The 72,089-nt window shown below is 34.9% G+C and overlaps 1 protein-coding gene across 1 annotated transcript; it reads right to left on the bottom strand.

Moving 5' to 3' along the window:
• Window positions 1–17,377: 17,377 nt before the first annotated feature.
• On the bottom strand, window positions 17,378–59,094 carry LOC149790327 (uncharacterized). The gene is made up of 22 exons (XM_089972381.1): window positions 58,990–59,094; window positions 58,152–58,205; window positions 51,669–51,737; window positions 49,166–49,213; window positions 47,838–47,915; window positions 44,655–44,732; window positions 44,095–44,142; window positions 42,499–42,570; window positions 40,700–40,765; window positions 39,668–39,718; window positions 39,244–39,318; window positions 37,925–37,975; window positions 36,953–37,024; window positions 36,515–36,595; window positions 33,725–33,772; window positions 31,223–31,279; window positions 30,628–30,705; window positions 29,839–29,883; window positions 27,496–27,636; window positions 24,879–25,048; window positions 24,055–24,177; window positions 17,378–17,499 (listed from the first exon to the last, which is right to left on the bottom strand). Exons 1-22 carry the CDS (start codon window positions 58,997–58,999, stop codon window positions 17,398–17,400), a joined length of 1,617 nt encoding a protein of 538 aa, XP_089828507.1. The 5' UTR covers window positions 59,000–59,094; the 3' UTR covers window positions 17,378–17,397.
• Between the last annotated feature and the right edge of the window lie 12,995 nt (window positions 59,095–72,089).

Here is a 72,089-nt window from a genome sequence, read left to right as displayed (position 1 = left end):
AGGGACAGTTAATATCTAACCTAAATAGGATTTTGAAGTATTGGCAAGAGAGACAGAACTTTATCACCAGGTTGAAAAAGTCTGAACTTTGTACTTTTGACCTGCCTTAATAGTAATTTTGAGTGAGTAGACAGAAGATTATATCTTGCTACTTCACAATCCGAGATATAATTTAAAAAAGATTTGTATCCTCTGTATAAAAAAAGCATTTTATTTTAAAAAGTCCATGGATAATATATGTCCATAAACTAGCTCAAAAGAACTGAAACCAGCCATTGACAAATTAAACAAGATCTACAATATTTGGAACATGATGTAAGAAGATGTAAAAATGATGCAAGAACTTCTGATAGGTTTCGGTGACTCCTAAATGACCAGCCAAAATAGTTTCATGAGCTAAACTATGAATTTCCTGTCTATATGACATAAGAGCAACAGTTTGATAGCTCATCAGTGCGTGCCTCAGGTGTTCTCAATTTTATCATAACGACCCATTTTCCAAAACTATCAAGTTGTTACATCTGCAGAATCAGCTTCACTAATAACCCTCTGAAACAAACAGGAGATATCAGGATCTTTTTCCTTTCGACGACAAAAGCGAATGTCACTTGCCAGCCTGATTAGAAATAATAGAATGAGTAGTTAAAATATGATCACGATGATCAGTACCTTTTTATTGATCAGTAACAGGAGCAAAGGTGTCCTCATCAAAAATCTGACCAACACATGTGTCACGCAAAGGAATAATTTCCCGAAAAACATCTTTCCCAAGAGCGTTTTATTGCCATAGCTTTAGTAACTGCACAAGCAGGGTATAAATAAGGGATTTCGTTTTCAATAAGCCTGTCTATAAATAAACATCTTCAATGGGCAAGGAATCACAGCGCTGATAGTTGTTGGTCCTGAAACTAGGTGTGAAGACAAATTAACGTTATGGAGAGGAATTCGAAGAAACACGCACTCTACTCCCTAAACAAGAACACTTTCATCAGAAGAAGACTTCTCAGACAAAGGCCCTGATAATAAAATATTGCGAGAAGCTCCTGCTTCCCTTAATATTTTTATTGGGATAGGATTGACCCAATCACCAATAAGTGATATAAAACCTTTTGACATAAATGGCTTATAATTCTCCATATAATCTGACCGGGGTTTATTTGACTCAGCAAATGTATTTTTCCAATTCATGACAATAACCTTGACCTCAAAGAAATAAACTTTCTCAATAGATGTCTTTATTCTTTAGCAATAATAAATAATGTACCCGTTCTATTTCACTGAGTAATCAAAACAACTGTTTTTCTTCTTAAATAATAGCTACATACAACATAGAATTCGTTAGCAAACTCATTTTAACATATGAAATTATAATCCAAAATAGGAATGAATTCGATTGCTCAGTTCTCTTATATAAACCTTCAAGAGTCTTAATATGACTTTTTGTCGCAATATACCCCATGGTACAAATCTAACTACTGGATCTAACATTTCAAAATACCTGTTCATGTGATCTAATCTATAAAATAGGAAATAACATTTCTTTTAAGAATCCACCTATCCGACCTGTCCAGTGGGAAACAACCCAAAACGTGTGAATAGATTTACTACTTTTATTATTAGTAACAGTAAGCACGCGCGTCGGCATCTATTTATAAATGCTATGCAATTTTACGTTCATAATATCTTAATATAGACCCTATGAACGTGCGAATTTTCAGCTAAAGATAATCACTGCCATTTCCAGTCATGAATAATAAAATAATTATAGATCTACATAAATCAAAAACCTATATTATTACTCAACTGTTTGTGTGTATGTAAGTATAGCACGTATGCATAAACATTCCGACACTTTTCACAGGACAGCGGGATTTTGTGCTTGAACACTTATCCAAAAGCAGTTGCTGGATTGATTAAAATCAGATCTCCACTGTTGTACGTGAAGATCTGACACCGACAACTTGGGGATCGTGTTCTGGTAACATGTTATTACTATAATCGCTAATTTTATCAGCCAGTCAGATGAAGTCTTATATCTTTGCGCTTGGAGACTGAGCAGTGTGGATGAAGAATAACAATGTGTACGGAACGATTTGATTCACTGTCAAATTTTTTAAAGCTTCGCTTCTATTGGCAAATTCAAAGGTCACCAGAACATGACCCTTAAACGGTCGTCGTCATATCTTCACGTTTGACAGTTCTGATCTTATTGAGATTGCTGGATTGTAGTCTGTGTCTTTGGATAGTGATCAAAAAGCGGTTGCAGGATTATGGGACGCGTGTATCCCACTAAAAACAGAACGGGAAGCAAGATTGTAAATGTGTCGTATTAGATTTTAACTTTTAAAAAATAACATTATCTTTCTGAAAATTCCCATTTGGCTCCAGGAACACACAATGTTAAATTCCTGTTTGGCTCTAGAGTGCTTCTTATGTAAACCTACAGTATGGCATACTTTTTAAAACAAACTTCTCATCTGACTCTAAGGTTACCCATATAAGAACTCGCCGGCAATGAAACATTTAGAACGAAATGGAGACGGGTAAGAGCTGATTTGTGTGTGTGCGTGTGTGTGTGTGTGTGTGTGTGTGTGTTTAAAATTTAAATTTCACACAACTACATCAACATGAGTGGAAGCCTAACATTAGATTCTAAATCATGCCGGAAATGCATGGAGAAAAACAAGACGCGCATGACATTGATTCACCAAAGACAGACACCAGACTAGTAGAAACCGATACAATGAACGCACAATTCTGCATTGTTTTAACTACTATAGTGATATGGCTTCGCCCTGTATATTCCCAAAGGAAAAACGACTAATACAGTAGTGACATGTTTAGGACTTAAAAAGTTGCTATATGGTTTAAACCCATCAAACACTTCAGGAGTGGATGATAATATCAAAAAGTACTTAAGGCACTATCTTCTGAGTTGACACAAGTACTTACACACCTTTTAACAATCACTGAACATTTACAACATCCCAAGGATTGGTATCTGGAAAATAAATGGCATGACCACTACTGAAAAAAAGCTAATCACGCAATGTCCAATAATTACCGCCCGTTGTCACAGTCATTAGCGTTCTCTGCAAAGAGCTTGAACATATTGTCTATTCTAATCATGAAGCACTTGAACAACTATATGATAAACATAATGCATTAAGGAAATTTCAGAGTTCGAAACACACATTGCTCAGTTATTATTGATCGGGCTAAATATGTGGATACAGGTGACCAAGTAGACATTTTGTATTTTTGACTTTGAAAAAACTTTTGACAGGTGCTCCATGAATTGTGGAATTGCAAGCAAAGCTCAACGCTGGATAGGCGCTTTTTATGCTTCCGAGAAAAATATGTAGTGACAAATGGTCCCAAATCTGGCTGGTGTTACAAGTCAATGCTCTTAAAATAAGTAAAAATAAGTGAAAATCAACAAGCTTTGTAAAATTCAACAAATAATTTCTTTGCCTTGAATACAAAGTGAAAATTAAAAAAGAACTTACGGTATTACAAATTAAATCCAAAATAATCATATAATTATAGACACAAGTCCTAATAATTTAAAATTCTGAATAAACTTAGTAGAAATCCAAATTAAGTTCAATGCTGAAGGTGTTGGTGTGTCTGTGATGACCTGTATCATGCTGATATGCCAACAGTCTTTTATTGAAACACTAATAAAATTCCAGGTTTTAATTCACTGCAACTCCTAATGAATGTCTCTATCCAAGAATGTTATTTTTGGTGAGCACTCTGCATTTCCAGAGAAAAGAATCATTTAATTAAATAAATTGAGGAAATAAATTCCAAATTACTAATGGACACAACAATAATACAAATAAATTATTTGGCATGCGTGAATAATCTTTCCAGTGACAAGATTGTATAGTCCCCTACTTGACCTCAGTTCACACGTAAACGGATAAAAACCCAGAAGAAACAAAACGTTACCTAATACAAAATAACCTTTTACAAAGTTCTGAATGATTACAAAATAAAATGTTTATTATTAGAAAGTCTGTTACTAAAATTATAATATATGACCGGGACAATATCAGCTAAATTGTAGGGGAATGCGAATAACATAGACCCAGACCCAAATAAACAGATTTGCTTCTGCTAATAATGATCCTGATAATAACCCATGCATTTAGAGATTATTTTAGCTACGTATTAGTTGTTTACATAATAAAATACAAACATAAAACAATTCAGGTTAAGTGGAAAATAAACTTGATTTTGGACAAGGTTATGTGCTATATGCAATGTTACTTTACAATATCATATAATGAAATATAAAAAATAAAAACTAACAAACAATGCAAAGTAAATGTACATAATACTATAGTACAACGTAGGTTCTAGAGTACCGCAAGGAACAATACTTTGACCAGCACTCTTCTCCTAGCACCAGCAGCGACATCCTAATTGAAATTGACTAAGAACGTCGACTATTCACAGATGACTGTATATGCTACTGATTAATCAGAACCGAGCCTGATACTAAGATATTTCAAATGACATTAAAAAAGCTTGGACGATGGGTTCGAAACTGTGGCATGCGATTCCAACTTAACAATGCAGCATATGCTTATTGACAAGAAAGAAATGACATAAAACCAATATGTCGTATTTACTAGAAGATAATATGTTAGAAAACCTCAATCAAACAAAATATTTAAAGCCCACAAGTACATGTGATCTGATACGGAACCTTCAAATTTAACTCGAACTTTAAGCCAATAAAGACGTATCGTATCTTGTCGTCTTGCCCATAAAATGTGAAAGAACTCGCTAACAAAGTTTAGTAAGACCTATGTTAGAATACGGGACAATAACTCCCAGGGTTTAGAAGATGAAATTGAAAAGAATACGGAAAACGAGCAGCCAGGTTTGTTACATCCAATTATGACTATATGCAAGGAAGTATGACCTCGATATTGGATAAGTTGTCCTGGAAACAATTATAAATACGTAGATCGAAAAATAGATTAGTATTTTCTACAAAGGTCTAAAAGCAAAGCAAATATACCCTTCCATAATTTAATGAAGCCTAAAAGAACCAGAGAATAAATCAAGAGAACATACATATATGTTATCATGCGCACGAACTGGTAGTTACAAATTCAGCTTTATTTCCTCCCCACCCACCCATCCCCCTCCAATATTAACCACAACTGCCGAATCCCATGTAAACCTAATTAAGAAAGCTAGTGGGGACACGTTTTTTATATAAAAAAGAAAGTTATTTTTGTTGTTGTTGTTGTAGGGTTTAACGCCATTTTTTAGCACAAGAGAGGCTATACATGGCGGCCAGTATTAATGGTGGAGGAAGAACCCGGGAAAACCCCGGAAAGAACCACAGACCCACGAGAAGCTACTGGCAAGATTTCTCACATACCCACATTGGCTGAATACGAGACTCGAACCTACGCAGACAGATGTGAGATGGCAGTGATCCGTAACGGAGAGCGCTTTAGACCACTCCGCCACTCGGGGCCCCCAGTTCTTTTTGTAATGAAGCAAACCCGACATTATGATGTAGCACCGAACGTATTATGATACACGAAGAACAAGCTTATAAGATTCAGTTTTGTACATCCTACTTTGCGACCGCTCCGGTGGCCTAGTGGTTAGAGCGTCCGCCTCGGATGCGGGAACCCCGGCCGAGTCATATCAAAGACATAAAAATGGTACAAACGGCTGCCTAGCTCTACGCTCAGCATTACGAGGCTAGTGTTAGGACTGGTCGGCCTAGTGTCAGGATAATGTGACTGGGTGGGACATCATGCTACATGTCTGCCTTATGATTTCTCAGTGCTAGACATCACTGAAAACCACCACACATCGTAACGATATGACTGAATAATTGTTAAAGCTACGTTATAAATCCAAATCACAGACACACACACCTAATCTGCGAACCTATCACTTTTCACTACAATAGACACGAAATGGTTGTTTACATAAAATTAAAAGTAAAGTCATTAAGCTGCTTTTAGATACTGCTAAGGCGTTTTCTTGTTCATGTAAAACCTAATTAGAACCAAACTGAATCTACACTTTACTATCACTATCGAAACTTAAATTCAATTTCTACCAATTGACATTATTTCGATTAGCCGGTATACATGTATACTAGATTCGCGGTACTAATTATATACACAACTATGGACCAGTCTAGAAATAGGTGACCATAGCAAAGAGTATATTAGTTTTAATGGCCCATAATTAATACTGAAATGTAAAGTTTTTGCGAAAGAAAGTGACAATAACAATATACTTTTGATGTAAATGTTGTATTTGTAAAGACTTGACTTAAGTGCTAACACCTTATTGGTTGGGCAAGGTATATATAAAGCATTTCATGCGCATGAAGATGACATAAATATCGTTGCAGCCGGACATTTCGTTTTCACCACAGGGGCTCGTATCGTTGCTAACAATTGACCTGTCATACATGTACTATATAATAACTGCAAGGGAGAACACTTGTCTCCTTGCTCACGCGACCTATTTAAGAATAAACGCTGATATTTCAAGCTACGCTTTGCGTAGCTTAATAATTTGGTACCGATATTTAGCTCAGGCAGTCGACTGTGTATCCCTATCAAACGTTTGACTTAATATCATACCATTAAGGAATGTCAAATCATTTTCCCACGCTACTGCTCGACATGGCCGTGATCGCGCCCGCATAATATGTAAGATCCCGCTGAATGGAATACTGTCCTCTCATTGGTTGAAATAAAATGATGTCCTGTATTTATTTATAACTGATTTTCAGTTGGCCAATGAGAAGGTAGTATTTCATTCAGCGCGTTGTTCTTGTGTTGGTTTTGCTTCTTTCTTTACTTATTTTAAGACCAATGAGTCCTAACAAGCCAGATAACTTTGAAATTATGACTCGTAATTTTGACCTGAGTAGCAATAACAAGAACAATATATTGTTGTTATACATATATAATATATTCAATCTTAAATGATACTAATAAGTTCAGTTGAATGTTCATTTATAAGAAGTGAATTGATTCAGTTTTTGGATCCTTGGGGAAATGGATCCAGGGTCACTCGCAGATAGTCGTATTGCATCATAGCGATTGCTGAAATGAAGGAAACCATCGGGGTATGTTTGTTGTTGTTGTTGTTGTTGTTGTAGGGTTTAACGCATTTTTCAGCACAAGAGAGGCTATATATGGCGGCCAGTATTAATGGTGGAAGAAGAACCCGAGAGAATCCGGGAAAGAATCACCGACCCACGAGATGCTACTTGCAAGCTTTCTCACATACCCACATTGGCCGAACCCGAGACTCGAACACACGCAGACAGAGGTGTAATTGCAGTGATCCATAATGGAGAGCGCTTTAGACCACTCGGGGCCCCTGCGTATGTTTGAAAAGTACACTTCCATAGCTACATGTATAAAGGGAAACGCCTTGTGGTTTTTTTTGTTTTTTTTTTCTGTGCGTGGAGGTGCTGTGTATATTTTGTATACATGAAACTATTCTTTTATGTAACTATGAAACTGTTTTTGTCATGTACCTAAGTCGATGCCTTATGCAAAATGTCTTAATGGAGAAAATAAAGATTAATGAGTGAAGAAATAGTCTATACATAAGTATTGTTAATGTCAGCCGTGTTAGAAAGAAACATGTCGATACGACTATTATCTTCGGATAGTAGAGACAATATAATTTCCAAAATATCTTCCCTAGTCACCATATCCAATAGATGTTATTTCTGTATAGAAGTGCCTAGACATCAAGACAAACACTGTAAAAAATTTCATTACGTTTTACCCAGATATATTTGATACTGGTGAAATGGCCATTTTTCTCTGCTCCGGTTTGCTTAGGGTGTAGTGAAATGTGATTAGGTACGTTCAGGGATTGAGTTAGGTATAATCGATTTTTATAATCACGTTCCCCCCCCCCCCCCCGCCCCCGAAAAAAAAATTCCAACCCGGTCACCTTCTATCTCTTTCGACGGAAGTCCATCCAATTTGCCCACTGGATTGTTTTATAGTAAAATTTACATAGACCATATAATCCACCACCACCCTCTCTCCACCCCGACCTCCCCATGATATTTTGGTCATAGAATTAACATTGGTGTAGTGTATAACATGAGAAATACTTTGGCCAAGTGTCTTAATCAAGAACATTCATAACTTCAGAATGGTTGATTATTAGAAATTCACACACATTGAGGTTACCTCCACTTATGTCTAAACTCTGATGATAACCATTCATACCATTTCTATATTTCTTCAACGTTACAAATCGGAGATCACGTCTGAGTGGTATGCTATTTTGACGTAACAAAAGTTTCTCTCATACATAATGCAAGAGTCAATTAGGAAAGGAACCCCGATCATTAGCGCATGTTAAAGAACTTTGTTTATTTGTTTGTGTTGTTGTTGTTATTATTATTGTCTATCTGATCCGATGCGTTGGTGGACTTAACGATGGATATGTTTTCTTAAATTCGAGCCCGAAATTCGAGTCACCCGAAGCGAGCGAGATGAGAATATTTTGTGATTTTAAAGGCGAGCATGTTAGACCACTCGGGTCCATGAGCCCACGATTTTCCTTTTCTATTTGTTAAATTGTTATTCAGAATGTTTCTTTCCTCCCATTTCTGGCGGGAAGCCGTGCAGTTCCTATCTTAGGGCTCCTCTCTTCTACTGCAAGAGGTATGTCTGACTGCCCTTTCTGGAAATGCACCAACCCCTACCATCATCCCCCCCCCGCCCTTCTGTGTTTCGGCGAACAGGACCACTCGGTTTTAATTTTAATTTACTAGGTCAATTGCCCTCCTTGGATGTGAATAAAATAAAAAGTAAAACATTTTGGGATCAGCGACTTTAAAAGAAAGTTTAAACTTACAAAAAAAACAAATAAATTTTTAAAAGAATTGTGATGCCGCCGCTCGTTTTGAACTCGCGACCTCTTGTTTGGCAGCTTGGATTTCACAGAAAGATAAATGTGGGTGTTTTTATATGACTAGTTTGATTGCCCGTCCTAGGATGGGAATTGAAAAATAAAATAAATAAATAAATGTTTGAAGATAAATATAAAAAAGTAATTATAAAAATATTTTGCGAATGCCGCTACGAGTTCCAAACTCGTGACCTCTTGGTTGGCAGTTGAAACATATAGAAAGACAAATATGTTTTTTTATGTATAAGATATACCAGGGTTTCTACAATGCCGTGGTGTGCTTTTTTTCTTCCTTCTTTCAAGTCGGAAAATATGTTCTACCACATTTGATCAAGACATCAGTAATGCAATTTATTATTTCTTTGTATAGCTCTTTGATATTTTTATCCGTTGTTTATAATAGGCTTTCTATCTAAAAGTTACGATGCTGCGTTTTTATTTTTGCAGTTAATTTCTTTCTCTCTTTATTTGTTTTTTTCAGTTCAATATCGAATGACTTTTTTGCGCCTACACTTTGTTTACAAAAAGTGATATACTGGTAAAAAAATCTTCTAAATTCTACATCTCCAGTTAGCCAAACAAATATTTTTCCTCAGTCCATATTTTCTTGATATGACAATATATTTAAGAACTATAGATTCGATATATCTCATTTTTATTGGTGGTTCTATTGATTTGGTTATATTATTATTTCTGTATATCCCATGCATTTGTTTCAACGTATACACAAAGAAATATATATTTTTTACACCGACTCCCTTTTATCTAGTTTTTTTATACAATGTTTTTTCAAATATTTTCTAATTTACAATGTCTAAGATGTTGGATTATTTAGTCATCCCTCCATCATTACTTTATGAGTTTCGCTGCGGAGGTAATATAACTTCCCTCCCTATATGAACAGGATTATTTCTTTGTCAAAGTTATCTATCATACTGTCCTTCAAATCTACCTAGTTAAACATATACCATATGTTAATATACATATGTCTAAGCGACCTGCATTCGATCCATTAAATTCAAATTTTCATGTGCCTACGTTTGTAAGATAGTTCGTAGTTTTTCCCAATTGTGTTGAATTTGTATAATTTTATATCACCCCACCCCCACCCCCGCACACACACATAAGTCACTCCTAAACCTATTATACGTGTTGTTACAAGTTCTGGTTCGAGTCCAGTGTTGTTCCCCTGCCAGTTACTTATTAACAGAATTTCATTGTTTTGCATAATTAATTTTAGATTATATTGCTTTCCCGAAGTCCATAAATTCCTTTTCTAAATGTTTGAAGGCGTAGGCATCGGCTGTAAATTTTTTATTAGTCACGAACATGCTGTACCATTTTTAGTTCCTTTCTGAGGTTCGGGAGTTAAATTCCCTTTATATTTGTATTGTTATGTATTTTTATTCGGAGGGCTTCTATTGCTATTACATATGATATCATCGATAAGGAACAATCCTGATTCGCGGAACGTTCTATATTAAATTTCATCGTGCATATATAAGAAACTATATCTATGTAACTATACTATATTCTGTCAAAAGCCTTTCTTGATATATAAGATCAAGACCCCCTCCTCTCTTTAGTTTCCAAAAAAGCAATCGCTGTTTTTTAAGGATAGAACTTTGTTATGAATATAATGTTAATTATTGTTCCGACAAATGTTTTAATTCTGTTAGAAAGGATCTTACTACGTATTTTAAAATCTGTATTTAAAATAATATCGATATCCAACTCGTTATGTATTTTACATCTCCTTTCCCCTCGTACATAAGTGTTTCTACCCCTTCTTTCATCGTGGACGTCATTTCATTATTTAAAGAATATTAACATATCATATCTTTAATATTGGAATTAAGATATATTTTAAGGTAATATATAAATCTGTCGTTAAACCACCAGAACTAATTGATTTTCGTTTATGGAGTTGCTTGAATGCTGCAATTATTTCATTTGATATTATACGTTTTTCGCATTGAGACCTAGAGTCCTGTGGGATTTGCGACAATTCTATATGCCCAGCGTATTCTTTTATCTCCCCCTCCGTGATATATTTGTGTAGTGTATAGTTTTTTTTAAAAGCTGTATATATCTCCTATTATGTGTGTTGGTTTAGTTATGGTAACGTTATATTTTTTAGTTTTTTCATATGCCTGCTATTTCCTTCTCTTATTTCTTCCATTATTTACATACTTCTTGCTTTATTATATAAATTGGATAATTCTCCTGCCCTTATTTTCTGCCAGTTAATTTGTAATCTTATAAAGCTTCGTACTTTCATCACTTTTATTTTATCCTCTACGTTTTGTATTTAAATATTTATTGCATTTTCTTTGCCTTCCCCGTCTTATGTTTTGTTTGACTTGACAATATGTTTTGGTTGTTGATTTAATTTTGTTCTTAATTCCCTCCCCAACTCTTCCATTAGGTTGTAATATTCCCTATTTAAAAAGGTTTCTAACAGTACTTTAAGTATGGCTTTGTATTCTTCGTCTCCTACAACTTAGTTGTTTAATTGCCATAGGTTCTGAACCAATCTTGCCCAGCTTCACTTGGTAACAGGTCAATCGTAGCTAAATTAACGGTCGAATAATTCAGTTTTCTTGTATTTCTTTGCAGTTTTGACTGCATTATACGAATCTCTATTTCAGGATGCCTGAAACAGCTGCGATCAGTACACGTACTGATGAAAATAAAATTCAAACTTTCGCTTGCTATTATAGTGTAATTTTGTAACAGCTAGCAAAACTGTATATGAATTGGACGGTGACGACTACATTTGAAACTATGGAAGTCAGCCAAGTCTAAAACTTTCATCAAGATAGTATATATCCTTTGGCTTGTGCCCTTGCCACACAACTTTGGAAATGGTTCAGAGAGCTTCTCCATTTACCATCATGGATATAAAATAAAGGTATGCTGTTTATTGATAGAGAGTATTTGCTTCTATCGAGTGAATAATGGATATATTTCATTTATTTAATTTTTTTGTGGGTGGAATATATTCGTTATTCACTCAATACAAGCCGGTTTTACTTTATGTTCCGCTCGAACGTATTGGCTAGCAAAATGTATAATAAATTGAAGTAGAAGCTCTCTTACTGGATAATGTCAGCTGATCACCATTTATTTTCTGCTGTGTTTTTCTTGATAGTTGTATAGAAAATAGTAGTAGTAACAGAGCCTGCTTTATGGCCGATTGGACCGATGAGGTGCAATTGGGCCCAGCATTCAAGGTGCCCCGCGCGTTAGTAAATTTTAAAAATATATATAGAGAAAGAAAGTAACTTTAAATCGATGGAAGAAATGTTAAGTTCGAAATTGTATAAAACTTGTTTAAAAGTTTATTTACAAATTCAGTGCTCACAGGAGGCCACTCGCGTAAATCAAGGGGTCCCGCCAAAATAATCCAAATCCAGCCCCGCGTTTGCTAAGGCCACTGCTTAGTAATAACATAGTTCTCTTTCGTAACTAAACGTTGAATACACATAATCTAAAAGAAAACTGAAAAGTAGGTTGCTCGATTCCAACCTGGTACACCTGCGTGATACGTGGATATGTTTACCATTAAACTAAGAATAGTACGATGTTCTTGGTCATAATGTTATCAACGTCTATCGATTACATTAGGACAAAAACCAGTTTAATTTGATTGGTTGGTTGGTTGGTTGGTATGTGTACGTGTATTACACCAATTTATGTGGCTCTACATGGCGGCCAGTATTTGTGGTGGAAGAAGTACCCGGGAAGAACCACTGACCCACATGAAGCTTCTGGCAAGCTTTCTCGCATGCCCACGTAGGTAGAGTCAAGACTCGAACCCATGCGGACGGAGGGTAGTGACAGTGATATAATAAACGTGAGCGTATTAGACCACTCGGCCACCAGTGACCCCATTCACAATTTACTCCAGTGAATTATGGAAAAATATTTTAAATGGAAAATCCACTGATTCGCAGACTAGCATATAATAAAAATACGATAATAATCATCTGAAATTCATGTACATAATGATTGCTATATATACAGTAAATAATAACAAATTTAAACAACAATCTCTCCTACAAAATATTTGCAAAATCGAGCTATATCTAAATAACCACGCCTATGTTTAAGATTAAAACTTTATACAGTCCGAATTAAAACCATTACGCTATTCCGGATTACGGCCAGTTATTCCAGTCCCGTTTAATAAGTATACTAAAACAGTCTCCTGATTACGAGAAGTAATCACATAAGCCAATATTTTACGGATGCCGACAGCAGAACCCAGATATTCAGACCGTCCAACCATGTGATCACTCTATTTCGGTCTCGCTGTTAATCGTAATAGCGAAATACACTGTATATAATACTGGTAGGTGACACATATAAATTATACCTAGCGAGATACATACTTAACTTTTGGGCGACACATCAACCATTCGGCGACTGGTCGCCCAAAAGGTTGGTATTTTGCATGAGCGTACATAGTTTTACCTTTCGGCGACAGTAAATGGGCGACAAAAAATGTATGTTTGTCATTTATTTTATTTTACCACTCTTTCGTGTATTTTCATATTCCTTTCAGTATTCTATACAGTATTCACTATATAGGCACAATCATGACCCACACATATTCAGTATACAACGATGTCGCCGAAAGGTTGCAATTTAGACGCTGTCGCCTAAAGGTCGGATTTGTGTGTGCATATATATATATATATATATATATATATATATATATATATATATATATATATATATATATATATACTTACGGGGACAATAATTAATTAATTAATTGATATAAAGACAGTTTGAGAAACATTTAAATAGACTGTTGCATATATGTTAAATTATTATTCAGCAATTTAATGGTTGAAAGCATTAATTTGTGTTGATATTGTAATACGTCAGGCTGAAATATATTTCGGACGCCGACAGAACTAGGCTGCATTTTGTAAATGTGACATATAATATATGATGGATGAAAATAGCTTTTGGAGCAAATATGATGCTATATTGGAATTACCATAGTTGTTTTAACAATGGTTGATTGAATTAAATATTTTTGTAATAATTATATGGGTAACTTTCCTGCACTAAATAGTGTTCATGTTCTCGAGTAGGGCGGTGATGGTGCTTTTAGATTTATGTCAGTAATACGGGTCAGTTCCTTCTGTACCACCTGATTTGTTCATGAATAGCATGCGACACTGTGGACAATGAAAGTTACCACCATGTACCCATAGCTGTTGACAAAGACATACAGAATAACATAATATCATTATTGTCAGTCACGAAAAAAAAAACATGTATCATCAATATACCTATATACACCACTTTGAGATTTGAAAGTGACAAATAACATGCACAGTGTTTGTTCTGTGCATTTATATACCAGGGTATGTTTTAAAACGAAAGTAGTCTGCTTTCACTGTCTACTATTCCTCAACCTCCTGGCTACCTATTTGTTCTCACAGATGCCCGTGGTTTTCCATTTCCGCCAACAGTAATTAATTTACTGAGTGCCCTCTATCAACAATCCTTACAAATTTACTCTTTGTCAGTATAAGTTTGCCAACCACAATGTTGATATCACTGGATTAAATATTCAGTTATTGCTTTGTTTCATTATTGTCACCATCAATTGGCTGTTCCACCGGCTGGATTCGGCTTTTATTCACGATAAGTTCTCCATCAATTTCATATAAATACTACTTAACTTTCGATTCCATATTTGTGTCAAGACAATCTTTAACAAAAGCAACCGATGCTCCAGTGTCCATGGTATCTCCTACTTCACTGGTCACAGGTTTTGCGCGCATGGCAGCTTATCAACACTATATTCAATGTCCACGATATAAGTTTTAAATTTTCCAGTTACAGTGAGTATATACAAATACAATAAAAAATACACATTTTAATCTGCGGCATGTGACTGAATTATTGTAGGCAAAATATAAACGCAGTAACATACACGAAGTTCCTCCATTTAATTGGATTAGCACATGTGACGTTTTATAGGCAGTGTTATGAAAAAAGGGTCTAGCACTGAGCCAATCAACTTAAGAAGCATTGTCAGATCCGTTGATCCCCATATAAAAAAAAAGAAATATGCAACCACAAGCATAACAGGAAATGGCACATTTTGCGTTAACATATTACACTATTAGGGCAAAACAAAAGATTTAAATCGAAGTAAAAAGGAAATAAAGGAATCGCAGCAAGTTAATCATAGTTGAAGAAATAAATGCTTTGCATAAGGAAACATTTATGCAGATGGGAAGACCATAAGTCATGGTTAACATACTATTGTTTAACAAATATGTGTGTTTGGGTTTGCGGATAATGACTGAACATTAAAAGTTAAAATAAATGGTTATACTGCTAGAAACAGATGTCATACTACCATGAAATCAGTGAAAGGCAGACAAAAAACAAGAGCATGAGACAATGCTAAACACATGAGATTCATTCATGCAAAATAAAGACTAACATGAGAGAAATTTAATTTAAATCTACAAATGCATGCACTGCTAAGATCAGTGGAATCTTGTTAACCAGAAAACTTCTTCTATATTACTATGCCGATCACATTTACGCATCAAAATATTTTAGAATACAAATGGTCGGAATATAGAAAATCAAATAAATTGGTTGCATGCAAACAATAATGAAAAAAAAGCAAACATGACAGAAGGAATAAACTTGTCATGAACCAGTAGGTGGAATGTTCTAATTCCACCTACTACTAGCAGTGATGATGTCAAGCCCCTTCCCTAGCAACAAAAATATTTCAAATTGCACCAAATAAGACTAACAGTTCGAGTTCGAAACATGTAATATACAACATCACGATATTATCAGCAAATTTTCCTATGGATCAAACGTCAAAATAAGAATTATATGTGTTATTAAGTTCCCTCAAAAGAACTTAAACGAAATTCATATCTAAGTCAAAGTTTTTCAACAATCGACTTCTGAAAGTCAGAGAACTAGAGAAAGTGACATTGACAGTTAGTAGGAAGAACAACTTATATGGATAATTGGGACACCAATGGACTGTATGTAAGGTTAAATGTGTTTGCTTAGGTCTTGTTTCTTCATTGTCTTGAAGCTTCTGGATTGAAATGACATATCTATTAAATTTTCCTGCTGGCTCCCTTCATAACATAGCACACTGCAAATTCGTTGTTCGCATTTACATTATTCAAATACCGTGAAAGTTATCTGTCAGCATTTCATTATTCAGTACAATAATAAACTTAATTAATAAGGATGAAGTTTAAATTAAATCAAGAGTCAATAAATATTTGAGAGACGAGTTGTGATGATTTCACTCCCTTCAACTCCTACCGATTATGGTCGCCAACATTTCAAAATTCAGATCAATCGTATACCATGGTCGATCAAAATTTGAGATCCTTACAGTACTGGTATTCAAATTTCGCCACATATCTAAAGACTGTGGATTCTTTAATACAGATGGTATAAATATATTCATGAATGAAATTCGATAAGTGTTAATTGTGTTTAATTACGTATTGTTCCTTTATTATGTATATAATTTTAGCACCCTTATAGAATCATAAATGTTTGCACATTTATTATCCTGATATGTCAGTATTATATTTACTTAGGCCAATGTGATTTTTCTGGCAGTTTCAAAACCATATAAAAAGAATTATTTAGTTTAATAGAGATAATTTGTCTTTTCAAAGAGAAGACAATTGAACCGATCACAATAAATAATGAGAACACACGACATCAAAAACACAATCATAAATAATATACAACGAAAACTACAAGTATCGTCAAAATATACGTTATTATCTCTCCGTTATTTTTGCGTCACGTAATTATGTTTTCGGCAGGCATCTATTCTCTTGCAAATTGTTTTATAAAATCCTGTCTGCATCCGTTTAAATATATGACCCTTTTAATTGTAATCAAATATATAGTGACATTAAGTCAGGTACTGGGACACACAATGCAAATGTCCCAACACCATATATTGTGCATACACATTTGGCAGCGATATTCCAGATCAGGGGTCCTTCAGCATATTCTAGAAACTGAATGACTCGTAGCGGTACATTAATTTTCTCTTTTATCTGTTCTAATCATTTCATTGTTATATTCACTTATTCTATTATTTGCTATATAGAAAACTGAACAATTTATAACACATAGCAATTGAAATTTTAAACAATCCTTAATGTTTCCAAGAAATTTATTAACTAAAACCTTTCTGGGATTATTATAGTTTGCAAAACAAATAAAGCGATTCTTGTTCATTGAATAACTTTTATATGCATGTCTTCATGACGATTTCATCGAGGAAATATAACAAAGGCTTGAAGAAATGCATGAAGAAAAATGTAAAAGAAAGGCATCTAATACGAAAGTAACAATTGAAAATATGTTCTTCAACAAAAATGAATCTTGTTAAACGCATTTAATTCACCATCTAATAACAAAGTAGTTTGACGGATCATTCGCACCAAATGCTCCCGATTGCAGATGTTTGATTTGTGTACCGACATGGCAGTCTTGAACAGCAAACTGAAAGAACAAATCAGAAAAATATGATAATAATTAAGCTGTTAATTATTACTGAAATAAAACATAAGTAAAATGTACCAATTATGATACTAATGCATATGATGATTGCCTATGCAATGATGACAAAACTGAAAATAATACTAATAGTAAGAAGAAGAAGAAGAAAACAAATAAGCAGGGAGAATAATGTGGAAAACAATGACGAAATGTTTATCATATTATTGGTTATCCCACATTCAAAACTAAACATATCAACATTTATACCTACTAATCAGCAAATTATGTATTCATATTATACAGTAGATAACTAAGTGTCAGAAGTGAGAGCACTGAAATTGTTTTATTATATTTGCATGCTTTCTGTGTGTTTCAGATGCGTTTGACAAAGCACCAAGGTTAGGTAGATACCTAATATTACTTTATTTTTTGTATTTAATATTTTTGTTGCATTTCGTGAAAGAAAATACGGTTTGTGGTAATTACGTGGTTTGTATAAAACTGCACTTTAAGGTTGGTCACCACCAAACTTTTGAAATGACTTCTATGAAAGAACTGGTAGAACTGGGGAAACAGTTTGGTTATGAGGGGGAGTCCCTTAGAAATTTCGTTCGTGAAGAACAAGCCCGGGAGAGGGACCAAAGATTAAAGGAGAGGGAATTAGAGAGGGAAAAATTTGAAATGGAACAACAACTAGAAAGGGAAAAAAGGGAAACCCAGAAGGAAATGATAGAATTAGAGAAGTGTAATATCGAACTAGAGAAACAGGCTGAGAGGGAATTAGAAAGGGAAAAAAGGGAAACCCAGAAGGAAATGATAGAATTAGAGAAGGGTAAGATTGAACTAGAGAAACAGGCTGAGAGGGAAAGGATAGAATGGGAAAGGGAAGCAGAGAGGGAGAAGTTAGAAGGGGAAGATAGAAATCGGCAGAGGGAACATCTAAGAAATTCTGAGCTATTGCAAGCTAAAACAGAGGGGGAACATGATGTTAAACTGAGAGGTCCAAAATTGCCCCCATTTGAAGACGATAAAGATAATATGGATAGTTATCTAAATAGGTTTGAGAGGTATGCTACGCTACAAAAATGGAAGAAAGACGATTGGCCTCTCCATCTTAGCGCGTTATTGAAAGGTAAAGCGTTAGACGTGTATTCGCGTTTATCCACGGCTGATTCGCTCATTTACCCCGTGTTGAAAGAGGCACTTCTCAAGAAATATGAACTAACCGAGCAAGGGTTTCGCAAGAAGTTTAAGTATAGTAAACCAGATAGAGGCGAAACATTCACACAGTTCGTCAGTAGGACTTGCAATTATTTGCAGCGATGGGTGGAATGTGGTAAAGTCGTCAAGACATTTGAGGGTCTTGTCGATTTCTTGCTTCGTGACCAATTGTTAACAACTTGTGGCAAGGAGTTATATTTATTCTTGAAGGAAAGATCCTTCACAAATGTACATGAAATGGCCACACAGGCGGATTTGTTCGCCGAAGCTCGGGGAGGTTCGCAGAATGTCATCACGCGAGATGTCAAAGGTGGGAATCAGGTCAACGACAGAAAACCCAGGGAACCTGAAAAATCTGGTAGGAGTAACCAGGGGAAGCGGAGTGACATGCAGTGTTTCATTTGCAAGGAAGTGGGTCATATCTCCCACTATTGTCCTAAGCGGAAGGGACCAGTCCAGAAAGTAGCGGTATCCATTAGAGGCAGAAGATCGGTAAATGGAAAACTTAATGTTTCCCAGCAAGTTAAGCGGAAAGCGGTGCGTGAACCGGTGGTGCGTTCAGAGATCAGTCGCGATGTGATCCAATCAATCGGCACGTGTATTTTTCCAGAGGCACGGGTGCCGACCGCAAACGGCACTGTTAACGGACAAGAAGTCACCGTTCTACGAGACACGGGATGCACTACTGTAGTCGTGAAACGGAGCTTAGTCCGCGATGATCAATTGCTTGGGGTTAAATCACCTTGCATGTTGCTTGACCAGATAATTGGCCACGTTCCAGTTGCAAGGATAATGATAGATACACCTTTTTTGACCGGGACTGTGGAAGCTTTATGCGTAGCCAACCCGATCTATGAACTGACGATTGGCAACGTACCGGGTTCTAGACTCCCAACCATAGCAGATTTCCGATTCCCTATCATCCAGGCAGTGCAAACTAGGGCTCAGGTAAAGGAGGAAAATAAACCTTTGCGTAAGTTAAAAGTACCGGAAGCCATTACTGATATATCCCGCGAAGAATTCCAAAATGAGCAAAAACGTGACGCGTCTTTACGTGCAACCTCTGAGAAGGCATTAACGGGTACCGTGAGAAAGTGTAAGAACGGGGGTTCCTCTAAATTCCTTGTTCGAAAGGGTTTAATGTACAGGGAATACTCTACATCGGATAGGAAGTTCTTGCAATTAGTGGTTCCCCAGAAATTTAGGGCACATGTATTAAAGGTCGCGCACGAGTCGAGTATGGCAGGTCATTTAGGCGTAAAGAAAACAACGGATAGGGTATTAAGAGAATTTTATTGGCCTGGCGTCAATAGCGACATAGCGCGGTTCTGTCGCTCGTGCGACGTTTGCCAGAAAACGATCTCTAAGGGCAGGGTAACTAGAGTACCGTTAGGTCAGATGCCCTTGATAGATACTCCGTTCAAACGAGAAGCGATCGACATTGTAGGACCAATATTTCCGCATACAGATCGGAAAAACCGATACATCTTGACACTGGTAGATTACGCTACCAGATATCCAGAAGCCATAGCTTTGCCATCAATTGAAACCGAACGTGTAGCCGAAGCGCTCGTAGACATGTTCAGCAGGGTCGGAGTGCCCGAAGAGGTTCTTACGGATTGTGGAGCGCAATTCACCTCAGATCTTATGGCAGAAATTAGTAGGTTGTTGTCCCTTAAACAGTTACGCACAACACCTTACCATCCTATGTGCAATGGATTGGTCGAGAAATTCAACGGCACATTGAAGCAAATGTTACGGAGAATGTGTGCGGAAAGACCGAAGGATTGGGATAGATATATGAACGCCCTTCTGTTCGCATATCGTGAGGTTCCTCAGGAAAGCTTGGGTTTCTCCCCGTTTGAACTATTGTACGGTAGGACAGTTCGTGGTCCTATGCGCATACTTCGTGAACTGTGGACAGACGAGGTCGCGGACGAAGAAGTTAAGACCACATACCATTACGTAGTTGATTTGCGCGAAAGATTAGAAAGTACTTGTCAAATGGCGCAAGACGAACTCGCGAAATCTAGTCGTAGGTACGCCAAGTACTACAACCGAGGAACTCGGAGTAAAAAAATTGATGTAGGCGATCAAGTGTTGGTGCTTCTCCCAACGAATAACAACAAGCTGCTAGTCCAATGGAAAGGGCCATATGAAGTCAGACAGGTGAAAGGCGAAATGGATTATATCATTGATATGGAGGGGAAGTCCAAGACATTTCATGCCAATATGCTTAAACTTTACGTAGCGAGACTTGGACAAACGATTGATAAAGGGATTTTGAATGTAGTATGCGTTGCGGTGATAGAGGATAGGTCTGGTGACGAAGCGGAATTCGTCTCCAGCACAGAAATACCCCTTGAATACCCCATGGACGTTGGTAAAGAAAGTATTTACCAGATAAATGTATGCCCTGAGTTATCGGAGGGTCAACGTACACAGATTATGGAGGTTTTGTCCAAATATCCAGATGTGTTCACGGACAGACCAGGCTGTACGGGTCTAATTCGACACGAGATCAAATTGAATACCACTGAGCCTATCAGGATTAAAGGATATCCAATACCCTTTAATGCACGGGAGACAATCAGCGAAGAAGTGATGAAAATGTTAGACCAGGGAGTGATCGAACCTTCAAACTCCCCATACTCGTCCCCCGTGGTGTTAGTCAGAAAGAAAGACGGGACCAACCGGTTATGCATCGACTTTCGGCAATTAAACAAGATCACCGTATTTGATGCAGAACCAATGCCAGATATGGAAAGTGTATTTTCAAAATTGGCAGGTCATAAATACATTTCCAAATTAGATCTAAGCAAGGGATATTGGCAGATACCCATCGCCGATAATGGCCGCGAGTTGACGGCATTCGCGACTCCCAAAGGACTGTTTCAATTTAAAGTTATGCCTTTCGGGTTAGTCAACGCCGGTGCGTCGTGCGTTCGTCTCATGCGCAAATTGTTAAACGGAACGGAAAACGTCGACAGCTTCGTAGACGACATCTTTGTTTACACGCATACATGGGATGAAAATGTTAAGGTATTACGGGATCTGTTCGATAGACTTCACATTGCAAATCTTTCAGTTAGGCCTACTAAGTGTAGCATAGGGTATTCCAGTCTGGAATGTTTGGGACATCTGGTAAGTGGACTAGGCCAGTTGCAACCTCATCCAGATAAAATAGGAGCAATCAGGGATGCCCCTAGACCAGAGACAAAAAAACAAGTAAGGTCTTTCCTAGGTCTAATCGGGTTCTACAGGAAATTCGTCCCCAACTTTTCGGCTATTGCCAGCCCATTAACGGATTTGACTAGGAAGGGGCAACCGAATAAAGTTTCATGGGGTGTATGCCAGGAAAAAGCGTTTAACACTCTAAAACACAAACTGGTAAGTGCACCAATTTTAAAGTTGCCGGAAATAGATAAACCTTTTGTACTGAAGACTGATGCGTCCGATACGGGTCTTGGGGCTGTTTTGCTACAGGAGCAAGGGGGATGAAATTGCCCATTGCTTATGCAAGTAGGAAATTGCTCCCTAGAGAGGAAAAGTACTCCGTGATTGAAAAGGAGTGCCTAGGTTTAGTATGGGGAATAGGAAAATTCCATACATATCTTTTTGGGAGGGAGTTTACCTTGCAAACGGACCATCAGCCGCTTTTATATTTGAATAAAGCAAAGGTCACCAATGCAAGATTGATGCGTTGGGCGTTGTCTTTGCAACCATACAGTTTTCTAATCGAGGCAATTCGAGGGTCAGAAAATGTGGGAGCTGATTTTTTAAGTAGGGTGTAATTAGCAAATCATTTCGTTCGGTCTGAAAATTGAAAGTTTTAATAATGATTCATTGTTCACATTCCGTAATTGTTCTAAAAGTGATACCACTTTTTTTTAGGGGGGAGGTATTGTCACGGAATGGTGTAAATGTTGTTAATTAAATACATGTACTCGGGTTTCGTTTCTTTTCTCTGTACAACGATACCCGAGGGTGATTATAATATGGTCTATGTATTTCGAAATCGTGAGTACGATTCGTCCTGTGCCACACGTGCAAGGTGCCTTTGATAAAGAATAACGAAAATTCTAAAGGTATAAATACATTACTGCATGTAAAGGACCTTTACAATACTAATGGTTTTGTCAGCAAGCGGCCTGCTAAAAGGATTCGCACAACTCCAGCTGTAGGGCTGCGTTTTTGATGGTAGGAATATCCGGGGTGTCCGGTGTTGTCAGAGGGTAGAAACGACCGTGTGTCCGGAGCGTTTAAGGTGCCGGAGCGTCTAATGTCTAGCGTCCGGAATATCAAGAGTGACTAAGGTGACCCAGCTGTAGAGCCGTCAAAGGACCAGGGGGTCCGGAGGGTCTAATATTTCAAGTGTCCGGAGGGTCTAATATTTCAAGTGATCATAGTATTCCGAGGGTCCGGAGTCTATATTGGTTGTGAAATTGATTCGGAGGAGCTGTGGAGCGGATATGGTGCACGGGTGACGGAGTGCATCTCCACACATGTATTTTTAGCTGTATGCTAATTTTTGGGTTAGTAAGACCCAGTGTATTATTCAGGACTGGAAGGATAGATTGTATATCCGTTCTTGTTTAGTGACATAATTTCGCTACCTGAGCGAATACATTTTTTTTTACTATGTGTAAACGCTTACATTGTTTACTATTTGAGTGAACTATATTCATCTTTCCATTATTGAATCATTTGTGAAATCATTTATCCTGTATTTTAGGGTTACTGAACTAAATTTATTTGTATATTTTTTCCATTTTTGAAACTGTGCGTTTTTTTGTTAAATAGATCCAATATTTGGATTATAAATACGCACACATCTTCATAATCCACTACTCATATAAATCGCCACATTAAACCATATATCTGTGTCGTCAAAACGTGTTCTGTTGTTAATCCGAAATATCCCACCCGGTTATCTTGTTACAGCCATATAAATAACTTTCGTATCCAATAAGCACATGTTTTGCTGGATTTCGTACAGCAAACATTATTAGGGTGGTAACACCATTCTCACATTGCGCTCACACCCATTACTCCTCAGACAATAACCTCTTCTTGCCAAAGATAGTTTAATCATTGCTAGTTCAGATAATATATTTGTTAAGCTTATTTCTGGCAAGAGATGTCAATTGGATTGTCTTAGCACTCATATTTTGATACTCAATTAACTGTAAATGTAAACACATAATTTGTAGAAAACCTCATCGAATATCCGGTGAAAAGATATTGATGATAGTACCATATTTGTTTATAAGACTTACAATATCAGGACCTTAACAAACAAGATTCTTTCAACATCTTTCTTTCATTTAGAAGTACCTTAAATCCATCTGGGAGACATCCAAGGAAAATGCCGGCCCTCCCACCAATTGGTTCGAAAACTCTATCTTTAAATGTGGCAATGGGGGTGAACAGAGGAATGCTGTTACACATTGTCTTAACCTGGAGAAATTTAACAGAGTGAATGGTTACTGACTAAAACCGGAAAGCATCTTCTCCATGTAAAATGCATAATGAAACATAATATCGTTCCTCTTGTTTTTTATTCTCGTACCTAGTAACATCATTAGTGATCTGCTATGAAAATGGAAGACATTTACTAATTTATAATATGTATCTTCAGCCGTCTAATTTCGACTGTCTGTTTGTCATGTTTGTATATATGGATTTCTTGGCTAAAGAAGCTAATACCTTCTTCAATTAAAGTTTCACTATATTAGTAGAGTACAACAGAGGCTTTGTACTCTTCGTTAAAACTGCTCGCATTGATTTAGACAGACAAACCTTTCCGTTCATAAATCAGAATAGTTCGAATCTACGATTACGGAAACTAAATTTCATAAAGATTAATCAGGTGGAAGATATTTGTATCGGCCGTTTATTCAACAGTTATTGAACTAAAAGTTCGCTTCTTTCGATAGCTTATTCAAATTTAACTTTCTGCCTGAAGAGTCTATAATCAAAGCCTAATAATAATTTCATTTGGAAAAAGACCTAAACACCTTGTCTGATAATTACAAAACGAAATTTCGTCTGTTAGTTTATTATTAATTGAATTATTATAACTGCATACATTAGTCAATTTATTAATATTTTAACATATGCAAGAGAACTTAATAAAACTATCGTATGTTAATACGTACATTTTCACCTTTTATCCACGTCGTCGTAGAGCTGGCATTACAATTTTTAAGTACAAGTGCTTCTGAAGAAGTGTGATCTCCCCTTGCGCAATCTGATGCGCTAGCATGGGTAACCGTGAGGTTGTGTAAAATGCTTGAGATAGTTGATGCTTTGCTACAGACGTGAAGACCTAAAGTGAGCAACAATAGCATCCGAAAATAAACAAAAAGAAAATTTGCCGTCTCATTTGAATTTTCATCGTTAACCCTTACACATTAATGATACGATTTTATTGTTTTCTTTTTTAGCAAGCACTTTACTGCTCAGTTGCGAATTCGAAAATCATAGATACTGTAAGCATTACTCTAAAGCCCATGTAATTCTTACTCTGGTTTACAAGCATTTTAAAGGCCTTGCTGATAAATAATTAAAGTAGGAAATGCAAGTGTTGATACACACACACACACACACACACACACACACATATATATATATATATATATATATATATATATATATATATATATATATATATATATATATATAACACATATCACATACTAATACATATATTTGCCATCTAAACTGCGTTAGATAGACGACAGGCAACTATGTGTCCGTTACAGACTTTAGTTCTGTCTTTTTGTGCTTATTCATAATGACCTTTTCGTATTGATAAGTTGATTGTTTTCATTCTTGAATATATATTTGTATTCACATTTATTAAATAAATATATATCCCACTTATATACATATAGGATGGTTTTATTGAAGAAAGCAGATCACTAGGCCCACATACACAGTGATTCTTGAATACTAAACGCTCGTCAATGCGTTGAAGTACAGTCGCAAGGTAATTAGAGTGGAATAGAATCTAAGCAAAACAACGAACCTACAAGAGGTAATTAGAATATTGTACTATATTTAAAGTTGATCTTAGGCATTATTCTGTTTCAGTTTACATTACTACCGACATTACCATTCTCTCTCTCTCTCTCTCTCTCTCTCTCTCTCTCTCTGGCTGGTTTGCCATAACAGTTACCGACCTTCTTCATATCTCCATAAACGTTGTGGTATTTCGTGTGCGAAAATCCTCTATCCTCGTCTTTGCATAGATTTTCTTGATCTTATATTGATACGATGTAAACAAAGAGAGAGAGAGAGGCGGCCTTTGGATATTTTCATATTTAATTAAGAAATAATCCATTCTTAGAAACTTATATGTTCAAGATGCAGCAACATCATCAAGAAAGCAATAAATACCTTACATATTTTGTCACATATCCAAGACATTTACCTTACTGTTTCGACCGGCAATTGTAACTTTGTATCATTGGTTTTACATACACTTTATATAGGTCCCACGGGAAATGTTGACATACTGTTATGAAGAAAGATATTGTAGGTTACTTGTTGAAATTTCAGTTTCAAGGTTTTCATCTCGCCCAAGTTTTTTCTCTCTCACTCCAGATTTCTATATATTTTATCCTTTGTGCGTGAGAGGGAAGGGGAAAGCAAAAAAGCAGAGATTGAGATTAAATTGTGTACCATGTTGAATTCATTTAAAAAATGTAGATTATTTTTAATTTTTATCGTTATTTTCATACCTTACTAATAATTACTAAGTGAAAATTCATCATTGATATATACGAATTGACTAATAGCACACAGTTCCAAACACGTTTGTGTATGCGTATTATTGCGCCCTGCGCGGATAGTATCACTATATCAAATTGCTTTATAACAACACTTAAAAATCCTAGTTTCTTAATGCATGTGGTTTACATATATATATATATATATATATATATATATATATATATATATATATATATATATATATATATATATATATATATAAATCAGAAACAAGATACGCTAATTGGTTTGCTGGACCCATAAGTCAGCGTGATGAAGAAACAAAACTTAATTCAACATTACGGAATAAAATCAGCGTAACTAATATTTAGGTCAAATATGAATAGTGTTATAAATAAAGTAGCAAGGTATGAATATAAAATATGCTACATTAATTAGATATCTTTTCTACTGTCGCGAAATGAGCTAAAATTAATTTGAGCGGGTTTTAATGGATAGTTATTTCACAGTAGACATTATTTGATGGTACAGAACGATTAAGTACCATGTTGTGCTTTCTTGGTTTCCTCTGTAAATGTTCACCAGGATTATCGAACATCTATTGCGTGAATCACATTGTGATTTAAAACGATAAAAAAGCATTAAATAAACAAAATATCTAACGATATTTCCCCATTATCACTTTGCAACAATTAGCTGCATGACGTGAACAAAATTTCCATAACTAGACGAGTTATGATTGTGAAAGTTATAAAGAGATTGTTGCAGTCTTTGTTAATAGGTTTTCGTTTGAAACAACACATCAGCTCAAAAATTAATATTGAGTACCAAGGCAGTTGGAGGAAATTCCCTTTCTCACAAACGACACCACGGTTGATCTGGGTTGAACACGGATGGTGCACCTTACTGCATTTAAATCTGTCAATCTAGACAATTCTTGTGAGTCCGGCACATTAGAGGCAGACCTAGTACTGTTACCACATATCCTTTCTTCTTAGTTTAATTTTTTAAACGAAAACGTTTAGTGCATATATTTACCTATTAAATTTTCTGTTGCTTGCTTAGTACTTGTAGTAGATGCCGCTGTCGATGTGGCAGTAAGTTTTGTTGTAGAAGTAAATGCGAAGATAGTTGGTTCTGCTACGCTATTCGTTGCCGATTGCGTCAATGATGATGATGCTGTATGATTTCGAAAAATTAATAATTTTGTGGAATCAAGTTTCCTGTCGGGAAGTTCTAAAGCAAATCATAATAACTTTTCCACAGACACGTATAAAAGTCCAATCTATTAATTTCAATAATATTAAACGTATAATGAGTCATTTTGCAAATCAAAGATACAACACAGGTGTAAAGACCGTTAAATTACTTGCATTAATCTGAGGTTATTAATAGTTTAATAATATTTTAAACGCCATCAAAAATTGTTTCCTGCTCACCACCACCTCAAGACCATCATTCAACTTTATGTTGGGTTACCATAGAGACCGCATAATTCTTACAGGTGTATGTCTACTTTATTTCTAATTTGAATTAATCAAAGTCAATTTAAGATATATCTTTTCGTATATAACATTCCTTCGTCGCTACCTTACAATCCACTTATATGATAAATCATATATGTAACTTTTGCCATTTTTTTAGACCCAATTACAAACAAAATGCAATTGCTACACTTGGAGAATTGTTGTCATCTGGAAAGCATAATCAATTATATAGCAAAACCTTTTTCGAAGGCAAATAAAATACACTTAATACTTTTAGATTCATTTTCAAAATATGTCAGAATTTGTTTATCTCTCATGGAACATAATTTCCACATCAGCTTCTCTTGTTTTACATTTATACCTAATTATAGTGAACCATATCGGAGAGATATTACGATAATCCTTTTCTGTTGACGACGCAGATTCAAATTTATGCCATATCTTGCACATCCTTCCACATTTCAAAATCCCCTCTTTGACCGTTGCTTCAAATAAGTTTTATTTGAGAAAACGTAAACCTTTTTTTTCTTATATACTAATCCTTCGTCGCTACGTTACAGTCCACCTTTATGATAAATCATCTATGTAACCTTTGCCATTTCTTTCAGATCCAATTACAAACAACAGGCAGTGTTGTGATCTGGAAAGCATAATCAATTATATTACCAAACATTTTCAGAAGGCAAATAAAATACACTTAATACTTTTAGATTCATTTTTAAAATATGTTAGAAATTTTATTTTTGTCCCTCATGGAATATAATATCCACATCAGCTTTTCTTGTTTTACATTTAGATCTAATTCTAGTGTACGATATCGGAGAGTTATTAAGAAGATCCTTTTTTGTTGACTAAGCATATTCAAATTTATGTCATATCTTGAACATCCATACATATTTCAGAATCCCCTTTTTGACTGTTGCTTCAAATAATTTTTATTTGAGAAAAAGTAAATTTTTTTGAAGCAAATAATCTTCTCATATCCCTCGTTATTACTGGACACAAGTGTACGGTTTTACGCCTATCTCTATATATCCATTTCCTTTTACATTTAAACACTATTTCTACATAGAAGCACAGATATAACATTATTTAAGAACTGCTCACTTGAGTTTTAGTATAGCTTAAATTTTCATTTGGTGAAATCCGTGTTATTACCAATATGTCATAAAGAAAGTTTTATTGGTTTCTAAATGAAGCTATATTTATAGATTAGGAAATCTGCCCATAAATCAACACTTTGTCAATATTAATTTCTAGACATAGATCTAAGTATGTTATTGTCACGTATATTAAAATAAGTAAAACGCCTCATACAAAACATTATTAGACATTCAAAATCAATACACAAAGCACAGATGATAACATATATAAATTCGACCTATGCATAACCTTAACGGTATATAAGTTTACATGTATTCATTCATGCATACATAGTTATACATTTATCAGGCTATAAATTGGGCGTTGTTCCATACATACTTGTTGCCCAAAGGAAAGGCACACATACATAGATATACATACATACATAAATACATACATAGATATAGATACATACATACATACATACATACATACATACAATCATACATACAAACATATGTATGTGAGAACGCTTGCCAGTAGCTTCTTGTGGGTGGGTGGTTCTTTCCGGGGTTCTCCAGGGTTCTTATTCAACCATTAATACTGGCCGCCATGTATAGCCTATCGTGTGCTGGAAAATGACGTTAAACACTACAACAACATACATACATACATACATACATACATACATACATACATACATACATACATACATGCATACATACATATATACATACTTACAGAGGAAGAAGATTGAGGTAGATAGATAGATAGATAGATAGATTGACATCAATGTAAGTAGATACATTACCATGTGTACATGAGCATGGATCGTTTCTTGGATGTGGAAACGTGGCTTTGTTTGGATTAAAAGGAATAAATTTACAAGGGCAGTTTTCAGATGAATTGCATGTAATGTAATGCTTTATTTCATTTAGTAATAAGATACATTTTATCCATAATTTCTATATAAATTTTAATTTGAATATATGGATATAATTTAAAGAAAATGAATAGATTCATTAATACATATATTCACTTATATACAACATGTTTATTTCTAGATAGTACAATCAGGAGTTAGTGCCAGCGAATAATAGATGGACAGATAGATAGATAGACACGTGTATGGTTTGATGAATTGATTGAGAGAGTGGATTGGTAGAACGAAAGATACTTAAAGATATATAATTATATAGATAGATCGACGAATAGATAGATAGATAGATAGATAGATAGATAGATAGATAGATAGACTGATAGACAGATGATATTTTATATAAATATATACTTAAATATATAGATAGATAAATGGATGGATACGATGATAAACTAATGGATGAATGGATGGATGGAGAAAGGTAGATACATAGACAAATAGACTTTTAGGTAAATAGATATATATATAGATAGATAGATAAACAGATGGATGAATGGATAGGTTGATACATTGATGGATGGATGGATAGAAGATAGACAGACAGATATATAGATAGATAGTCGATAGATAGATAGATAGATAGATAGATAGATAGATAGATAGATAGATAGACAGATAGATAGATTCATGGATTCAAGGATGGATTCATTGATCGAATACCTGCAGCATGAAGTATAAGATCCGCTCTGCAATCTATCTCATGTTCACCAATAGTGATCGTAAGAAGTTTCTGCCATACTGAAACAATTTTCAAAACTAGATGCATGTTCACTTTAAATGTTGTGCATACATTCACTTTATACCAAAATTTATTTTTAAATCGTAATTAAATTATTGGATAGGAAAATTACGACTACTGTAAGACAAAGCAATAAAAATCAATCAGTACCAAACACTTTTGAAATTTTGGGAACTCAGGTGTTCCGCAGTGTGCAATAAATCAGATGTTTTCGTTCAACATTAAATATATAACCCAAAATCTAAGATAAACAGATGATGTCTGATCTCTGAATCACTTGTTAAATTGTGCAAACTGAATGAATAGTAAATCAAACTTTTTTCTATAGCAAATGGCACATAATCGGTTTCCCGGAGAAACCAAAACGAATACTAAATAAGATTGTCATCAACCTAACTTTCAAGGGTTCAAAATGTTCAAATAAGTAATATTGCATTATTGAGAAGAAAAAAGCTCTGATTTACGGCCCAAAGTATACAGGCCATAGTTATATTTTAAGAATTGAAGCGTTCTCACGATAGTGATGTGATCTGCATACAGTTGGGCTGTTTTCATATATTTCCCGATGTAGTACTGAAATAAATAAAAGTAATATCAGTCTTTTGGCATATTTCTAAATGTAAGTCGTATATCATGCAATAACTTCCAGGTGTAGTTCATATTTTTCTCCTCCTCTGGTAGACAGGAAACATTATTGTGTTTCCTTCATCATACATATTGTTGAAAATTCCCCTCAATGTTTCCAGGATATATTTCCCTTCTCAGTTAAATGTTTAATTTACAGGATTGCATGCATCATTTCACTTGTGATCAAATTTCAGTCCTGATTTTACTTCAGCTCTTAATATTCGTTTTTATCTATGATATAATCGTTTTATCAAAACAAAGAATTATATCAAATAGTAGAAATTTAAAGACACAATAAAATTAACACATTTTTGCTCAAATTTTATATCCCCTAAAATGAAATTTACATTAAATGGAATGACAATAACATTATAAAGGACTAGTGGACACACACACACACACACTCTCACACACACACACACACACACACACACACACATATATATATATATATATATATATATATATATATATATATATATATATATATATATATATATATGTGTGTGTGTGTGTGTGTGTGTGTGTGTGTGTGTGTATGTATATTGTAACGACTCTAGGTTCTTCCAAAAAGTAACAGGTAATAGGTGAAAAATACAAGTTTTGTGAAATTTAACAAACAATTTATATCCCTAGAATTGAAAAATGAAAATAAACAAAATTACGCTATGACGAATCAAAACTAAAGTTAATATAAGGACTAAAAAGAGAAGACCTAGTAACAAAATATCCTAAATGGATCTTAGTTAGAATCCCGACTAAATGCAAGGTGGAAGACGATGACTTCATTAACAGTCAGCGAAGTACTACAGTGTCAACAGTCTCTTGTTAAATCACATACAATATTATTCCAATAAATATCGATAAAGGTCCTTATCCAAGAATTAATTTATAACATTTGTAATTCCATGGAAAATAATCATTTGAATTCAGAATAATTAGTTCAGGCTGGACACAACATAAAACAACTTGACTTTTCAAGTGTTAAGGCAGAAATGAATGTTATTTCTCAATACATCAGTAATAAGTATAACAAACACAAACAACTTATTCCCGGAGGTGGGTCAACCTTCTAGAAAATATATGTTTATAACAATAAACATATGTTTGATATCACCTACTCCAGTTATGGTTTGAACTTAACTTAATAATTCTTACTCTGAGAAAGAATCAAGCAAAAGTGTTTTCCAAAAACTAGCACTGGTTCGGAATCGAAGTTAGACATTAGATGACTTTGTGAGTTCCTCGGCGGTGAATATGAAATCTTGATATGCATTTCCTTATTCCAGCACTAATCGTTTGGTTAATTGCAACTCCAGTTTGACTTAGGTGATTGAACTGTGACGGAGGGAGACATGTATTATTCGTCTTGTGTAATGCAAATTTTGCATGTAATGAGAAAGAGCTTTCTTGCATCTATTAGTTCGGCTTTAAATGTTTAACGTTCGACCTGAAACTGTGCTGGAAATTGTGTTTATTACTTCGATCTGTTCCCACGTCTTGCATCATTATTCTCATCAAGAGATGGACTTTTTCCTAATGTTATTTTCATTAGAGAAAAATGAACATCTGCCAAAATTTACCACAACCAGCTTACCTGGAATGATGATATTAACGCGGTTTTAAAGAACAATTATTTGACAACTGTTTACATGCGACACTCATGGGGATTAATATATTAAAAGTAAAAGGTATTAGCTCCACATTTACATTTCTAATATTGAGGGAATTTAACTTATTAATTCCCATTCACAGATATCAAGTTCCAAGTGATCATAAATCGAATAGTCGTGTCATTAAAATTCTCTCAAATCTATGATGACTAATATTACATCATCGTGACAGTTATTAAAATGTAACATATTTGGTAATGACCCATACATTAAAATATACAACACATTCAATAAACGTGCAGTTCGGCTGTGGTCCAAAAACCCAATAGTTGACTACAATATTCATTGACGACAATATGTTCTCTTAGGACATTCCTCTATAGGAGCGTCTTGTTAAGGTGTGTTGGAACAGGTAGCGTTGCACAACCACAGCCTTTGTACGAATTTATATTGTATCGATATGTAATTAGTTACTGCAAACGATCGTGTATAGTCTCTACAGTTATATGTATCTCTCTGTGGTAAACTCCAAGAAACCGTGGACTGATTTCATACTAGTTATACTACTGTTGCCGTTAAGATTTCCCCTTACGCATATACACACACACACACACACACATGTGTATATATATATATATATATATATATATATATATATATATATATATATATATATATATATATATATATAATTTTATTATTTATTTAGAAAGAAAGCGTAAAAGAGACAGAATGAGGGAGATGGAAATAGTCTTCTGTATCATTACATCTAACTTACGCCTGTATATCTCATGGTTCTTAGAACAATATATTTGGTTCCCATGAGCTGCAATGAATGAGAATTGTTTTTTGCAACCTAATAATTATTATAAATAAACTACTTAAATTAAATGGCACCATTTAACTGTTGTTATCATTGCGAACTTCAGGCGTCTAATACAAACATATGACATAGTATGAGATGTTTCGGACTCCTAACAGTAGAGTGTGCAACATAATTAAACCCCTATGTCTCCGCTGAAGATGGCATGATATTAGCAATTTATTACCAAGATTGCGGACGGAAAACAATTATTTGCTTTAACTAGTTTGTAATGTAAACGAAGCATTCTTCTAGTAATGAAACACAAGAGCTAACAATTACGAAAGTATAACGCAAGAAAGAAGATGGAAAAAGACCATATAACAAACTTGTCACACCAAATAATAGACGCTTCTAAAATATAGATGTGTATGCCTTTGTGATCACACCACAGGTAAAACATTCTAATTTGATTTCATTTCGCAGCATCATTAGATTATTTCTTTCCTGCAGAGAAAACGTACGTTCAGCTGGTGAGTTTACATATGCCGGTCATATAATATATCTAATTATAATATATCTAATTAGATACAAACACCCTACATTATTCAATAGTACCAGCTTCGTAAGTGTAATGTTTTATCCAAACAGCTAACGCAGCAGTAGGAGCACCCTCCCCAAATCTTATGACACAATTTAAGGTTCCTCTAGCATGGTAAGCATCACCAATTTACCATCTAATCTACCGCCAGGTATACGGTGGTATAAGTTTAAAGGTTTTGTAGATGCAACAGAAACCCATTATACCAATGTTATAATTATTAACTGTGAATAAAATATGATGTATGCATGGATTGAATTAACACTTGTACCTCTTGATATAAACATGAAATCTGCACGCCGAAATACGAGTATTTGTGGTATATTTGTACTATAAGGACTAGACAGATTTGTGAACTGACTTCCAGGATAAATCTTTGTGTCTATCCATCGCTTGTGATGAGGTTAGCCGATCTGAAAATTGTTTTTCACCCTTGAAATCCCTCAATATTCTTACCGTTTATGTATGATGTATTAAACATGCGTTGTCGATGCATACAAAATTATGTATAGTGTCTACGTTTGTGAATCTACCTAGTTTTCCCAATTTTTCAATGATAAAGTGTTAGTTTCTTGTAACAAATACGTAACGTATTAAACGTACATTATGTACATTGATCCTCTAGTTGTTTACTTTCCAGTTTTGTGTTCTATTCTTTGTTGATCTGCTCCACTAAAACATTATATGCCTGTATTGAAATTCCATCGTAGCCCATATAACTATATCTACAGATGTGGCATTCTATACTTTGTATTTAATTGTCTCTATTATTTTTTTTTTTTTGAAAATATGATACAGTGAACCCACATACTTGTGCTTCATAATCATGTAGTCTGAATAACTTGACTTCATACAGCAGTCGTATGAATCTTTCTGATAATCGTTCAGACACATTATTTGTGATAAATGTTACATAAGTATGAATGTTAACACAATCACCGCAACCTGTATGTCCTTTAATGCAAATCTATAACCAGGTTGCAGTTGTTATCATTGCATGATTCGTTTTCACAGCTATTTCGACTTGTGGTGAAAATATGTTTCATGTTCTATTTGACAATTTTTATTTCTGTTAAACCTTTCATTATTTAACTAATGCATTGTCCTGAGTAGAGGTATGCTCCGATCATAAGGAGGACACGTGTATCACGGACACAATGTTTAGTTTTGGGCCATATTGCACTCAGCTTGCACCGAAATCACACAATCGTATTGTATACACTTCACATTTAACAAGTTCATTCACCTACGGCTCATTGTAAATAAGATCTTTAATTTTCTAACTTGTACCTTGTTTCGACTCTTTGACTTAAATTATGAAAAAGAATAAAGCGAAACCATGACAAGATCTTTTTTTCTTTCTCTTCAATGCAAAGCGAAAATTTAACATACACTTACATTATTAAGAATTAAATCCCAAACTATCCTAAATTTCATATCACAAGTCAAACATTATAGTCATGAATGTAATGATGTACAACAAAGATGTACTCCAGAATGTCTTAGAATGAGTTTTAATAATTATAAAATAAGCTGTTAAGCTAATGATAAGGAGCACTTAATAATTTCAATGAACTATTTCAGTGAAAATATCCTCTCCAATTACGTCTCAACAGAACTGCAAACCCTGATCATAAATTTCCACATACTGACAAAAAACACAATATATATATATTGATTCAATTGTTCGACCAGTGTGCTAATTGTTTCAGCTGTGCTAGAATCATTAATATATTGATTGTGATTGAAATTATCAATGACGACATGTTGTTAGTTTTCAGAATGCATTTCGTATAAGCATATCAAGTTAAGTTATACTATACACCTTCACTATGTTTGCCGACTACACTAATTCGAAGCAATGCAAATACTTTATTAGGACTACTCCTGTTCAGGTCTGTTTCATCAAATAATTTGCAAACGTTTCTGTTTTCCTCTTCATCACATATATACCTATATCTCTAGAACAGTCGGATTTGACTGAGTGAATGATACGTTCTTTATCGTTTTTAGCCCCTTTGGCAACTCAAGAAAGATTATTATTGAACTACAGTTAAAACCATGGTGCAACGTTCAACTCATGCATTACTATAAAAATATTAGCATTGTGGCCAAATAAAATGTAATCACATTAACTTATGAATTCGGAAGGATTTTATTCTTACCAACATGTACGATGTTATGGTGAGTATCGTGTCCCGTGCATGTGCAATAGTTCGGTGAGTTGCTGTAGTCATGGAAAATAGCTGCAATGAATTGGAATTCAATATAAGGTATTTGTGTTATATTGCAGAACTATTGCGATACCCAACCCATTTATCACAGAGCAAGAACCTGGAAAAACTGTTTTCGAACAACATGATGACAACGAAAACATTAATCATTGCATACATTGTTGATCAATTCAGTAATGTGGTTTAGCTTGGATGGCTGGGTATTGTATAGAATTGCATGGTGTAGTGATATATTTCGACGAATTATACTACATTTAAAATAATGCATTATTTCATTTTCTTCAAGTTTAGTATACTGTATTTGATTGACTTTTCTAACATGGCATTGTGTTGTATAATATAAAAGCGGGCAAGTGGTCTTATTTTTACCCGCCATATGGTCCATAATCTTCTTTCTGCAGTTAATGTCTCTGTGATGTAGGTCAGCCAGGTAATGCCACACTAAAAATGAGATTATTTGTTACAGATAGTTTTGAGACATGTCACGTATTGGAATGAGTATACAATTCATGCTATAAATTTATATCATGGGTAATTGTGCGTTAACCTGCATCAATTGGTTTCTTATTTGTTTGCATATAAAGATTAAATATTGCATTGGTCGAAGAAGATTTCATACACGTTGTTTAAACAGAGAAGTGTAGAGTTGTTCCAGTTGACTCCGTTGCTATGGTAAAAGTGTGAATATGCTATTGAAAGCATGAACGGAATATTCCACAATTCCCTAAAAAACAAACATCTGAGTTGAAATGTTCAAGGCTCTGTATCAATTCTAAACACGGAAAGTACTAGTACTGAACGCTTTACATGAGCACCGATATGATTTCTTCTAAACGATTTGGCGAACCAGTACGGTATTGTAAAGGATTAATGTAAGGTATTGTCAACACCTTCGTTAAATTTAACCTTCGATTTATAATATTTTCAAATTTATCGCCATTTGAATTCAATGTGAAATAGAAGTTACGTCGAAACAGGCAAATATAACTGACTGTTTCTCTATTTCATGATTAAAGATTGAAATGCCTTCTATTTATTATGATTAAGTTCCTTATATCCACCTTTAAACCTCGTTATGTTGTAATGTATATATTATGATGACCGATTAATGAAAAAGACAAATAAGCATGTTGAACGTTGATCATATGAACTCTGGCAGTGGGGTTTTATTTTGTTTTTACCAATGGATTTGATATTCTACGAAAAAGATTTCAATTCTTTTGTCTGCATGTCGTTACCGACCAAATATAGTCCTGCAGTTCTGAAACCCTCATGGATTTGTTAGGAAACTATGCATACTTGCATGAAATGTAATTAAGTGTGTTAGAGGTAGCAACGTACTGTTATTCACGCTCACACAAAGGCCAGCATGTTGGCCTAGGTTATACAAATCTGCAAAAACAAAATAAACTATTATTGAACATTTGCATGTGATGTTCTGTACATATTCTAACCTAGGTGTATGTTTGTTAACAAAACCATAATTCCACACTAGCATAGGGACCAAATTTGTTTGTTTTAAACGGCCTTAAAAATTAAAACAACAAAATTTGCGTCCATAGTAAACTCCCTTTATACAAGGGCAATTATCTAGCATTTGTCTCAACGCCAAATGCTCAATAAATAATCTACAATAACGCAACCTCCACTTTAGCTAAAACAAAGCTAGAAAACATTTGACATAAAATGTGCAGGCTTCCGCAATACATGTTTCAGTCATCTGACACAAAACTCTCCTCATTTATATAAACACAATAGTGCATGTGCTTGACACATATTTCAAAAGCATACTTCCGCATAATAATAAAAAATAAAATAACATCAGAGACAGTTTGATTACTACTCTACATTTGATCTTAATATTCTGTGCGTATCCTGCACTCATTGTATGTTTATAATGAAAACCATACTTGCAAACATTCTTATTTAGGGTTAAAAAAAAAGATCTTGAGGACATCCAGGACAAACTTGTATGATATAACATATTTAAACGTAGGCAAATATGTACAGTAAAAGTTAGGTTTCTCACAATAAAATTATTTTAACGAGGACCAATTATCTACTAACATCAACAGATAATATTCCAGAAATGCAAAATCCTCTTAAGTGAAAGGAACTAAGAAAAATCGCACAAGATTATCTTATGTAATATGAGAAAAAGTGTCATAATTTAAATATGCACAGAAGTACAAATCTTTGACACGCACGTATTTAAAAAACAAAATGCCTCCTTCTAACAATAAAATATCAAAAAGCATACTAGACAATTGTTTATAGACTCGTTTGTATTGATAATTATACTTAATGCTTCGTGTGAAAATATGCATTTATGCATTTTTTCCTGCATATAGTGCTCAATTATAATATCCATATTCTGGTTTATAAATTTGCTCCAAGTTGCTACCCTTTGCCATCATTTCTTCTAATTAAAAGCTTAAAGTTTACAATTTAGATTGCAACATAAGAAAACACACTTTCGCACTGATTCCGTTTTCAGGGCCGCCACGTATCGCATCTAAACCATTTAATATGTGCAGAAATATACCTTTTATGCAACCTAATTTTGGAAATATGGTACTTATTTATATCAGTATTATAGATTGAGTTACCAAAGGGCAAACGTTAGTTAATGATATAACACTGAGTGATTATCAACTTACATTTGTACGAGCCATACTGGAGGCATTGATCCGATGGTGCTTTGGTAGAGATTGTTATCTGCTGCACATCTTCATCTGATCAAGTAATACGATAATTAATTATAAATGTCGCATCTTCACTGACTAAACCAAAACAATGCTCAGTATCAAATGGTATTTTAACAATATCGTGTTCCGGTATTTATTCAAATAATGGTGACAAAAGATATTTTTTAAATTACCCACCTTGAGGAACTGTTTATAGTTTTACATAACACTTTGATATCAAGCACACTATTTTTCAGTATACGACAAAATTATAAGTACCTGTTATCATAATGCCATTCTTTAATCAAAAATATACATAGTCCGATACATTTACATAATCCGTTTATTGCGGTAACGAACATATGTGCTTAATTGCTTACATATACAAAGTGCATACCGTCTGTGTGTTTCACGCATGAACATGGATCTCCAGAAGATTGAATGGTACCTATAGAAATATACAAATCGAGATCACCATTTTGTCACTTACTATATACAGCCTAACATGTCCTAAAGTTCAAATAAATTCAGCGGTTACCTGGTCAATCGGTCATTCTAATTTTATCCTGGCAAATTCCCTACATTCATCTTATGCTATTAGCGGTCACTTGCCATGTGTTTCGTAACCATGTGGCTTTACATTGCTTTCTGTGGTCAGGTTTTTCAACCTTTCCATCCTGTCTTCGGCGGTCGGCAGCCATGTACTTATTAGGTAGGCAGTGGTGTGATCGCGATTGCCGTGGTCACTGGACCTTATCAGCAATGACCGCAGAGTATGCTAGGTATGGCATGCATAAAGGTATTTTACGTTAATCGATGCCAGCATAAATAGTATTTTCATTCCATAATCATCAAAGTTCTCTCATAAAAGATAACTATAGTTTGATCTCAGTGAGTTTATAACAACCGCTTAATTGATCAAATTTTGCAAGTGTGGGTACACGTTTCAAGATTAATTGCACTAGATAATCAAAGTCAGGTGTTTCTTAACCATAAAAAACGTTTGAATACGAATTAATTAAATTCTACATATGGATCGAAACTTCGACATATGTTCTAATCATAGAAGAATCAGTGATAATGTAATGTTCATAATGGGATTACAAAGTGAACAGTAATCCTGTCTCTATCAATGTAAATATCCGGTATCAATTTAACATATTTACTAAAGATTTTCCTACCTTTATGTTACTTTTTCAAATGTTTGATTTTTACATCCTGTTCACGTGTAAATTCCTCAACACACAAGAACGAAATTATGAATAATTTTACAAGATGGATTAACAACATACTATTAATTTAAACATCGACATATTATGACAATTTCTGTTGAAAAGTCGATGTTGTTTGTACTGCTTCCAAGCGCTCTTCATGACACACAATATAATGGAATATTAGTATAGTATTACTCATTATTATTGATGCTTACTGGATAAGTGTAGTACTATATCATTTCTGCATGTGTCACTGTGAATCGTAGCCAGAGTATGCCATACTGAAACGAAACCAAATATACATACATATTATATTACAGGTTAGATGTCGTAAATGCATGCGACATAATAAAATTCACAAACATAACTAGAGTAAATCGAAGGTGAAACTTTTCATTAGTAAATGAAAGTATGAAATCAATAATGGTCTTATTTGCTATCCTTTATAAATTTCTCTTACGTACTTAAACAAAATCTTCTATTGGCTTATCACATAGAAGTCCTAATTTTGTCGCAGGTAAATTCCCAATCCACCATAAACAATGAAAAGCCACAACGTTATTGAGATAGCGAGAAACAATCTTCATATGTGAAAAATATATTTCAACAAATAAAGTAAAGTCATGTTTTAAAACACGGATTTAACGCATAACAAATACAATATATCCTAAAATCAAAGGAAATCGAAGAAATATGAATATTGTTTAAGAAAATAATTATACCAAATGCAAAAAGTCGTAACAGAAGCAATATGAAATAGAAATCAGAGCATTCAGTGTAAAAAGATGATGCAAACACTTATATGTACATATTACAAGTACATGCTATAGTTTCAGAGTTGTTGTGACATCTTCAAAATCAACATCTAAGCAGTGGTAGCACTTCAATCAACACAAATGAATTCCAGCAGAAACGATTTCTCAAAATAACCATAAGATTTACAAACTGTAAGTATCGATAAAGGTCTTAGTAAATTCTTTCTAAACAGATAGCAAACCGATCATACTACCGTAAAAGAAAATAGTATATTTCTTTTATTGGTAGAAAAATACCTAATGATTAGTATCACCAGTTTCGATACTATTATCACACTATTTCACGTTATTTTTCCTGAAAACTGAAATATCATTCTAATAACGGATAGTCAAACCAACTTCTCTTGCAATAAGGGAGCAAAATGATGCGCATTGAGGGTCTGAAAATAAAACATTATTCTTTGAGTTTTGATACTTTTAATGAAGGGTGTTGAAACATAATGCCACACTTCTCCCCCTTTCTAACCCAAACCTTAGCGCTTTTAACTATGATTGACTCTTGATACAGAAATATACAATGCTTGTAGCATATATCTGCGTTACCTTTCGATTTTTTAAAAAGAATATTCCGCATATTATATAATTTGATTTTTTTATAAAGCTTGGGACAGCTTATTCTTATATTGCGCCAAGTGCAATTTGAGCCATCAATGGTCATGCAGTCTTTGCATCTTTAGATGTAATAGACAAAATAAACAGAAACCCAGATTTATTCGGTTAATCATGTACGGCAATAAAGCACAGAACAAAGATAAGCTGTCATCTATGTGAAGTTATATTTTGCAGCTGCAATTACATAGTGGAAGCGTAAATTATCTGACACAGCGATGTGTTTTTCAGTTTTAATTTAGACATGAAGCAATCTAGGCATTGCATGTTTCCTACCAAACCTACTGAACATAAGTCTAACCAGGTATGCGCCATAGTATGAAAAGACATTTCAAATTAGTTCATGTGAACTGATGACTACTTTATAACAGGACAACATATACCGGATATTTTTAGCTTTTATTAAATAAACATTTAGTGCTTCGGGTTCACATATGTTATATTTCACAAAATCTGTTAACACCAGATGTGCCCGCTGAAATGATCTTACAGGACTGCACATTTTAAATATTTAAATGCTTAAATTAAATGAATTGGTTTGATTCCCATACTGCGAATATTGACTTAGTCTTTTAGATCAAGGAACTTACATGTGTGATGACTCCTGCAGTGATAGGGCTGTGCCTGATGCCTGTGCGAGGTAAAGTGTGTCCGATATAAATCTGAGAAAGAATATTAAATCCATGTGCTGGGTATACAGTCAACTTTCCCTTCACTCTAAATGTGTTGTCTTTGATGATTGGAACATATATGATACAACTACTTAACGTTTTATATATATATATATATATATATATATATATATATATATATATATATATATATATATATATATATATAATTAGGCATTTTTATGTCTGTGTAGCGTATGGCAAAATGTTCACACCTTCATACCGGAGAAAATTGTTTCCTATAGATATCGTGCTAATTTAACATGTATATCAGGAATACTTATGTCACTCTCAATTTGTGAGCATAGCAATTACTAAGTTTCCGAAATAATGTGTTGTGTTTATTCGAAACTATGAATTAGTTGTGTACATTATCTCGACGCGATTTCCTCAACTGATTGCGAAATTCAGTTTTGTGTGTAATCTATCAGACTGTAAAATTGTGAACCTAGAACACTGTTCTAACCTCGAGGGTCTTAGCTATGCATGTCGTCTGTAGTTTGAAATTTCCATTAGAGTAAAATAAATTACATTCAAGTACTAAATACAGGTGTTCATATGACTAACTTGTGAATATATGGTTTCACTTTTCTCTTTGGAATCCAAATATCTTATTGCGTTTTTCGATCGATCACGATGTTAAGAAAACTATTGATAAAATAACTTTAAAAATGTTCCAGATTTATCTAATAATCCTTTTCTTCCTTACACAGATCGTTTTCCCTGTCTTCCACATACGTACCTTGTTTGTTTTGTGTGATCTTATGACCGTACTCATTTATTCCCATGGATGATTCCTTGACATTAAACATTTTTAATATTGTCTTTCAGATGAACTCGCACCATGTACACTTAGAACAGTTCCCACTTTTGGTTAGCCGTTTAAAAAGTAATGAACGAGTATTTGATTTTGATCCTAATACTTTTGTAGTTGTGTTCTAGAGAATACACTTATAATCTCTGAAGCCTCTAAGACCTTCTCTGTGTTTAAACTGGATTCTGTCCTGTCTTATTTATACTCATGTTTGTTTCCTCGCCATCATTTTACCATGTCATTTGTTTTGCCTGTCGGCAGTTATGTTATAGTTCATTAAGATGTAAGGGCGAAATCAGGATCATATTTAGGATAATAACATGGACATCTTTATACATGCATTCGACATCAATTATTGTAACTAATTGTTAGAGAATGATGAAAATGACAACTTTATACATTGCATCAATACATTATGCACTTTAATACCGTTTTATACATGGCCGATATTGAGTTCATTTATGTTCAATTTATTTTCTTCTGTTTAGCATGGATGTTTAGTGTTTTCGTTATTCCTTCAAATATATTTTATGTTTGTAAAAATTGCATAAAGATCTTAATAAAGATCTTAATAAGTACAGTATGCCTCATCGTAATAGCAATGACGAAATTGAAATAACAGTAACCTCGAATTATTCCTGAGAAAAATACATTGAAATTATAATGCAGTTACGTGAACTGCAACCTAACACAGCACTTACAATCATATGACTGTTCGTTCCAGCACTCGTGAATATTGTCTCCGGTATCTACAAGGTATTAAATAGCAAAGAAAATTCAAAATATTTTACGTATAATCCTTTTCAACGTAACATGAATTATTATTATGGACTTTTAAATTAAAATACTGTGCGAAAAGTGTATTTTCTTCTTCCTTTAATTTTTCGATGTTTGATTTAAATAATAATTTCGAGATATTATTATTAATACACGTATACAATGACCAATATCGTGGAGATGGATACGAATTTTTGTTTTCACTCATATATGTTTAGCAAGCGGTATTTTTGTTCATATGCATCTTCTTCTAGTCCTGACTTTTCGCGTGATGTTTTTATTTATCAATGGTTTAATACACAAGCTGAATATTAAGGAAATAAGAAAAGAGAACTATTTTGTTCCATGTGCACATTAGCAATAACAGCTGTCGAAACTCATTCTTCTTTCACTACTACTATGATATCATCCTGTCAATCTAACAGGTTATACAATACTTATAAACATTTAGGGTGGAAAATATAACTGTTGTTATTTTGCTTACTTGGAACAATCGGGTAAGTGTGCATGATATTTGACCCAGAGCAGTTACAGTAATCCGGCATGTGTTCGCCAAATCTTTCTGCAATAGAACAGTGCACAGAGGTCTCAAGCAGCAATGCATATATATGGCACAAATTTAATAAATACATGCCGTTTGCACGAAAATGACATTAAAGAGATAGCGTTTTAGTCTATAAATGATTAAAACCTGACTTAATGTAGATGACTTAAGGAAGCAGTGTTACATATGGAGACTGAAGTATTGGACTTGTGCAAGTGTGACCATTACTACCATCATCCCCACAATACATTCGTCATCACTGATATCTTTATTGTCTTCTTCTTCTTCTTTATCTTCTTCTTCTTCTTCTTCTTCTTCTTCTTCTTCTTATTCGTCTTCTTCTTCTTATTATTATTATTAGTAGTAGTAGTAGTAGTAGTAATTCAATTAATCTTCTTATTTTTCTTTTTCTTTTCCCTCTTCTGCACTCTTCTTATTATTATTATCATTAGTAGTAGTGGCAGTAGTGTTAGTAGTAGTAGTAGTAATAGTAGTAGTAGTAGTGGTAGTAGTATTAGCATTATTATTCGTTATGATGAATATGAACATGGTATATATGATAATAATAATTAGCACATGGGCAGATATATAACATATAATTTGTATCATTCAGGTCATGTCAAGCGGGGATGGAGACAAGTTTTTCGACCAACCATTTAGTTTATAAAGATTATCAACAGGTACTAAGAGAATGAATTGCTATCAGAAAGTAGAGTCTGATGAAATATAAGGACCGATGGAAAGTACTATTCAAAGAGAGACCATAAATTGTGCAGTGTGAAAAAGAAGACTATAACGTAACTTTATAAATCTTTGGAAATTACGGTACGATAATATTCCAGATGATACAGGACGAAATATACAGTCAACAACGATTACTAGTAAGCGTATATACTAAATAAATAAGGGCTGACATGATTAAAATGTATATAGATACAGGTGAGAGGGAGTTAAACTATAGCGAATATTGCAAGCCTAGAAAAAAAAGTAATTTTGACAGTGAAATATTTAGGAAGTTAAAAGTTTACTTAGAAAACAAACTTGACCTTACTTTAACTTATAAAACTTGTATGGTTATAGGAATTGAGGCACCCTGGAAAATAATGTCAGCTGTTCATATTATCCTAGTATATACTTCATGTCGACTTCCGTAAGAGTTCGGACTTTGGGAATCGCATACCAGAAATAGATTGATAAAAGTGCCTGAAAGTCTTTTATATATGCGTTAAAAAAAGGAACATAGAGAATCGGAATTATATTTGTTGTCAATGAAAGTGCACTCTCCTCATTAATACTACCTCTTATGTTCTTATCAAATTATTTGGTTATAACTAAGACAGAGTTACATTAAACAATAATTCATTTTATATGGCATCTACGTCGAAATGAATAATAAAGAAAATCATTTTGAAGCCGTTCAATGAACGAAGGTCGATATTAACTTCGAAGCAGGAATGCAAAAGCTCAGTACACAGAATCTTTCTAACTACTCAAACAACATTAACTTAAACCAGAATGAGCCGCATTCAGATAATGGGAAAGGATATACAAAACGAATCGGAAATTTATTTTGAGTGGATATAAAAGGGTACTATATTTATTGATGTCTATCATTTTCAGGTGAACGGACTTTACACATTCAGTGAAATATACGCAAATTCGTCTTATATGGTCATCTCTCTATCAAGTTGGAAACATACCTAATGCAAATTTGTAAAGATATATATTCGTCGATTCTACTGTAAACAATGATGAAATACAGAATTTGTATAAATAAAAAACAATTACGAAAGGTTAAATGCAAAGTTTTTGTTTGAAGGTATTGCACTAAAATGCAAATTACTTCAACTGGAAAATGGCGAAAGTTGGTATTTGACCCACTCACCCCCATTACCACGCACAATCCTCTTTGAAAGTCAAGGATGCATAGTAAATTTTGAATAAATGAATTCAGTGCAAATTTAAAGTATATCTCAAACAAATGATAACATTTAAATTTGTCTTTATAAACTAAAGTCACTCGTTATAATTCTAACTTTTGGTAGGCTTAGAGTGTACCATAGAGAGAAGGCGGCAGATTGTTTTGAAAATCTGTTTTGATTTGAGGTTCTTTTATTGGTGATTTTAGCTTAAACTATGAAATCCTTTGCATTGTTCTATTACATTCCTGAAATACACCATCCTTTTTACTACATGTTAGTTGAAACATTATTCTACAACATTACGTTAAATGACGTTTCATCCTCGTGTGCTAACCTTTCAACTTTTGTAATACCTGACCCTAATGATGAATTCCTGTGATTTTATTAAACACTTTTTTTAAGGACTATTTTTCAAAATAAACTAAGTCTATTTCTGCTCATTTACTGTTTTCCCATTCCGATGTTGCGAATCATCTTCACAGAGGCACGTTATGGTGCTATTAGTTTTTGCCATTTTAAATAAGGTAACATATCTGGTTATTCTTAAAATATTTTAGGCAATAAGCTGATATAATTATCAGAGTTGTGTCAGTGTTTTCAAGACAGTGATACAACTTGGTCACACGGACATGAATTCCAACAAGTCAGTTAATGCGCTTGTCACATGTTTATTTCTTCATTTTCTTTCATGAACACAAGTGTCCACATTTATCAACAAAGAAAAATGTCACAATAGACCTCTAATATTAAATTTCACCTTCTCTAATGATTTGTTTGTTTCTTTGTTTTCGTGTTTGTTTCTTTGTTATTTTTAGGAGGGCGATACTGGGTTAGATCTAAGACGATTGCTCTTATTGGGTTTAATTATATCGTTCCTTTTGTTACCTCATTCATTTGTATTTGTTTAATTGTTCACATTTGAGAGGATCGGTCCGATGGTTTAACAAAGCTGATGTTTTATCACTTTTGCAAGTGCCAGATAACGAAATAGTAGCAATTCATTGTGTTAAAGTAAATGATATTTGTTACCTTTTTGCCCATATTATACGGATCGTGTATCCAGACCCATGATGCGTATAACGTGCATACAGTACAAACAAATATGTTTTGTTTATGAATGAGTTAAACGAAAACGGAAGAAACAAAAACTTTCTGAGTTAAGGATAGGCGAAGACAAAGAGTGTAAAGAACTATTCCTCACCACTCAGATACATAATAGCCTGTTTCATGCAGTCATGGCCATTTCGTTCATGATAGAGATGATCCAGCATTCTCAACACTGAAACGTACAGCAAACTTTTTATTAATATGTATCAGTCTATACATCAACTAGAATTCATGTTGGACAATATGCCTGCATACCGGCGTCAACATTGTTATCTTATGTTTACCTAACAACGTAGAACCTTGTTTTGATCTGAAGAATCAAAAGTTAGTTTTAATGCGAATTGAACTCAGGAACTATTACAATTGCGTATGGTTAAGTCGTATTCATTTAAGATAATACAATATGGAGAAAGCGCTTTACACAAAGACATACTTTGAGAAACAACTTTTGTCGTGCTTATGTTAATCCATCCAACAGCCAAAAAAGGAATTACATCCCTACATTTGCAGACTGAACATGTAATAAAAATAAAACTGACAACCAATAAAGGAAGTCAAACTCCATTCTTGCTTGCGCAAGTTATAGCATAGGTAGACTCCTCAAATAACACCGAATGAACAAAACATTTGTATAATAATGCATACTGAGTCCATATTTACATTCTGTAGTATCTTTGTACTTATATTACGCTTCAAATGATATGTATTGTGCTTCCATTAAACATGACCTTTTAAATGATATATACTGCTCATAAAACATTTACATATAGTGTGCACAAATCTGACATTGATTAACCAGTATTGTAGCAAACGTTGATTAGTTTAGACAATGTTCCTATCCTGGCATATGCTTCATTTAGTTTGTTGGAAAGACACAACCAGGTAGCACTTCATATTCTAAATCAATATTCTAAGGTCACTATGACTAGAGTCATAATGGCATTACAATACACTCCAAGTTACCCAAACATAAGGGACTGTTTTCATGTATGATGACATTATTGGAAAATTCATGTAAAATAATCTTTTTCCACCATAATTTATTTACATAACAGACTTTACCACTTTTATGAAATAAACAATAAAGAAAATCAGTTCCATTGACGAAAACCAATGATATAACTCTCCTTTAAATCAAAATGTACAGTTAAAAAATATCAGCAAATAGTTTGTACAATTAAATGACGAACGATCTAGATTATATATTTTGTTCAACTACTATAAGTTATAATGCCATTTGACTAAAAGCAGGGTGTATACCTCTTTTGATTACATCGCAATAACCTAAATACTGTTATAAAATTAGAAACATTTGAAGCACAGGCGTTTTATGTTTATGTATCATATTTTTGAATGCAAATATTTTAGACTATTCCACACTTCCACATTTTAGTTACACGACTATGTATTGTTGCATTAAACCTTGGTTTTCGCCGGTGCAATTATGCGTGTCTCTTAGAGCCAATAAATCTGAAAATAAATCAAAACAAATATATTTAAATTCTTTGGCTGCAGTCAAAACTAAATATATATTATAGTACCTTTTCTAGAATAAATAATAAATCACTGAATCCAAAATAGAAGCTTGAAATGCGGATAACAAATCGAACAAATCCTTCACCGACATACATGTATTAGTACCCAGCGACTTGAAGCAGGAATAATACACGTAAAGGCAATGTATTTGGTCCTAATTCAACTGTTTCCAGATTGGTATTGATGCTGATTACAACATATGTGTATTACATACGCTATTATGTCAAATTTGAAACAACCTCCTAGTGCGAATTGAGACAAAGATTGCAACGGGGACATATAATAACGTTCTAAAAAACATCAAGAGCATAGGATACAGCAGAACATATCAATCCTTAGTCTCATTCTTTCATCCATACTGCATAATTAGGTCTATATGCACAAAACCTAAAACAAGCGACCACTCAGCAAGTCTTTGAGGTATATCATTTAAAAGAATTCCATTATGCAATACAGCAGAGCGTCACTATGAGAGGCGTAATTGTCTGCCAACTAAAGCTGAGTGGAGATAGGTATGCAAGAAAGAAGAGCACCGAAAATACCCCATGTAGTCCCCAGAACGTTTAGCAAAATAAAGAAATCACATACCGACGGACATGATCAAAACATTCCATATTTCCTGCACATTCACAGACATTTTATTGCCATCTGCTGTCATAGTATCGCACAAAAGATGACAGTGTGGTATACAATATTGTGTGCAAGATCTGATCTAATTATGATCTTTTGAAGACAGACACATTCAGCAGGATGATAAGCTTTTGTGATCTGCCTTTTAAGCAGCAATGGTGTGAACAGTTAACGATATAAGAACATTTTAGATTCTCCAATGGTGACATGTTTGATAACATCTAAAATCAACGCGAGAATAGGAAAGATATTACTGAATTCGGTACCTAATAATCGTACTAGATGTGGCATATATCAAGACCCAGGCAGCTGGTCATTTCATAACTATAACATATGTTCCAGTTTAGTCTTAAAAATATCACTTGTATTCCTCGAATTATAGATTTGCCTCTGGATTCTTTTGGCAAAGACCGCTCATGATCTATATAAGGTGTGAATGACGCATTTCCACAGTGACGCCATTTTTGTACACAGTCTTCCATACATTTTCAGTTTTTACACGTTCGCCCTACTGAGAGCTGACACAATTTACTCGTTTTCCTGAAATATATGACACCTTATTTTTCTAGACAGTCTTTTTGTGCCACGAAAACATATATATTTCTTGCGCCATTATGACCAGATCCTAATCTTATACAAGAACAATACTAGCGCAATCAGCTACTGAATTCATGTTAACGAACCCAAAGCAAAAATAGTTCTACAACATTTTTACACCGGTCACAAATCAATGTATCCACACAATGGAACAGTTCTGATAACAACTATGAAACACCCGGAAAGTGGTTTTCTAATTATCTAGACCCTACAACAGAACAGTTCTAAAACACTCAACTTAGATGCATTATAGGTCATCATTATCCTACACTGAAACAGGTCTGAAATGTTTTAACACGGTTAAACGCTTTTTAATAATATATATGATCCTATACCAGAACATGTATAAAAAAATTGGTTTACAATTAGTCAAACCCTGTAGAAACGTATTCATACTCAAACTTCGTGCCACTGAGGTAGGTAAATCGGCTCTAAAGATAATTCAGGCGCTTCATATTTATGAGAGTGGTTTTTATACCATATTTGTGCTTTTGAGTTATGAACATGAGCATTTCAAAAACGATTCATGCTAAAGACTCAAGACAATTGTACCCGAAATACACAATGCATAGAAATTCCAGGCCGACTAAAAACATTTTTGCTCTGTTGTGAACTGACTATTTGAGAGCTCTTTCTAGAATTAAGTTAGGTACAGCCTTTATCATTGTATGTAGACTATTTCAAAAACAGTGGTAGCCAACTCACACGTGCATAGAGGTCTATAATGTTTGAATCAGTTTAACCGAGTTCATTTGATACTGTTATAATGCAATGGTGCATGATGGTTAAACGGATACAATAAAAACTAAAATTAATCAGTTTCGCTACGCAGACATGTCTGTGATTTAAAGCGGTATATTTGTGTTATTCTTTTAGTTGGTTCAGTACAAAAACTATATATATATATATATATATATATATATATATATATATATATATATATATATATATATATATATATATATATATACAGTCGTACTAACAAAGCATATAAGTACATACATACAAACAAACATACATACATACATACATACATACATACATACATACATACATACATACATACATACATACATACATACATACATATATACATACATACATATACACAGTCTTACATATATTGCATAAAAGTACTACTTAAAAAGACTTAATTACCCACCTCGATATATGTGAGAATCACAGGAAAAGCGCCGTATCTGTCCACCACTGTTCAACGTACTGCATGCCACTAATAGAGATAAAAATATATTTATATGTGATGATATGATATTAACCGACACCGGTAAATTAGACAAATAAATTAAGCACTATTTAGAGAGATACAATGAACGTAAAAATGATAACACTCTAAACGGATCTGAGTAACATTTTATTTTGAATTTCAGTGACATTATATACTGAGCAGAGTTTAGAATGAAGAACATTTGAAAACAGAAGGGAATTCAATTTACAAATAATCGTCTTCCAAACGATATTAGTAGATGCATATCAAGTTCAAAACCAGAATGATACACAGGATCTGAATTACGCCATCTGAGAAATAAACTTTCTAGTTTGGTGTGTGTGTGTGTGTGTGTGTGTTTGTGTTGCATGCAGGTGATTGCATATGGTTTAAAAATGTCAATATTTTCTAATGTTATCAATGCTAATGTTTACATTATTTCATGATATATTATCGTATTGGGCAATATATGGATAGGGTGCCGCTATCTGGGTATAATAACATAAGGCAATGAATTTAACAATATGCCGCCATTTTGAAAAAAAAATCACTTTTAGGAGTAGGAAGAATATAATGGCACTATTGCTAAATAATTACATTGGTATGACATTAAGACGGTTATGGAACTTTAATATAAAGCCATTAAAAGTGCCAACAGTTTCCATGATAAACCTTTACTGGGACATACCATTTTGAGGAAAGTGGTATGTAATGTTAAAACTACAACTGCTACCCAATACGCCCTTTAACTGTCCTAATAATCTACTGACTAAATGTGAAACCTATTAACCAATGAAAACAGCTGTAGGGCCAATGCATACACAAGCATACTATCAACAACGTTTGGCGGACCAATATTAAGACCTACGAACAAATAAGCTATTTAACTGACTTCTAAACAATCATATGCTGACCAGAACATAAACTTTATAGCCTACGACAGAACAATATTGTTAACATTCATGCTCAAAGAATGCTCCCGCTCACCTACTGAACAACTGCACCTACTAAACACCGATAATATTAGACATATTTACACATACACAAACAGAATACCACCAGCAGTTGTGAATTAGTTATAAAGAGTAGATCATTTATATTTATATTATAATATATGCTATTGGTATGTACCCATATTTGTCTAAAATATATATATATATATATATATATATATATATATATATATATATATATATATATATATATATATATATGTGTGTGTGTGTGTGTGTGTGTGTGTGTCTGCCCTTAGACGCTTGGGTACTATATCAATCAACCTACGTGTTGATTACTACGGCACAAATTTGAACATGCCTACCCTTTTTTGAGGTGATAGTAGGCGTGCGTGCCAATCCTACGATTTTCTTTGACTGCTATCAGATATATCTGCTTCTTTTTAGTGTTAGAATACTCTTACACTTTCATGGGTCAAATATCATTTGAGTTTACGCACATGTCAGGTAAGGGTACACATGCCACAACATGAAACGGTATACATTACCTAATGTGTCTGTTGAACAGAATAAACAGCAACATCTGGCCACATAAAAAAGTCCTTTCTGGTGGGTCAGTAAGTCCATCAGATATTCTCAAAACTAGGATATAAAAGCAGATGACGAGCAGTGTGGAGAGCGTTAACCATCCGATCAGCTGCAGAATAATCAAATAGGCACCGACTGCATCTGAACGTGTACCCGGACGTACGACAGTGTCCTGCCACAGGATTCAGTTACACCAGATGATAAATTTAGGGCGAAACTGCCCAACTTTTCTTCATCTAAATGAAATCCACGCAAAAACTATGTGACATTACTCTCCTCCCTCACCATATACATTAAAGTAATATAGAGAAGTCAAAGCAGCATAGAAGCAGGTTTGCATACACTGTCAGGTGCATCTGCAAACATACAGAAAGGCGGTTTATGGTGTCGAGTCGATTTGCAATGGACCGAAGCACCAATGGATCTCGTCATCACCTACGTTACTGAGCACCCCATTTTAGATCACAACGCTCACTTCCCCAGCATGATGAAAGACTAGGTGCTTTAAACATAGCCTGCTCACCTTAGCCCTGATCATCTTATTGCTGCTGATGCTGATCCCACCTTAGCAGCGAAATTCTAATAAGACTACATAGATGAAGGAAATTGCTATCGGTGTCTGAAACGTGCATATGCTAATATATATCATCAGATAGAGAACTGACCAGATTCAACATCCAGATAGAAGGACCGAGTGGTATTTTCCTATATGAAGAAGGATGACTTACTGAAACAAAACCGGCTACACCTTCTACAAGAGAAGCTGAACTAAACATGAACAATATTAAGCTGGTGTTTCCCTTGAAATCAAAACACAGCTACTTGGAAATCTCACAAACCTCCTAAGAGTACGTGAAACACATCAAATTGAAAATGAGACCCTTCGGTCTGGAAAATGACATGAGATATCATTAGCGAATATGCACCAAAAATGACCAAGCCAGATGAGTTAAAGGACTCATTCTATCATGACCTCGAGGCTCTTATTACAGAAATATAAAAAGCAGACATGCTCATCTCCCTTAGTGCTTACAATGCTAGAGTTGTTAAGAAGAAAAACAATTCAGCATCCCAAAGGGCAGTCTTCAATAACATCAAGAGGGAGGACTGTCCATTGCAATCTAACATAGCTGAAAGACTAATAGCTTAGAAATAGGGCAAATCAGATTCAGATATAAGTAGACAGTATTTAAATGATACATTCCTATGCTACTTGAAGATAATCTAAGAGCCGGAGTTACAAAGAACACATCCAATATCTAGTTATGTGAACACCAGCCTGTGTAATGACAAGGAAAATATCTTCATAGACGGATAGAACACTTCGAAAGCATCTTCCACCAACAGTCATCATTAATTCACGAAGCAACTGATGGACTGCCCTAGTGGAAATCAACATATTCTTCAACACTTACTGAAAATGTAAAAGCAAACCGCATGCACCAAATGGCAAAGCACCAGGAACGGACACATTTGCAGCAGATGTGTACAAGGCCTGATGCTCACACGTGGCACAGAAGCTGACTTAATTTTCCATTCAGTGTGAACCCAGGAATCTATAAACAAGGAGTTCATGGACACGTCAATAGTCTACTTCTATCAGATAAAGGGGAATCCTAGATCCAAATATGAATCAGTGAGTCTTTTAGCTGCCATTAGCAGGGAAAATCCTCGACATAATTCTGACTAATCGCATTTTGCACCGTTCTGAACAATAGCTCCTCTCTGAGGGTATGTGTGGCTTCAGGAAATATTGCCGGATCACGTATATGGTGTTTGCAGCTCATCATCTACAAGAGAAATGCCAGGAGCAGAATTCCTGTAAATAATATTCATATTCCTAATATAAGACTTTGACTCAGTCAGCCGCGATGACTTTTGAAGATCAAGCCAGACTTTATTTCCTCAAAGATCGACAACAGATGCCTCAGTGACTTCAGGTTCTTCATTCCAAAGAGACTACAGCAGAAGACATAGCTATCGAAAGCGACCATTTGCGATATACTATTTGCTGAATACTGGTAGTTGAATGCAAAATATAAGATTGTTACGCAAACGTTCAGTTTTAAAACATATTGGTGTAAAACCAGTGTAAAGCAAACAGAGATAGTGCACCAATATGCAGAAGCAAATCATGAAGTAACGTTTACTGTAACACTAAATGACCTTCCTGGTAGTGAACAAATTCACGATTATTGGAAGCATACTGCAACCTGCAGTCGACATCGACCGCTCATGTGGCTCTATGGTTAGAGCGTCCGCCTCGGATGCCGGAGGTCGTGGGTTTGATCCACAAGAGAGTCATACCAAAGACTTACAAAAATGGTACTAACAGCTGCCATGCTTGGCGCTCAGCATTAAGAGGTTAATGTTAGGACTCGTCGGCCTGGTGTCAGGATAATGTGGCTGGGAGGGACTTCATGCCACATGTCTGCGACATGATGCCCCTGTGTTAGACATCACTATAAACTGTCACACTACAGACATCGTAACGATATGACTGAAAAATTGTTAAAGCTACGTCAAAAATCCAAATCACACACACACACACACACAAACATTCGAGATCGATAATGAAACAAAATGTAGAATCGCTAACGCAAGAGTGGCCCGTGGCAGAGAACGCTCAAACTTGTGTGAGCACAGGGACATTATTCTACAAAAACGCTTAAGGTCTATCGAACAATTTCTGTTGCCCACCCTGTACTTTGCTAGCAGAACGGTGTCAGTTTATAGGAGACCTGACAAGAGGCTGAACTATGTTCACATTCGTTTCCTTACAAAACTAGTAAAGATAAGATGGCGGAACAAGTTTCATGATATTGCGCTTCACACTCAAGTAGGATTGCCAAGCATTCAAACTATGTTAATTAAATCACAGTTGAGGTGTATAAGTCACGTCGCTATGATAATAGATGAGCAAATATGAACGACTACCATTTACGACGAGCTTAAGGAAGGTAAACGATACTATTGAGGTAACACTAAATATTCCAATCTTCCACTGGATTCATCCTTAAAACACTCGAACAGTACCATCAGTCTTGGACAAATCCAACGCATGATTGCTCCACCTGGCTCAGTCTCGTCCATGCAGGATTTACAGACATGGAACAAAGGCATAGCAGGAGCGCAAGCAGCGTAAATCTCCGAAATGCAGTAAATCCTCTTTTGATCAGGCAAATCGAATCAGCATCTCCTGTCGAGTGAACAAGAGACAGTTCAGAGAACAAACTGGCCAGTACAGTCACTCACGTGATATAGGCTCCAACCAGGTGTGTTTTTGCATGGTTATCTTCTAACTGCATGGACCATCGACAACTTGTTTAAGCACCCCTTTCCGTTTAAATTGTGATATTATATGTATAGATGTGGTAGGACTCGTCCTAATGATTATTATGTGCACGTCTTCTTCCGTAGATACGTGAATGCTGGTTAATTAGACGAAGCGTTGATTCGTCGGTACGTATATTAACATTTCCTTCATTTGCATGGTAATACTATATTTTTGTATGTTTAAGCACCACAATTCTTTCCTTTGGTTAGTATGTGTAGACGTTGGTCAGGAGATGGGTTGGTGCCAGTCAGTCAAATTGAATAGCAAAACTAAATGTTAGCCAGTCAGACAATGATGTTAACATATTGTGCCTGTTTAATCAACCATATTCTTTTTCTCATTGGTAGGTGTATGTGGTGGTCAGCAGATGAGTGGATACTGGTCATATGGACAACCGCTTGGTTAATAACCATTTGTGTAATCATTCATGCTGCTAAGAAGGTGATATATTTTTCGCGTAGTGGTAAGTTCTCCTGCTTTGTGGCTTTTAGGAATAGGCGTTGATCGGAAGACCAATGATGTTCAGCTTAAATAGCGTGTTTGTTAGTAAATGTAAGTTATAGTCTGTCAGATGACTAGATAAAGGTGTTCTTTAGCAGATCAGTTGAAGCTGGTTAGACAGACGCTCTGATGGTCTGTATGCATCTGTGTGAATGTTCCCAACACTGTCGGAGGGATGTTAACTTCGATTATGTGTAAGCAATCTATGTAATTTTGTTATTGATAAGGTGCAGATGTTCCTTAGTTGATGAGATGATGTTTCCCAGTAAAATAGTGAACTTTAATTAATTCTAAGTAAAAATGGTCATAAAATACAATCGATAAAAGTGCTTATTTTCCTTTATGAAATTAACTAAACACTTAAAACCTTTTCCTTAAGAAGAAATATATTGAATAACGTGCAATAAATATGTTAAATAACGTACACTAATTAAAATAATAAACATATATTAAACAAAATGTATAATACCGCATCCTCCAAATCACAGACAAAATTTACTTGTGTCGAACGAACAACGGATATATTTCTTCAAGTTGATTAAAAACACATAAACTTGTCATAAACGCGTAGAAATATATCCGTTCTTCACTTGCAATTAGTACATTTCCTTTATGTATGCTCACATGCATAGGTTTGCGCGTTGTTTAACCGACTGAACGAGCCGACGTATCATGGCATCCCGACCGGTAATAATAGCAGTTTACAATATGTGTTCTCTTAGGTTTTCACACCATAAAATCTACTACAAGATGATTATGTTTCATAATTCATGGAAAAACAAATCCCTTAGAAAACAAATTGCATTGAAAAGAAATATGAATAGTATGGGATATATACATGTTGCACACTTCCTTGATAGGTAGCAATGCTTACTACTACACCAGTAGTCCCTGCAAGTAACAAACGAGCTGACCAAATTTCTTGATGATGTTATCGATGTTGCTGACCTTCACTGAACACATATATTTTTCGCAGTTCAGTATCACACTTATTTCTAGTAAAATTATTCTTGACTAGCAAATAAAATGAATCAATTATACCTTGTGATGCGAAAGTTAAGGTTACTATCCATACTATTGTTGCTAGAGAGAAATCTGAAAAAACAAAATCAGAATAAATAAAGTAGCCTCACAGGCGAAACACATAAATGTCAAATAGCTGGTCTTAATTTGCAGAGCCGAACAACACATTTAAAAGATAAATAAATACGTCAATATATAAACAAGAAAATAAATAAATAAAAAAGCAAGCAAAGAAACAGATAAATAATTTAAATAGACAGATAAATAACTATATAAACAAATAAACACACACACACACGTATATATATATATATATATATATATATATATATATATATATATATATATATGTGTGTGTGTGTGTGTGTGTGTGTGTGTGTGTGTGTGTGTGTGGTTCAAAGCTTATTGTATATAAAGTAAGGCAGATTTATGATGTTCGTTCGGCCCATCAGAATAGTTTAGAATGTGTATGTGTTATGTCACATAGATAAAGTGCTTTAATCAAAATAAATTCCCACGTGGAAATAAAAATTCTGTATTTGTAGCAAATAGCCGTTCGGCTTGACTGAAAGAGGAATGTCACTTTCATCTATTAATCACACTTAATGAGCTTGATACACAATTATGGGAAATCATCACGATTACGTAATTTACAAAATAATACAAAATGAAGCCAACACTATATATTCAGAGTTACCACAGCTGATTTGCAGAGATCGTGTAGCTGAAAAGCCAGGCATCACAATTCACCCCACAACATCAATAGATGATCATGCTCATATGGAAAGTTGAACGAAATCAACTTTGTCATGGACATCACAATCACTGTGTTTCAGACATATTCAGAATATCTTACCGGGTTTCATTTTCTAAACAGACTCTGGTCTCTTGGCGAGGATCCTTCTCCTTCTCTTTCTAATGCCGAAATTAGTTTATCGACTTACATTTGCTGACCCAATTGAAAGTCAAATATACTCACATGGAATACACCAGTATATGAACTATTGAAAATACATCCGTTTGGAACTCATAAAACTGAATGTTATTCCATATTAGCACCTGTAATGACAGAACATAATATGGTCCGTACAAATATAATATATATTTTTACTTACTTATATAAACATAGATGCTACACATTGAGTGCATATACGTCTTCGTGTTATATGCATGCAGCACGTGATGTTGACGTGTTCTAACGACTATTCTGTTCAAATATAATGAAGAACTTTTATATATTATCATAATGACATTATCAACTTGTATTCGCTATTGAAAGTGTTCCATGGATTCCTCATTGTGGCCATGAACACTACTATAGTGGTATTCAATGAATAAATTCAATGATATAATGAAAATGTGAAAGAAAATAGAGGCATATTTATCTCTCTCTCTCTCTTTATATATATATATATATATATATATATATATATATATATATATATATATATATATATATATATATATATAATTAATTTTATTCATTTAATATCACAATATTAATCTTTATGGCCACAAGGAGGAATCCATGGAACACTTTCAATAGTGAATACAAGTTAATAATGTCAGTATGATCATATAGAAAAGTTCTTCATTATACATATATATGTATATATATATATATATATATATATATATATATATATATATATATATATATATATAGAGAGAGAGAGAGAGAGAGAGAGAGAGAGAGAGAGAGAGAGAGAGAGAGATAATTATAATTATACACCAGAAAGAAAGTACTATGCAAACCATGGATTCTATATGATAATGCTAGATAATAGTAGGCAGAATTAATCTTTAATACAAATAATACCATCTTACATGTTAGAAAGATTTCAATACATAATCTACGGAGATTCGAACCCTGGTCCGCGGGTAAAACGGCACCATGCACACACGAACCCATATTCCTTCACGACACATATCACCAAACAATTATGCTACTTAATCGGAGTTATATACATTCGTGTGTAGCAGACACACTCGCGTGACGACACATTAATTAATTTTAATCTATCCACATAGTACTATGATCCCTATTCTCTATTATTATCTCCATATACCTTGATTTATCTCATAGAAATCCGGAACCACTGCGTAGATATATGAGAATTAATTACTAGGTTGTCATGCGAGTGTGTCTCCTACACACGGGTGCATATAACACTGATTACGTAGCATCATTTTTGGTGATGCGTGCTTGGTCGTGAGGAAACATGGCATCGTGTATGCGGGCAAGGCGATGGGTGTCGTTTACCTGCGGACCTGAGTTCGAGTCTCCGTAGAGTACAATTTTTAAAACATTTATAAACTATATGATAGTATTATTTGTATTATATATATATATATATATATATATATATATATATATATATATATATATATATATATATATATATATATTCATAGAAGAAAGTACAGTTATATCGCGATGCCACTGTATACATCAAAGTGACATATATTTTCTATTTCTCGAGGATATTTTTAACGATCTGGTTCTCTTAGAAAGTTATAGCGATGTCGGGTCCATGTCTAGCGTAGTTTGCTGCTCTCGAGTTTCATTGCAAATGACGAAATATCGATATAGCGTTTTATATCGTTCTATTAAAAATGAAAAGCCCCAAAAAAACTTCATGTAAACGTGATGGTTTTCCTAATTTTAGGGTAATACATGTTAAAGTAATCGACGAAATAAGACATTGAAAGGTCACCCCTTGACCTGAATTTTGGTTATCAATGTATGTGGGCCAGTCAGGTTATCATCGTGTTTGAAAATAGCCTTATTCTGTCATGTCAGTAAAACCATTTTAGATAAGACAATTTTCGTACTGTATCCAAAAGTGTATATGTGTGTGAGTAACACCAAAACAATGTTCAAATAGCGACTTACAGGTCACAACGTCAGCCACACTTCTCAGTCCATATAGTGAAAATTGATTACATGATGACCTTATATGCATTTCAACATGAATCTGGCTTCAAAACCCAAATAGTATCATTTCTCATGCATGATTATTATTATCTTGCAGCCAAATTACTTTTGTTTTCTTATGCCAAGTGACAACTGCTGCGTTATGTCAAATGCAGTAGCGTCACTGGGGGGTGCGGGTGGCGCGGACCGCAACTGGTGACCCCATCAGAGGGGGTTACTCCATAATGACATTACTAGGGATTATGTATGGTCTGTTACGGAAGGAGGTTCGTGGCGGTGACACCATGAGTTACCGCGCTGAGTGACACCAACCCTAGTGACGCCACTCGTCAAATGCTTTCTGTTTCCTGGTAACCAAATGCTTTATGTGTTCTTACATCCAAATGAATTATGTTGTTGTTGGGGTTTTTTTGTAGCCAAACGACCATTTTACCCTTTTAGAGAAATTTTTCAGATCAAAACAATGTCACTGCTGATTTGTCCGCTTTGTATATCTGCATGTGCATTATTCATGGATATGATGCACTGTAGCTATACACGGTAGGTTTTTATTCGAGATTCTCTAAGATTCACTTATATAAACGTTATTAACATTATAGACAGGTTAAACGTGCTGTTTGTGCTGAGGAAGGAGTCAGAGCATTTTAAATGATTGCACAAAGGATAGATCTACTAGTATAGATTTTTATTTGTGATAATCATTGTAGAAAAACGACAATCATAAAATGAACTAAATTGAAAACTCATTTGCCAATACAGGCGCATTTTTGGGGAGAATATATATATATATATATATATATATATATATATATATATATATATATATATATATATATATATATATATATATATATATATATATATGATACGCTCTTGAAGGCGGGGTCTGAGTGGCCGAGTGGTCTAAAGCGCTCTCCGTTACGGATCACTGCCATCTCACCTCTGTCTGCGTAGGTTCGAGTCTCGGATTCAGCCAATGTTGGTATGTGAGAAAGCTTGCCAGTAGCTTTTCGAGGGTCGGTGGTTCTTTCCGGTGTTTTCCCGGGTTCTTCCTCCACCATTAATACTGGCCGCCATGTATAGCCAATCGAGTGCCCATCCATAAACGTTTGTCATCTTTATTGTTCCAAAGGGTAACTCCAACTCACTAACGACAAGAAGCACCTTCAAATGGATCTCATTTGCAAAAGAAAAGATGGGTTATAGGAATGTCAGATGTAAATTAGGACTTTGCAGTTCTAAATTGGGGTTCGACTTCCTGTCGACTAATATTCTAGTATATACGGCATATCAACTGCCTTTGGGTTTTCCATTTAACCATTTATAAATAGCAAGAATAACAATCTAATTCCCTCGGGCTGCAGGAAACTGTTTAATCTTGTAACAACAGCGTATCACCGCGGATTGTTATCTAACAATTAGAGATGCTATAAATTTTATTTAGATTTGTATATATTTGCACATGCAGTACAAACGATGTACAGTATTGTGCATTTATTTTTATACGATTCGTCGTTGCTTGCATTGTGCAGTATCGACAGTCAAGTCTCCACACAGCTCCAACCCTAAAGTATAATGTGCATACGTTGGAGTTTAAAGCGATTTAAAATGTCACACTATGTTTTGCTTACGACCCTGGTTCGCCGAATCTGCATACGCTCTCATCATGTTGCAAACGTTACTGTAATTAACAAATTGGAACCCAACATCTTAGCGAAATGCATTCCCTTGATTTCAGATCAAGTTGATCATACCATACCCACGAAAAATATATTGCTGAATTGATTGATTGTGGATTTTACGGCTCGACAACATTGTAAGGATATATAGAGCCACAGAAATGGTTATATGATAAAAAGGATTTATCAAAAATAGTTAGCAATAAAAGTTGAAAACACAACGAGGATATATTGGTAATATATAAAGGTTCCTGATCAACAGTGATTGTGTGGATAAATGTCATTAGATAATAAAAGAAACATTAGGATAATTAAATGTACATGTACGGGTTAAAATGCACATATGAAATAGGAGAGCAAATGAGCTATCTTTCTAAGTAGAAGTTAATTTTTTCAAGAAATTCGAAACGCAAGACAGACTTTGCCATATCAATACGTTAATTCATATGCTGAACATTGTATTAACGATTTTATGTATGCAGGCTATCTACACAATTTACCGTAAAGTGTTTCATGGTGAATGGTTCATTGCAAGAAACGCACTCAGTTATTTTTCAACCATTACTACGTAGTAGACATATTGCAATTTTTTGAAAGACTAATTCGACCCTACAAATGTTTATTTAGGAATAAGGATATTCCCCTCATGTTAGCATCGGTAGTGGTGTCAGATTATCTGCTTTTGCTCGTTTTGCCTTTTTGTGTTCTGACCATTTGCCATAGCCTCTATTTCCCATGATTTGAAAGCAAACCACATACCATATGCAGCCTGAAAATGATCAGCACTAATTATCTACGTTCTTGAGGCTGTATAGTAATCATTATACATCAGTGGACAACGTAATAAACGAACAAGTGCAACTATAATCTAGATTAGTTTATTTAGCGTGCCAGAATAATTCAGAGTTGTAAGTTGTTTGATTTAATCAAGCAACGTATAAATGTCGACGTCATTATAATTCAAAGAGAACTTATTAAAGCTTCAATCTTTACTGAGCTACAACACATGTATAACAATACTGGGAATAGTTCTAGTAAACTACAACAGCGACGGTGCAACAACTAAAACAATTTGCATGTAAGCGAAATAAACAATTAACATATAGGCACAAAATAAGGGACCCATGTGGCAGAGTGGTCTAGTGTAACGAACACTATTGACCGTGACCCCTCCAAATTGCCCTTCTGATACTTTCGCAGGTTAGCAGCAGAGAGGGTGAACAGACCACTTAAGGGAGTGGTCACCCTTGTGTTTTACCAAAAAAAATAGTGACCCTTCATAGAGGTCAATTACCACGTCTACGATTATTGTTTGTCCCAAACAGAATTGTAGACGAGCCCTCTCTGCTGCTATCAGTCTTGGGAATCATCATCTGAATCATGGGAATCTTCATCTGAATCATGGGAATTTGTTCTATGTTTCAAGTAATATTCAAGTTCTGATGGTGGTTTTTCTATTTTTGGATTTATGTTCTTTCTGTGTTTATAATATATCATCAAACTTCTGTATCGATCTCCACCGCAATTTTTACAAATCTGATATAATCCTCTAACGCCGTTGTTACATCCAACACAACTTCGTGGACCAGCATGAGGATTTTTCTTTATAAGATAATTATGTTTCTTGCAATATTCTCCACGGCATTTTTTATTACAATTGTTAGTGGTTCCTTGATGTAACCACGCACAGTTTTTCATTATATTAATGATATCTGTTTAATTCAATTTAATTTTATCATCACCCCCCTCTGCTGCTCCTCTTCTGCTGATATTAATTAAATTATTATGTTATAATAAAATGATACATCCAGAATCTCATACTGCAAGAACAGCTCGAGAACGATTAGAAGCAATTAAAAAATTTCTTCCTGTCAAAGACTCATTTAAAAAAAATCTACAAGCGCAGCAAGAAGCAAAAGTTGAGTATGAAGAAGACACTAAAAAACTGTTTAAACCCGTCACTGCAGCTACTGAGAAAGTTGCAACTGTCATCAAAGAAGATCTTCTTCCGGTGTCAGAAAAAATAGCAAGAAGAACTAAACAGGCAAAGAAGATTTTACGAGACCTTCCAACTGACATAGCTGCAGCTCAACCTCCACCTGTTGGTGAGGAAGTACTTGAAGGTATTGGAGAACTTCGTACTGAAGTCGCCGATGTGCGAAAAAAACTTGCATCTAAATTCAAATCAGGAGAAGAGAGCTTAAAATTAATTGCAAGATTTAACGAAGGAGTTGTTGAGGAAATTAGAAAAACTGAAAGAGAGAAATTACCTGAGATGATATCAAAAAATATATCTAATAAATCTAATTTTTTAAAACCCTTTTATGGAAAAACAAATGATGATGATTTCATTAAATGGATATATCGCGTATATTACAATAAAAAACAAGCTAGAGGTCAAGAATTTAAAAGATTTAATGAAGAAGTAAATAGACTTAGAGGGAGACGGGAACAACTAGGACAAGGAGAGTCCTCCCAGTATCAGCTTCCTCCACCTCTGCAACAAATAGAACAACAGCAATCTTCTTCGCCGCAGCAAAGGTTGAAGTCGGAAATTAAAAAGGCTAAAGAGTCACTTAAATCATACTCCTCGAAGAAAATTCCTTCACCTTTACGTAAAATTTCTGCACCGAAAATGACATTTACACCGACAGATTCACCACCTGGATCACCCCCGGCCACAACTGAAGTACTTACTCCGGTAATGCAACCACCAGTATTTAAAACACCTCAAGATGAACCTAAAACAGGATCTGGTTTATGTCCTGATAATATCATCAATGACGTGTCACGGTTAGAAGTTCTCATAGGAGGAAAACGTGCCGGAAATAATTCACCAGAAATAACCAATGAAGCAGCTGATATTTGTCGGCGACTATTTCAAGGTGGTATCATGGATATCGACGTTTACCGAGAACTTATTGATGAGCTCGTTGATGACTAGTTGTTAGATAAATGGTAAATAAAATAAGATGATTGTGCATAATAATCATCGTAAGCCCACACAGGTTAGAGCGGTAAACTCACGATTACCAATCTATAGTGTTATTTACGGAAATGAAATTGGTGATGTTATTCAGGGATTATTCACGAGGATAGCTCCAAAAGTAGCACCTGTAGCAAAACAATTATCGATGAAGGCTATTGATATTGTTCGTGATAAAGCTCCTGGTGCAATTGTCAATGTTGCTGGTAAGGCGTTCTCGGCGATCAAAGAAAGACTAGCACGATTATTGCGACGAAAACAACAACCACCGGTGAAACTGGCAAGTACTGAGGTGATGCCCGCAGATGTTAGTAAAATAATAAATCAGGCTGCAAATCAAAAACTAGCGGCGATATCTGAAGAAGCAGAAAAAAATATAACAGCAAATTTAATAGCAGGAAGCGGTCTTCGTCGACGATGATCATCATTTGAAAAATGGTAACTATAATAAAAATGTTCAGGCGCGAATCAGACCCAGCATTTGATATGGAGGCACCTGTCCTTAAGTATGAATCTATACGTGATTATCAATTTTATTCTTATGACGCAAGACTACCAAATCAGCGAGGGAGAATCGAATTACAGGTTCATGATACAAGTAGATATTTCTTGCCCGCTGAGGCATTTATTGAAGTAGAAGGTGAACTTGTAAAGGGGGATGATACGGCATATGGTGCCAATCTGCGTGTTGGTTTTGTCAACAACGGGATTATGGCACTGTTTGATAGCGCCACACACATGATTGATGGAAAAAATATTGAATCAATTCAGAAGGATGTTGATGTTGCTACAACAATAATTGGTCTGGCGAGATAGTCTGACGACTTTACAAGATCAGCCGGTCCAACAATGATGTTTGCTAAGGATATTACCAACAACGCTGATCATATCAGGTATGCTAAAATACTGACACCAGTAGGTACTGCATCTGATCCACAACCAGTTGATGATGGTCCTGAATACGCAGCCAGACCAGCTGCTGCTTTTGATGTTGTAAAAGGTGATAGCGTGACTTTCAACTTAGGATTTGCAACACGTCAAGCAGCGTTGTCAGGAAATAATAGAAATTTTTCATGTGCAATTCCACTGTCTCACATCTTTGGATTTTGCAGAAATGTTAGAAAGGTCATCTTTGGAGCTAAACACACAGTTGTGCTCGTAAAAAAAGGTGATGATAATGATGCAATCTGGCGAGGTTTTGCTGTTGATGACGCTGGTAAAGTAAATATATCGAAGCTTTCATTGTGGATGCCAGTAATGACTCCATCTATTACTGAAGAACAAAAATTACTCTCTTTTATGGATCAAGGCGGTAAATCATTGCTATCATGGTTAACAGTAACCACAGATGCTATTCAAAGTAATGTTAATGGTTTATTTACATGGCATATAGCATCACAGCAAGGTGTTTCTGCACCACGACATATTTTTATTGCACTACAAGATAATGCTAGGATAAATGATCAAGAACGTTCACATATGATATTTGACAACCTTGGAGTTAATGAAGTTTCCTTACGGATAAATGGACATCAAGAACCAGCTGAAGATATATTGTTAAATTTTGGTCAAAATCATGTAGCGCGTGCATATCATCGTTTAATGTCATTCATGGGACGTGATCAAAATATAGATACTGGGTTGCAAATATCACAATTAGATTTCAGAACTTCATATCCGATTTATTACTTTTCGTTGGAACATCTTGATTTATCCAAGCAATCTGTCGTTGATATACACTTTCGAGCTCGTGTTACTAACCCTCCTCCTGATATAGCTGGTCCACCTCTTATTCGAGGCACCTACAGAGCGATCGCGGTCATACTTAGCGATAAAGCCATGTTACTTGAAGGTGGTAGTGGTCGAATGAGGGTCGTTGATGCACCGGTGGAAAATATTTAATTGTGTTATTTAGAAAAATATTATTTATATAAAAATGTCGTATAGTCATGTTAATGTTACTCTGACCCCCGGTCAGGTAAAAAAGCTTCAATCAAAAACCGCCAACAAATGCGGAACTAAAATATCACTAAAACGAGATCATATTAGTGGTGGTCCAAACAAATTATCGTTGACAAATAATCAGATTAAACATTTCAATAAGGCTCTGGAATCAAAAACTGGAGTTCAATTCCATCTCTCCCCGAGCGCCATCAAAGACATGGTTAAAACGGGTGGTATATTTCCACTACTCGCGGCTATTCCGGCATTAATAGCTGCAGCTGCTCCAGCCGTAGCAAAAGCGGCCGCGTTAGGTGCTGTTGGAACAGCCGCTGAAATGGCACTAAAGAAAGCAACAGGGCAAGGATACAAAAAAAAGGGGCGCGGCTTAAGATTGCCAGGATCTCGTTGGGGGAGAGGCCTAAGGCTTCCAGGATCATTTCGTTAGACGTTCCAGCATCAAATTTTGATTTACTTAATGCCGCTAAAAATTTAAAAATATCTGCCTTTAGAGGTGTTTTTATGCGAGATCAATTACCGAAACAACCAAACAAACTAGAAACAGGTATTATTAATCTCGATGAACGTTCTGGACCTGGTACTCATTGGGTATCATACGCGGTTGATCCGCGTGGAATTGTTTATTTTGATTCGTACGGGTTAGCTCCACCTGTTGAATTTATCAAGTATGTCGCACCACTTCACGCAACAACCAGAGGTTCCAAAGTTTGGTATTCAACGCTACCCACACAAACAATGACAGATCCGCCAATATGCGGCCGTGCAGTAATTAATGTACTCGACGCTATATCAAAATCATCCAGGCCGCCACATAAAGTCGTGCACGATTATACAAGCAACCGATATGTTGCGCGTAAGGCGTTTTAAACAACGGGTCTTATTATAATGGTTGACATTTACGGAAGATCTTCTTCACGCGTTAAGAAAAAGTCCGGCGACGTTGATCTGTCGAAGTATGTGACTAAGGATGACCTCGCTGATATCATGAACCTGGCTGGAGTTGACCCAGATGAAATTGTTATTTTTCAGGATCGATATGGTAAACTAAAAACCAGCAATATCAAATGGAATGATATAGTCCGGCGAGTACTCGGTGCAGTTACGGATAATATTCCCGTGTTTACTGACGGTGGTAGAATCAGAGATTCAAGTATGTCACTTAAAACCATCAGAGATGAAATTGCAAAAAGTGTTGCTAATCGTATGAAAAACACCGGTGACACAATGATGGGTGAACTTAGCATGAACGGGAACAAAATAGTAGTTTTAAGAGATCCAACATCTGACGAAGACGCGGCAACAAAAAAATACGTCGACGTCATCTATGGCACCGTAGACGGTAAATTATCCACGTTACGGGCTGAGTATGACATTCACGCAGGAGCTTTTGGAAGATTTCGAAGAAATTTTCAAAAAATCGATGATGCCATAGATAAATTCTTCGGTACTCCACGCGCCATTGACATGAAACTTTCTGATATCAAAACTGACCTAGACACGATCAAACGAAAACAGCAAGACATCGTAGCGGGAATTCCTGAGATTATCAACAAAACAAATTTGATTAAAATTCCAGCTGAAATAACTCCCGGGCATATTACAAACATCGTATGCACGGTATCATCGGGATTTGCAACATGGTCGCAGCAAAATAATACTATCAAATATACCGCAACAGTCACTGGCGTGTACAGGCTGTCTGTGTTCAGTGCTGCAAAATTTGAAATATTTACAACGTTTCCATGGCGTCATTCCACCGACAGGTTTTCCGGGGTTGTATCTGTTATATTAAATAACGGAACCGAGGAAATATTTATTCTGGAAGCAGATGATAAGAAATTAACCGCAACATCCTTCTGGTGGTGTTTGGAATTTGTAGCTGAAACACCTCAATTGGTTACTGCATAAAAATATATATGGACGGTGCACAATACAGGTACAATCAAGCACGTGAATGGCAGGCGGCGCTAAAAGATCAAGTTGATCAATATACAGTAAAAGTAAAAAAATATCGACGACGATTGGTTATCGTTGATGTGATTGTTTATTCAGTATCCGCTGTTGTTGCTGGAACCGGTGTAATATTATCAGCGTTGACAACGATGGCACCAGTAGCTGTAACTATTTGTATTTCAGCAGCAACAACTATTGCAGGTGTGCTTAATATCATCACAAAAAAAATATGTACTTGTACGAATGAAAAATTATCCGATTACAAAATAAAATTACATACAGCGACGGTAGCATACTCGAAATTATCCTCGTTGTTATCAGCGAGTCTCAGTGATGGAATTATATCTGATTTCGAATTTTCAATGATAACCAAAATATACGACGAAGGTATTAAAGATACAAGTATCAATAATGACAGAATTACTCCAGCAGATCGTGACCAACACAACTCCGCCAAAGATAACGATGATCTCGGTAAGTTCAATTAATCCTGAATTTAGTGTTAATTTTCCCACTGCAATTCCAGTAAAAGAAATAGCACTAGCACAATTACGAGTATATTACAGCTGGCCAAATATCAGATCAAAATCATTTAATGGTACACCAGCAAATAATTCGCTCGTATTTGCTAACAACAACAAACCCGATGGAACACCTGACTGGGTTGTTGTTGGAATACCAACCGGCAGTTACGAGATTGAAGAGATCAGTGAGGAATTTGCGCGTAGAATAAAATCAATAACGGGAAAAGAATCAAAAATATAAATTAATGTTCATGAACCCACCCTGTCCTCGACGATTGAAATAAACTCGCCTGATTATGCTGTTGATATTTATCAATCCACGATAAGATCCGTACTAGGTTTGCCTGAAATATCACCACCGATAACACCGATACCACCAGAACCGAAAAAGTCTGATTATATCACAGATAGACAATCATATCATGAAATTAATCCATCATACGGGGAAGAACTACGTATTTTAAAAAATAAATCAATGCTCGGCAAGGTTTTAATTCACGATTTTGATGAGTTATGGGCTTTTAACAATTCCGGGGAAAAAGCAAATATTTTTGCTATTTATCGGAGTGAGATTATTAAATATTTTCAGGAAATCAATCAAGAATGTAAAAAACAACTAGATCAACTGAATCAATATTTTAACGAACATATTTTTGACATATCAGCGTCATCGCGTGAAAAAAATCATCACGCGTGTGGAAATATTAAATCAGCTTATATCAGATATGGAATATATTAATAACCGAATAGTTCAAGCAATGCTTAGTTTAGGATTTTCTGAAGGAACTTTTGCAAAAATATGGTTAGATAAATATAAATTAACAGAAGCCGATGTACCAAATTTTAAATTTCCCGGGTATAGTGTAACCGAGTTAAGAAAATCTGTCAGTGATGTCATTGATGAGCTTTTTCCTAAAATACTCGATGCATGGAGAAAATTAATTCCACCAGCAGCTGTTCTTAGACATGATAATGATCCACACGGCGGCGGGAGACACGTATCTCCGGGAATCGTTAATATAACACCGACGGTCGCGGTCAATCTGGTTTGTGACGTAATCGATGGCAGCTATCAAATAGATCTCGGAAGATCAAATCAGGCTCAACAAGGATACATCCTGTACACGTTCACACCACAAGTTCCCCCTGGAAGTTTAATCGTGCAAGAACCAACTAATCCTGTGTATCTGCGGTGTCACAATAATATGTTAACGCGAATCAATTTTAAACTCACAGACCACCTTAATCGCTTAATTGACATACGTGAAGAAGAGCTTGTAATAAATCTGTATGTAAAGTCGTAAGACTTTATCGTAGATCTTTGATTTTAAAGATCCAGTAATGTACCAGCACGTGAGGGTTTTTATACACTTGAAAACGCGCGTTTTCACAAAACAGAGCAATTTAGTCATTGATGAACACGGAAACGAGGATTTCTTATTAACACAAGAACAGTTAGATGAACTCCGGCGCACTCCTGCATCAAAGTCGAATAAATATATCTGATGAGGTAATTCATCTTTTTTAAAATGTTTTATTTTTTTCTGAAAATTTGATCATTTTCACATAAATCAGAATCTTTGATTCTAAGTACCAACTCACCCATCAGAGTCATAAATTGCATAAATCAGAATCTTTGATTCTAAGTACCAACTCACCCATCAGAGTTATAAATAAATAATAATTCAGAAATAAATAATTTGTAAAATTAAGAAATTTGTACAATTTTATGTTTTTGATGGGGTAAATGGTACTCAAATTAAGAAATTTGTACAATTTTGTAAATTTGATGGGGTAAATGGTACTCAAATTAAGAAATTTGTACAATTTTATGTTTTTGATGGGGTAAATGGTAGTCAAAATTAAGAAATTTGTACAATTTTGTTAAATTTCAGTAAAAAAAAACAAATTAAT

This window comes from Sinohyriopsis cumingii, chromosome 10 (genome assembly GCF_028554795.1).
Source record: "Sinohyriopsis cumingii isolate HCF-2022 chromosome 10, ASM2855479v2, whole genome shotgun sequence".
NCBI classification, from domain to species: Eukaryota; Metazoa; Mollusca; class Bivalvia; order Unionida; family Unionidae; genus Sinohyriopsis; species Sinohyriopsis cumingii.
Note: the sequence above shows the minus strand (reverse complement) of the source record. Positions and strands in the feature narration are given on the sequence as shown.

Excerpts from the sequence above, each read along its gene's own strand:
- LOC149790327 (XM_089972381.1), bottom strand. Across the intron at positions 47,916-49,165 it reads TTGCACCGGCGAAAACCAAG|TGTTGAGAATGCTGGATCAT; the intron begins GTTTAATGCAAC and ends TGTACGTTTCAG. Across the intron at positions 30,706-31,222 it reads ATGCAGATCACATCACTATC|TATGGCAGAAACTTCTTACG; the intron begins GTGAGAACGCTT and ends AAATTGTTTCAG.